The sequence below is a fragment of the Amblyomma maculatum genome, chromosome 5 (genome assembly GCF_055883805.1).
Source record: "Amblyomma maculatum isolate TAMU_Amacu chromosome 5, ASM5588380v1, whole genome shotgun sequence".
NCBI classification, from domain to species: Eukaryota; Metazoa; Arthropoda; class Arachnida; order Ixodida; family Ixodidae; genus Amblyomma; species Amblyomma maculatum.
Genome location: NC_139348.1, coordinates 71,965,155 through 72,037,053, shown reverse-complemented (window position 1 = coordinate 72,037,053; position 71,899 = coordinate 71,965,155). Strand labels below are relative to the sequence as shown.

At 48.0% G+C, this 71,899-nt stretch overlaps 2 protein-coding genes across 2 annotated transcripts in view; one reads left to right on the top strand and one right to left on the bottom strand.

Annotated features, from left to right (window-relative positions):
• LOC146188491 (uncharacterized) overlaps positions 1-25,751 on the top strand; it is a 206,447-nt gene extending 180,696 nt beyond the window's left edge. Inside the window, exons 5-7 of the mRNA XM_084603795.1 lie at positions 16,177-16,476; positions 18,625-19,048; positions 23,441-25,751. Of these exons, the coding sequence (XP_084459921.1) occupies positions 16,177-16,476; positions 18,625-18,886 (562 nt within the window). The 3' untranslated portion in view covers positions 18,887-19,048; positions 23,441-25,751. The remainder of the gene's footprint in view (positions 1-16,176; positions 16,477-18,624; positions 19,049-23,440) is intronic.
• A 12,462-nt stretch (positions 25,752-38,213) lies between these two features.
• On the bottom strand, positions 38,214-64,821 carry LOC146188490 (uncharacterized). Its single transcript, XM_084603793.1, has 6 exons — positions 64,620-64,821; positions 61,364-61,476; positions 54,794-54,907; positions 49,261-49,391; positions 42,920-43,071; positions 38,214-38,724 (listed from the first exon to the last, which is right to left on the bottom strand). Exons 1-6 carry the CDS (start codon positions 64,636-64,638, stop codon positions 38,660-38,662), a joined length of 594 nt encoding a protein of 197 aa, XP_084459919.1. The 5' UTR covers positions 64,639-64,821; the 3' UTR covers positions 38,214-38,659.
• Between the last annotated feature and the right edge of the window lie 7,078 nt (positions 64,822-71,899).

The window sequence follows — 71,899 nt, the reverse complement described above, 5'->3', positions numbered from 1 at the left end:
TGTCACGAAACGCCGTAATGATATTGCTGAATGTAATTAAATAAGTTCTCTCCGCTGGCGTTGCGCCAGGGGAGGGATCTCGCGATCACCGGTGGAAATGGCATTGTAGCTCAGCTTCTCCGCGGTTAAGTTTACGTGAACACTGCCGATAGCGGAAACATTGGTTCCTTATTTTCCTTTTTCTGCCGTGTAAAAGCTCGGTTTCCAGTGGTAGCTGTCCCTGCACGACTAATGCGCGCTACCGTGCCGAGTGGGAGGCCAACTTCCCAATTTGTTGCCTACAGGTTCCAAAGCTCTGCTGTAGCGACACGCGCTGTGCGGCCTATAGTTTATTCATGAAGGCTTATGAACTGACTGCGCTTGCAATATTTCGTGAGTCGACTTCCCACGCAGCGAGATTTTCCGCGGGAGAAGTTTTTTTCGCGAATTTCGAGCGTGCATTCCGTGTCCTCTACGCAAAAGGGAAGCGTGCAAGGACTCTTCTGGAACTGTCGCAACAAAAGTTGCGCTTGGTTCGCTCTTTATTTATTTATTTTTTTTTTGGGGGGGGGGGGGTTATCTAGGGAGAAGCTTCAGCCACTTGGGGAAATGAAGAAGGGACGTCGTCGGCAACGGTTTGTGTGCGCTTCGGGTGGCTAATTATGCGTACGTAGTTTCTCTGGGCCCGTGTTATAATTCCCGTCGCCTGACGACCGCGACGCTGAAGGCGTGGCTGTTGAGAACGAAGTTTAAAAATCAAATTCCCGCTTTTGTCTCCCGGGCGCACGGCGTGTAAATACCTCGGCACAGCGAACTTGTAATGGATTCTAGTGTAGCATGAACAGTGCAGGCGCTCCATTCTCGCATACGACCTTCGATGAGCCCCGATATGAGCGGCGACTGAGCGTACAGGTGCGCACTCTTGACTGATGTCCCCGTGCAGCCAGGGGCGCCACCTACAGTGTGTGGCCCATCTGCATGCGAGCCGCGATTACCTCATTTCTTCGGAGTTCGCAGAGCGTTGCGCAGCTTCTTCGGAGTGCATTCATTATGAATGCATGCCTGCTCTGCTGTCGCGCGCAGCCCCGGCGTCGGTCCATGCCGCAGCTATGGGTGTGCCCGCTTCGTTATTCTGCGGAGAAAATTGTGAAACAAGGGAGTTGTTCGGATAAATCTCTTTTAATTTAAATAGCATGCATTCGCGTTTATCCCCCCCCCCCCCCCCCCCCCCCTTCTTTCGTGCTTTTATCCTCTTCCGAGGGATTTCGGCCTGCTTTGCATCGTTGCATTCTTTATATCCTCCTGCACTGCGGTCTTCTTCGTTCCGTCCCTCTCTTGGTTTTCTTTCTGGCATACCGCTGTACCCTTTATTCCCTCATATCGCCTTCCCGAAATTTCTCCCGCTCCCAGTTGAGTCGGTATTTAACAGTACTCCTTCGTTTAGCGTGGTCGCTGATCCTCCCGCTTCACGTCCTTTCACTGCCTTTACCCGGGGCCCGGATTTCGTGCTGTCGCACTTACTTTTTATTCCGTCCCCGTGTCTCTGATTGTCGCCCACCCTTAGTCTTCTTTTTTTTTTTTTCTTTCCTTTTCGTACCCGAATTGGCCCCTGCTACCCCTTCGCCTTCGCAGCCGTTTTCTTCGCTCACTTCCGCAGTAATCGCTTCATTTATATTCTCGGAGGCGCGCCCCTTCAGTTTCTCCCCTTGGCATTCCCGCTTTTTGTACATCGTATAATATACGCGGCTCGGCTCCTTTTACTTTCGGTCGCCCTCCGCGTGCCCAGAATATAACTTTATATACGAGAGCTATCCATTGCGCAAGCTCCGCTCCACTTGGATGCCTCGTCCCCTTCTTTGTGTGGAGCGGCGTTGCCATGCATGCCCGAGCGGAGAGACCTGTGGGGAAAGAGAGGGGCCGGTTTCATGCGCTCTCTGCTGAGACCCTTTCCTGGAAACACGTGCACGTGCTGCCCCTGGATGTTCGCAAATGGACGCCGAAAAAAAAAAAAAAAGAAAATGCAGTTATCTATCTGCGCGCAGTGCATGTATACGTATAGTATATAGTGGTCTGGCCGACGGTCGAGCTCTCGAGGGACGCAGCCTCCTTTCCTTACTCGTCTTGATGTAGGGATTTTAAGCGCAAACAAATACAAGGACAAGAGAGGCGACATGCACACACATATACACGCACGCACACACACGCACACATTGCCCTTACTCTGCTCTTGCGAGTTGCTTCGGAAGGAGCGATTGAAAGCGGCTGCAGCTTTGGCTGGCTTCTACTGCAGTAGAGAGAGAGAGAGAGAGAGACCAAATCACTGATGCGCATGCGGTGTTGCAGACTGCACTTCTTCATGTGCGGTATAGAGCACGACACCGCAGTGAGCTATTCTAGCCGATCTGATCTGTTGGGACACTGCAGCATAGTCTCGGTGTGGCACTTTGTGGGTTAGTTTGCAGCTGCGGCGTGTGCCACCGCGGCGTTCGTCACCGCGTCCCTTCCACCGGTGCATGAGAGACGTTTGTGGAGAACCCTCATGTTGTGGAAAATTACCTGGCCCTCAACGTCATTTTTTCGGCCCTCCCTCGCCATCAGCCTCACGGTCAGCAGTTTTAACGTTCGAATAATTATTATTTTTCGATATGTAGTACCTGAATTATTGACACCGACTAGGTACACTGGGCCGCGCCAACCCGCGTTCATCGTTTAGGCTTAGCATTCTGAATTTCTCGAGGCTAACAATGGATGCAAGCGATACGGAGCGTGCATTCAAGCTGTAGCCGATCACTATCGAGAACCGGGTCAGTGTGATGCTTGTCGCGGTGTCATCCTGCGCAAGGAATTGAAGCGTACATGACTGAAGAATAGAGCTGCGTAAATAGGACAAATTTTGGCGACACATATAGGGTAAGACATATAGGGTCCTAGAAAATCCTTGAGTATTCACTCTGAAACAACGTTTTAAAAAGAGCAGTAGGTCACCGCGACCTTCTTCTGCGGACGAAAAAGAGCGAAGCTTTCACACTGTGCATGATCAAATCTACAGGAAGCCTCGGCGTGCCAAGTTTCACATACCATAACACCAGTAAACTCGATATCCACGGAATCAAGCGAAACTTCAAAGTGACGGTGCTTATTTTCCATCGAACAGGAGTTGAGTTGAAGTGAAACCAATGTGCCTCGTCGTTTCTGGCTCGGGAAGTTGGTCTTCACTGGCATGGATTTGCGCGGTTCTGCGTACGTACCGTACGTGATTAACTGGTCAAAGAGGTGCAGCTACGATGCCACATTGCTGCTGGTCATGCTATTTAGGTCGCTCAGGGATGTGATTAAAACATGGAGGTGAAAAAAAATTAAAAAAAAAAAAAAACCAAGGAGAGAGCGTGACGTCACGCGGCCAACCTTCGCAAGCCAAGCGCCGAGGAAGCCGTTCCCTCCCCCATTTTTTGCTCTCCGAATCAGTCCCTATGTTTTGATGTCGGTATGTTTTAGTGCGCGCGTCTGCCCTGGTGTAGCCCTGGTGCGGGCGCGTGGCTGTCTGCTGTAGCGAGCATGGGACCACGCCGATTCGCCGGTGCTGCGCTCTCGGCGGACCCCGCACGGCGCCGATTCGCGCATGCGCGCAGCGATGGTAGATATCACCGCACGCTATCACGTGGTCTGATCACGTGGGTACCGACTCGCTCCTCTTTATTTTTATCTTTTTTTTATGACCAGGCTTCACGGGTATTGCCGCGTGCTGCCTCCTCAGTTTTTCTTTTTTTTTTTCTCTATGGATTCGAACCACAGAAGAGCCACCTCCTTTGCGCGCTGTACTGTCTTTCCACCACGCTATACTTATCCCATTCAACTCCCTTTTTTTTGTTGTTGTTACAATAGCGAGTCATTGCTTGTTGTAGAGGGCGGGTAGGATTGGCTTGGTTTGTGGTGTTTAGCGTCTCGGGCTATGAGGGACACAGTAATAGAGGACCTTGGAAATTTCGACCGCCCGAGGTTATTTAGCAAAGTTCACACAATACGTAACTTGAGCATCGCCTTCATCTAAACGTGGCCGGGATCGAACCCACGTCTTCGTGATCAGCAGTCGAACTCCTGAATCACTGAGCCACCGCGGCGGAGCTGGAAGAAGAAATAGGTGCCGTTCTGAGGGGTTACTGGCGGCCGGCTGCCACGATAAGCGGGGGCGTCAGACGTTATACGCCCTGCTAAAGGTCCCTAATTTCGAATGCCTCGGGGTCTGCGACTGTCGCTGACACCGCGTAGCAAACGGACGTCTTTTTCAGTTCGTCTCTATGGAAACCCTGCGGCAGCCGCTACTGGCATTTGGTTCGCCTTCGTGCTCCTCCTCACCACCGAGCGCCGTAAGCATCGAGGAGAAAAAGAACTGTTCATCTTTGAAAGGTGCGCGCGTTGCGCCTGTTACGCGTAGGTGATGCTGTCTTAAACAACTGCGCACCACTCGCCTTGGTTAGTTTTGTTTCGTTCCGTTCAAGAGTTTCTGCTTCGGAGCTCTTCTGACTCAGAAGGAGAATAGAGCGCACCTTTTTTGCGAGTTTTGTTACTTTAGGAACTGAACGCAAGAAGGAAAAGAAAGAAAGAAGGAAAGGAAGAAAGAAAGAAGAAAGAGAAAGAAATAAGGAAAAGAAATGAAGAAAGAAAGAAAGAAAGAAAGAAAGAAAGAAAGAAAGAAAGAAAGAAAGAAAGAAAGAAAGAAAGAAAGAAATGAAAAGAGCGGGATTGTTGCGGTTCTCCATTTTTTCACTGGCGCAGTGCATGTTCACCTCCGGCCAGGGAAGAAGAAAAAGGATTTCAGCGTGTGCTTTCAACGGAGACGAGGAAAGTTGAAACGAACAGAGAAGACGTGCATTGAGCAACCTCTCCCGGCTTCTCTAACTACGCACAATGGGCGGCGCTGGGTTCAGGCCGACAGGCAAATGAGACGGATGGCGAAAAAGAGAGAAATGGAAGGAAAATGGAAGAAATAACGAGTCCGCTTTTTCTCTGCTCGTGCAGAAGCGGCTCAAAGTGTTCGGGAGTACAAGGGGAAAAGGGAGAGTGGTAGTCGGTCCTTGCGCGGGCTGAAGTGGGAATGAAAGGGATTCTACAACCGTTCTCGCTTTTTCCTGCGCAGTGCTACCACTGCGAGGTTACCTCATGATGAAAATTGGGGAGGCGGAGTGCCGACTACGCCGCCACGGTCTGGCCGAGATGAGAACGGTTTCTGAAAAGGAAGCCTAGGGGGCTCGGAGGGAAGTCTGTTTCCCGAGATTGGGGAAGAAAAGGGGAAAGAAAGGGGGCATTTCTCCTCACCTTCCTCGCGTTGCTGTGGCGTCGCCCCCTTTTGAGGAAAGCGCTGCATGGAGCGCACCATTTTTTTCTTTTTGGCTCTTTCCGGTTTTGCTGGGTTTACTTAAATTTGTTCAACGAATTGCAGGCGAGGAAAAAAAGAGAAAGCTTGCAGTCTTTCTGTCGCCCTGCGCAGCCCGAAGCAGCTGCGGCCGACCAGAGTAATCATCTGGACGCGCGGCAAGATTTCGAGGGGGAAAAAGGGTCCCGTAAAAGACGTTTGTGATCTGCAACATAGGAAACGGACGTGTTAATAGAGGTGCGAGCGTAGGACATAGCAGGGAGTTAATTTCCAGTCGGCCGCTCTTTCAGAGATGGTTTTCGTGTCGGGAACAGCCGCTCACTGCAGGTCGGGTGTGGTCGCCCTCATTTAACCGCCACAGCTCAACCCTTCGGAGGATCCTCTGGCGATGCCGTCCCCGCGACTGTCCCGGAGTCAATTACTAGTTTATTCTGCAGTTGGTTCGGTTTGGCTTTTGGTGACTGAGATGACGAGGAAACGGGCAGCGTTCGCACTCCATTTGGGCAAGCTTTTCGAGTGAGAACGCTGCTCGGATTGGCCTTGCGGCGGCCTCTTTGGGTGTATTTGTTCTGCATGCGCTTGCTTCTGCATGAGAGGTAAAAAAAAAAAAAAAAAAAAAAACGGCGGATGCTTAAACTTGGGTTTTAAGAATTCAGCGCGGCAGAGTTTAGACCCCAATGCTTTGAAGACGATGGATGGATGTATAAGGCTTTGAATCGGGCGGCGGCTCGTGCCATCTGTTGCGGCAGCATCAAAGCGGAAATGTTCTTTGCTACTCGCTTATCTATTACTTCCGTAATTAGTTTCTTTCTAATGACGCACCTAATCATTAGCCGACAGTCATGAGAGAATGCATCCATTAGTCCACCTTTATTCGGAGAGAAGCAATGCGGTTCTGTGGCGGAGTGGTTGCGTGGTCGCCTCGCACTGCGAAGAAACTTTGTTTCTTTGCTTTAATCTAATCTTCGCATTACAACCACAACGCCGACACCGGCTTTTCTTCGACACGCGGCCCTATTACGCTATCTCGTTAAAATGCACCTAGTTAAGGATATCAGAGGGAAATAGGAAAACACCAGTAGTGCTCGGTAGTGGACGTTGGAAAGGCTTCCGTAAAGTGTGCACTGTCGTGGTCAGTTCGTGCAGTGGAGGATAAGACGCGGAGCGCTTTATCAGGCCCTCCCCGCACGAGCTGTGAACGGTCTCTGGCACACAGGGTGCTGTCCTGCGTGCCCTTTTTTTACGTACATTTTGCCATATTGTTTTAACGGTCGCAGTGAATAACCTGCCACTTCCGAATGGTTTTAACACCCGCAGTGAATAACCGTATAACCCCGCCACTTCCGAGTAACTGTGGGCCTCAAATGTTTCTTCCACAATCACCTCTTGACGCTGACGCGTTGCCCGGCCCTCGGAATGCAGGCGTCCGGAAGCCGCGGTTGCCAATTACAGCGCCCGAGCGGCGCAGCCCTCACTTCGCCTCAGGCCCCGATGAGCCCAAGGCAAAGCAGCGGATGTTGCGAGGCTGCCCGAGTGTGAGTCACTCGGACTTTCGTCTCGCGCAGCCCTGAACGCGGTTGCGGACGGAGAAAGTGAAAGCGCGCGGGCACCCTTTGTTTGGCACCCCTACTGCTACTGTTGGCACCAACGAACACTCCAAGGGGCGCGTGAAGACGAGAAAGAACACACACACTCGGGAAGCATAACACCAAGGACGAAACGAGTAGCCGGGGTGGTGCAGTGGTAAGACGCCCGACTACTGTGCCGGAGTACCCGGGTTCGAACCCGGCCTCGGCGGCTGCGTTTCGATGGAGGCGAAACGGAGTGGCGTCCGTGTGCTGTGCGATGTCAGTGCACGTTAGAGATCCCCAGGTGGTCGAAATTACTCCGGAGTCCTCCACTACGGCGTCTCTCATATATAGCTTGAGTCGCTTTGGGGCGTTAAACTCCACAAACCAAACCAAACGAAACAAGTAGCGCCACCCACTGTATTCGTCGTGCTGCTTCTTATCTGCACTCTGAAATCCAGGCTGCGAAACATTTCGCGGGCCTGACAGGTATCGAATTTTGCACAATTCACCAAATACAAAACCTGGATCCGGTGTGCGTCGGCAGCAGTCCCGGCACTCGCGCATTTCATTGCTGGTTGTACATTAGAACTGTTGCGATTGACTTATTGCGGCGCTTATAGCAAACAGCCTTTGACGGGAACGTCATCGGCGGGTAAACGGGGCGTCGTACTCGCACTGGTACTGTGCATACACTGGAGCACTGCACGGGCGTTATTCTGAGGCCCGGGCTCGTATATCTCGAGGTGAAGCCCAGCCTTGGCCCGCCCGCGGCCCGGCGCGTGACCGTTCTCACAGTAACGCGTGAGATACATTGCTCGCTGTAAGATAGACCCGCACTACTCCAACTAAGAAATGGCCGAAAAATTAACTCAAATACACAGGTAAATATTTTTTAACACAAAAGTACGTGATAATGTGTGCTCGCTCGGTCTGCCTTTTGAACAGTGATCCGAATAATTTCGATCGCATGGAGTTTGTTAACGTGCACCTGACATTGCACAGTACCAGGGCACCTTGTTTTCAGCCTCTGTCGAAACGAGGCCGTCGCAGCCCTGCTAGGACCCGGGTTTCTCGGCCCTCCGGTTGAGCGGCATAATCACTGAGCCACCGCTTCGGGGTTTACGTTGGTCAGCGTGCGTCTATCCTGCTCCTTCAAGCCTCTGACAGCAGCCTTGCCCTCTTCTCCGTGCCTGGTCCCACTAATGTAATGTTTACTCATACGATCGCCGTAGAGCTTCATCTGTATATAATTAGCCACAGCAAAGCCTAATGGATTCCACTCAAGGGGTTCTGCTGAAGTGAGGAGAGCCAGCTAGGCTAAAACAGTGCTAAAGTGGCAGTCTTTATTAGGACTGCCTGGTGCGGAAGGCCGATGACGGGCTCGCCTCTGGCTGGTAGGTGTTCTGGTCCGGAAGGCCGGTGCCTCACTTTTGATCGCTCATCCTGGGTGGCACTCGGTCCGGAGTGGCGTTCTCGCCGCTTGATGAGCTAGCTCGGAAATCGATAGGAAACTTTGTTGTTGGTCCGGTAGGTCACTCCTTTCGGAAGGTGTCTCAGCTGGCGATCAGTTTACATCAGCTGTCCCGTGGTTCGCCATCGCTGGCTCGGTGGTGAGCATCTCTTATTTATTTTGGCCTTTAGCCGTCTATGAACGTCTTCTCCGCGCAGAGGGCCGGATGTGCGCGCTCCACTCCTTCTGCAAAAGAGTGTTCTGTCGACCTCCGGCACCTCCCTTCCGTGGTCATATGGAACGGCAACGGCTCAGACAGTTTGGTGAACGGCACCGTTGACGCCTGGCCGGCGCGTACGTCAACGGAATGAGTCGTTTAACCGTGACAATGCAAATGCAGGGTAGAATGAGAGAGAGAAGATGGCTGCACAGTATGGAAGAGCACTGAAGAAATATTGAGGAGAGTCCTTAGTTCGCAAGCCCAGCCAACGTTTCGACAAGGGGGCTTGTCGAAAAGTTGGCTCGGCTTGCAAACTGAAGCTCCCCCTGACAATGTGAGAAACGTATAACCCTCTCGTATTCTGCGCTTCATGCCTGGTTTTCTGGCTGATAATCTATATTATCGAAAAAAAAAAAACAACTACAGAACTGCGTCAAAAATACGACAAAATATCCTGTAGTTCTGTCGTAACCGTGAAATTTTCTGTAGTATATTTGTGTTGTCTGTAGTTTTGTAGGACATTTTTGTTGTAACTACAGAAATTTCTGATGTTACTACAGAACATTCTGTTGTCACAACAGGTTTCCCGTCAAAAACCGTGCAGAAATTCTGTCGTAACATCAGCAAATTTTCTGTAGTTTTTTTCCAACCGGTTCGTCGCAGTGAGTCGCAACTGTTCCTGTAACGCTGCTACATGTTGAAACATGGCGGCGGTGGCCAGTAAGAGAACTTTTCTCTTGGAAGGTGACCTTGTAGCCATGCTTGTGGCCTCTGGCCATGGTCTGTCATACTTACCTACCGTCTTGCGTGCGCTGTCGGCGTGATGGAAAGCAGTCCTCCTCGCTGCGCGCTTGTTCCACCAGGCACTGGGCGCTGTTCTCCGCGACTGACCCTGAAACGGTGCCGCCTGTTGGGCGATTTGGGGACGCGCCCCTCGTACAACGGTGGCGCAAGGGCTGGACCGCTTCGGACGAACGGCTCTTCGCTGGCAAACGAGCCGGCCTTTTGTCGCGCGAACGATTGCGCCGGGAATCCGTCACGACAGAAATGCAGGGGGCCGGTTCCAGGGGGCTCGGCGTTTTTGCGCTCCCTCCGCGTCAGCTGCATCTGTTCTGAGGCGGCTTCGCTGAATCGCTGCTTTTGGGTGGATCTTTTCCAGGGCTGGGCCGGAAGTCACGTCGGGAGTGCTGCCGCGGGGCCACATCAGCTGAGTCCGCACAACGTCTGTGCGCGCGGTGGGCTTTGTTGTTGTTGCTGGGCCAGCGCGTTGGCACGGGCTGGCGCCGTTCTTCTGGCAGCCAAGGCGGCGCCGTGAGATCTCGCAGGGTTCGTGCGGGCCATGTTCGAACCGGCTGTAATAACGATCCGCGTCCAAGAGGCCAAATGCGGTTGTCATCTCCGGGGGCGGAGTTCTCCTCGAACAAGCCACCTTCTTCTGTGGCCGTGGTCGCTGAAGAGCAGTTGAAAGGGTTTCTGAATGACGGATTTGGTCTCTGTTCTGGTGCTGCGGCATTAAACTTGTGATAGGTTAACAGAGCGAACAATTTAACGGGAACACGTGACCACACGACGACGCAGCCGCTTCTCCTTGTGTCGTCGTCGTCTTTTTTCCCGTTAGGTTGTTTGCGCTGTTAACCTATAATGAATCACCAACACGTCCAATCTACTGTTCTGTTTAAACTTCTGTTTAAACAGAACAGTAGATTGGAGTGTTCTGTTTAAACTATATATATATATATATATATATATATATATATATATATATATATATATATATATATATATATATATATATATATATATATATATATATATATATATATATTTCACCAATTTCGGTTTCAGCGGTCGAGTTATATGCCCGTGACGCCGAAGTTCTCTAGGTCACATGAGGGACAAAATCGCCATCCTAGGATATGAAACGCCGTTGTTTTGCTCGCTTGTTCCGGAGTCTCTTTCTGCAGCTGGCGCTGCGGAGGCGTCAGCAGCCTTTTACTTCATCCCACAAGATGTTTGCAGCACTGCAAAAGGCAGAGGCGCCCCGGTCTATTAGTCAGGATCACCCGCACTACAATATTCAATTGTGCTCCTACGCGCCTCGGTGCCTCGGTCCTAGGTGCCTCGGTCATTCAGTTCCCCGCTCGGACGCGGATTTTTTTGCCCCCCCCCTGCCGTTTTGTCACAGATGGTGCGCATATACACACTCTGGTAGTTAACTCTGCCGCTATGGCTCAGTGCCAGTGGTTAGAGCGCTTAGAGTGCCCATTCAAGAACTGCGAGCGGTGGAAATTATTCGGAATCTTTCCTCGTGTGATGTCTCTCACAGCCCGAGCCGCTTCGAGACGCCCCGTGTACTAAACCAAGCCGGAGAGCGGGACGATTCTCGTTACTGAAGTGAATTCGCGGAGGAGGAGAGTGCGACAGATTATTCGCACTTGCTCGCGCAAATTTTGTCGCCTCCTGTTACGGGAGCTTCATAACTTGGCCATTGGAGCATAGTTGGCGCTGGCGTCTCGCCAAAGAATAAATAAAATAATGATAGCAAAAAAAAAAAAAAAAGAGAACACGCGGTAAAGACGTTGCTCGTGATGGGTGCGCGTTCTTCTCCGAACAACCGGGCGGTCGGCCAGTGCTCTTCCGGTTTCGCCGGTGACCCTTAATCGGTGCCAGGCTGCTTCGATCGCCGTGCTCTCCTTTCTGGCGGGCCGCCGCCTTTGTTTCCGCGCGCCCCTTCCGGTTCGCCGGCCGCCGCTAATGACCGACCCCGGCTAATCTCCGCCGAGGGAGAATCCTCTTCTCCTTCGTGGAGGGCAAGGCGTCCTCTCTCTTCTCTGGGAGGGAGAGAGAGAGCCCTGACGCATTTGATCCAAGCAAGGGGCAAGAGCGAGTGAAGCGTTGCACACGGCCGCTGCACTTGATTTCCTTGAAATCAAGTCCAGCGATATGCAATACGCCACGGTGCCTCGTCCATTGTGCATCTTGCACTGTTCATCGTCCATAGTTGCGATCAAAATTTGAGGAGAAAACGTGCGGCACTAATAATAATAATAATAATAATAATAATAATAATAATAATAATAATAATAATAATAATAATAATAGTCTTCTTTTATTACTACCGTTCTTTTTTTCTCTTTGTGATGTGGTCAACAATTCTCTCACTGCGTATATAAGAGATGGTACTCACTGATTGCTTTCTTTCCGTGACACTTTTCGTCTCAGTTTCATTTCTTTCTTATTTTGTGTTCTCTCTGTGTGTGTAAACTTGTTTTTGCATTTTCCTTTTCCTTTTCTTTTTTTTTTTTTGTGCTGCAGCACGAAGACCAGATGGTTGTTCCTGCGCACATTAAATAAAGATTGATTGATAAAGATCGATTATTATCCGCACTCAGAAGGAGTCTCGACGGGCGTATCGAAAGCCTTCGAACTGAATGTCGTTCCACTCCAATGCCGAACTTGCGCTTCTACACGAAGTGTTTTGAAAGGCTTTCGTCTGAAATGTCATTCCAGTCGAATGGACTACGCGAAGGCATTCGGGAATGCCTTCGAAATGCGAGCACTAAAGGCATATGGCAACTGTTCCGTTCTGAGGCGCGCTGGGAATATCTATGTGGTTGCAGCTGGGGGGGCCTGGGTGCTTTGTTTCTCCTGGCATTGCGATTTCTACGCGAGCCTGCAGCTCCTGCGGGCGTGGGCCCCTGAGCTAGCTGACACGAGCTGGTCCTTGCACGGCTGCTTATATGTCTGCGCGATATGCATGTCCTAGGAAAATGTGAATTGCTTTTGAAAAAAAAAAAAAAAATCTGCCTAAACCGATTAAGATTACGAATGTAATTTAACACGGTCATGGAGCGCGTTTCAGCATTGATCGAGAGACTCGCGCAGTTTAGCAAATTGGTTGGAATTTTTTTTTTTTTAATATTTCAGTTGGTTCGGGTTTTGAGGGAAATGAAAGGCGCGTATCTGCACCAGTTCTCCCTCACAACTGACGGCGATACGTTGACGGTGAATTCGAATCTTTATCGCAAAATATAAAAATGGGTAAACAGCCCTTAAAGGACCCCCCTCCAGCCAGTGGCATCGCTCCAAATGTGTGACGTCGCGGTTCACACGGGAAAAGATATAAAACAAACAAACAGAAAAACGTATTGTCACGCGCTCGGTAATCACCGGAGGTCATCATCAAGACATCACAAAAGGGGGGTGGTCGTTCGATGCCCGGCGTAGCCGGTAAGCAAACGTGGAGAATGAGACGAAGACGCGTTGACTTGAAACAACAATAAGAAGACGTTTATAAGCTCAGAACGAGGAACACACAAAACATTTAATGGGCAGCAATTAACATTATGAAAGGCAACGACACGAGTGAAAAAACAATCGAATGAAATACTTCGAATTACGTATACAGAGTCATGCTTTTCCGGAATGGAAGTAACGATTCAACTAACAGTAAGGGAAAGTTTAGAGCAGTTTCGAACATGCAGTTGACCGGGGAGCGCGGCGGCAGTCCATCACTGGGGCGGCGCAGACGGGAGGCACTCGAAGGCGACGGTCCTTCATGTGCAGCTTGCGGCCTGAGGATGCGGTGCCGGCGCTCGGGTACCCCCCGGGAGTACGCGGCAGCTCGGGTTTCCCTCTCCGGGAGCGAACTGGGCGAACTGACTTTGGGGCCTCGGCGGCTCCTTTTTAATCCCTTGTCGACGATGCCTTGTGCGCAGGGTCGGAGTCCGAAACAAAACACACACTTAGAGCGCAAAAAAGTAGCTCACTCACAGAGGAAGGCGCACGTAGACACACCACACTTTAGCTCTGCATGGCAGCCCATCTTAGGTTTGAAAAACATAACGCACAACAAAAACAACAGTCACCTACGCCCCCTAACTTCGGTTCTTCTGGGGGTCACATTGCCAGGGAGAAAAGAATATACGGATATACAAAGGAAGCAGTAGGGATGACTTTGAGTGGGGAACGTACGACACAGGCAGCACGTACTCTTCTGCTCGATCATGGAGAGAGTTGTAGCTAACACAGGGAAAGCTATACTGTTCCGAGGCAACGTGCACATACGCGTTCTTGCGCGCCCGACCGATGGTCACATATACAGGTCCCGTGAACATATGGGGTTTACAAAACAATTCCGCGTGTGTATAAATGTAACATGGGCAAATTAATGGATGCCGCCTATTCTGTGACACGTGTTCTTCCGTGCTCACGGGCACGCGGAATTTTACCAAAATGGCCGCCTCCGGTTGTCGCGTCCATCCATCGGCGCAGATGCTGACCGGTGTGTTCAGCGTATAGTGAACTAGAATACTTTCTAGTGGCGCGACCGGCGGCGGCTGCGGCCAGCTGGGGTGAAGCCAGTTGACACTGACGGCCGGCAGGGGCGCCGCTGCGCCTTCTCCTATAAAACCCCTCAATAAACTAAAAGTAGCGCCATCTCCTCTCTCCTCCTCCGGCGGCGCCGCTCCTCCTCTCACATTTCGACCGTGGCTCCACCTACGGGGTGCGTGACTAGCACGCGCTCTCCGGAGCAGGCGCCCTTCACAGCCGTCTCGATCAGCGCCGCGCGCGCGCCGATCGAGGCGGCCGTGCGCCGGGTCTCACCAGAGCCTTGTATTTTGTCGCAATGTGTTCAGGTTAAAATATTACTCACTGCTGAAACATAATTACCGAATGTTGACCGGGATTTCCGCCAGAATGGTTTCAGCTGTGAGTGTCATACACCACATATACGCGATTTCGGCGTTGGTTCAACTCGCCGTCATCTCCGTGTGTCCGTAGTTCGTCACATTTGGCCACTCAGCGGCATGCTTTATAAAATTTGTAGCTAGGCGGCGGACAGGAACAATTTTGGAACAGTCTGTGTATGGTTTCTTTGCAGCGTTGACTGGATTGCGAGCTGCCGGTAAACTTGAGAAGTGTGGCAGCAGCTGTCTTCCATGTATTTTCAACTTCAGCTGCAGATCAAATTAACTATAGGCGGCTGAAGCTGCAGTCTGTGTGGAGTCTTTGCAGCTTTGATTGACTTGTGAGCTACCGGTAAACTTGGGGAGGGAAGTAGCAGTTATTTTTTTTATATTTGGCGTTGAGACGGTGCCGTGTTCAGCTGCCATGGTGTGTCATCATACGTATGCGATTTTGGCGTCGATTTACTCGCCTTCACCTCCTTGAGTCCGTCAGCCGTTGACAAAAGTGCGCAACATGCATGAAAAAAATTAACTAAGCTGCGGAAGCTGCAGTCTGTGTGGTTTCTTTGCAGGTTGGACTGAATTGTAAGCTACCGTGAAACTTGAGAAGCGTGGTAGCAGATTTTTATATTTTGCGCTGAAACGGTTCCGTTCTCAACTGTCAGTGCGTGACACCATTTGTACGCGATGTCTGCGTTGGTTGAACTCGCCTTCACCACCGTGCTTCTATCAGCCGCCGGCCAAAGAGCGCAACATGCTTGAAAAAAAAATTAAATAGCCAGCGGGAACGATTTAGTAGCAGTCCGCGTGGCAGCAAAACACACGGTGATATGTGCCGCGCGCGCGCCGCCCGCCCCGCTGGAAAGGAGGAAGCTGCACGCCCAGCAAAAAAAAAAGCGCGCGCGCGCACGTGACGGCGCTCGGCCAATGAGAGGGTAGAACGACGAAGGAGAGCGCAGGAGAGGAGGCGGGCGGCAAACTTCACATGTTGGCGCTACTTTTAGTTTATTGAGGGGCTTTATTCTCCTAGCCTCCGGAGCGCGCGTTAGCAGTATAGTGAACTAGAATACACTATAGTTCAGCGGTGTCACCTCGTAGGGCTCCATGTTGGAAAAGAGATGCAGTGAAGCGCAGGACTGTACGAAGCGGTTTCGCGAAAACTCGGCAGTGCTGAAATTCACCGTCAGAATTCGTCGTTTTACTCCTTGTACTGTGATAAGCAAGCGACTGTCGATCGAATTTAGTAAAGGTATTTCTGCTGGAAATCGCGAAGAATTTATTATTTATTTGCCAGCACGGACCCACTCGAAGAAACCGCGTTCCAAGCGCTACTCGTAGGTGCAATGTGGTCGGCTGTGACGTCATGGTATAGCTCGGCAGCTATTGGTAGAAGGGGGGTCCTTTTATAGCTGGATGCCGCTTTTTCTTGACCTGCATCCGACTACAGCAAACGGGTGCTGAACGGTAACCGAAATGGTGTATGACAGCAAACTGCAGACGCTGTACAAAGAATGGTTGTGTCACGGTTTTGATACAAAATCGTGCTATATTTTTGTTTCCACTTACTGTCCACGCGTGCGTTCTCTCAGCACTTAATTCCTGCTCACGCCACTCAATGAGGCAAGGCCTGGGATCGAAACTTCAAGCCCGGGCTTGGTGGAGTCTGAGCGAAAGGGCTCATCTTCTGAGGCAGGGCTTTCGTGTTGGCCCTAGACCGTGAGGTGTCCTATCCAGGTGCATCTTACTCAGGGGCGCGTAGTGGGGCACCACACAAGTTGGTTGAGATGTTTGCTGTGGTGCGCTCATTGTTAAGCATGGCAGCTAGTACTTGCTGTAGTATGTGCACGTGGGAGGGATTCCAGGGTCGTTCCTAACCCGTGTCTGTTCTCGCGCAGGCCGCCCCTGTCGTTCCCGGGGGAGCGGGAGCCGAGCCGGCCTCCCAGCTACCGTTCGCGCACCAGCTCGGCGGCGGGCGGCGGCATCCTCCGCTCGTGCGTGGGGGGCAACACATCGTGCAGCCAGGACACGCTGGCCACCATGAGCCCGGCCTCTCCCTCGGCCACCGAGGACGACGAACAGCCGCTGCACAGCCGCAACCCGTCGCTGACGCTGAGCACGCTCTCGCAGGAGGACGTGGTTGCGGCCACGGGCCAGCCGACCACGGCGCACCGGAGCTTCAACACCAGCGTGCTCGGGTCAGTCCCAGATCCTGCCTTTGCTGTAGGGCTCACGCATGGCAGCTCCAGCAAGCATTTGTGTAGCTGGAGGAATTGGTGCTTTCCTTGAAGTTTGCCTCCCATGACTCGAATGGTGCAAGACATTAGATGGGCCAGTTGGTGCATCATGAATAAAATTAGCCGTGTACAAATAAAAGAGGCATTTTTTTTCTTACTGCAGTAATTGCGGTATATTTAGTGTGTTTATGTGCTTGTAACATGCGAGGATCTTCATTTTGTCTAATTGTATAGTGTCTTTGCAAGAAAATGTATTTTCAGGTTGGGTTCTTCCATATAGTACTTTTATGTTCTCGTTGTCTCCCTTAGCTTATCGTTTAGGCTGCGGCCTGTCGGTCCTATTTAGAACTATCCACAATGAGATGACAGAATTTTGTAAGATACTTCGCATTCAAAGAAATTTTTCTTTTTGTGCTGTTTTGGCACCAGGTTTTCTTCTTATGGCTGCACACATTTCCTTCTGTTCAGCAAAATTCTCGCGGATGATTTAAAATAGAATGTTTGAATGCTCTCGCAGAAGTGTGTTCTGCTTGTATTTTCTTTTCTTTACCTGGCATTTGTGGGAGAAAGTATTGACACCTCTGCACTGCTGGCCAGGTAAACTGCTTCCCAATTTTATGGCATGCCCACCCCTTTGTTGCGGGCTTTAAGCTATTATGACAAAGCCCCGAGGAGTTTTCTTTTATCCATGCAGGTAGGACTGGAGACATTCTTGTACTTCAGTGTAGCTCAACTTTTCCTTTCTGTAGGCCTAACATGTTTTCTAACGTGTTGGAGGCTAACGAAGAGGGTTCTACTTAAGTTGAGGACAACAGAGAGTATGTATGGAACAAAAAATGATAGGGGTAACATTAAGATATAGGAATCGCGCAGATTGGGTCAGAGAAATAGCTCAAGTTACTGACATTCTAGTGGAAATCAAGAAGAAGAAATGGGCATGGGCAGGGCATGCCGTGCAAAGAGAGGATAACTGATAACCGCATAGGGTAACAAACTGGATTCCAAGGGAAGGAAAGCGTAGCAGGGGGCGGCAGAAAGTTGGGGGGGGGGGGGGGGGGGGGGGGGGGGGGATGAGGTTGAGCAGTTCGCAGGGGTAAAGTGGATGGAGCTAGCACAGGATTGGGTTAATTGGAGGAATATGGGAAATGCCTTCACCCTGCAGTGGGTATACTAATCAGGCTGATGAAAAAAAAAACAAAAACAAAACACATTTGCAGCCAAGTTATACTGAAGAGAAATTTGGACAGAAAGCTGGGATAGTGCAGTGCCATTTCACAATGTGCAGATTCATGTGGAACCTTCAGGAAGCCTTTTTTAGTACTTGCTTGGAGTTGCTCAAAACCTTGGTGTGGGCTAGTCGCTGCTGGTACATTACAGTACCCTGTAGTGTCAAGGATCAGTGGTAGCCTCAAAGCGATGCTGAAAGACTGATAGCCAGATCTGATGAAGTGGCGGGCATACATAACCTGACTCGCATTTCTCTGTCCATATGAAGAAGTTAGCTGTTTTGTCGAGCAAGCTGTCCAGTGTCTTTGCATAGTCCTTAATGAAGTTGCTAAGATGTCCCTCTGGTCTTAGAGAAAACACGTTCATGTTTCCAGGTCGCTTCATTTCTCCCCTGGAGCATTTTTAATGCTTATTGCAGTACTGTCAAGTACTCCGCTGAGAAAGTTCATTGTTTGTTCCTTGAAAGTTCATTCGCTGTTTGGCCTTCCCTCTGGTGCATTATTCAGGTGTTCAGCATGTGAGATTTCGTCTTTAGGACAAATTGGAATGCTGTTGACATATCAGTGTTATTGAAGATATCATAGAACTGTGGGCATCTCATGGCTAGGATGGATGTGTGGAGGACTCAAGGTTTTTATTTCCACAATGCATTTCTGAGACCTCCTTCGCCGAAAATATTGGATTTCACATCATATTGTCATAGACAATTTGTCGTTAGGATTGTGTTTGGCTCCCAAAGGAGATGGCTCCCAGAGGGATTGGCTAGCTTTCTTCGAGTGGGCCACCAACTGCGGCCATTTATTTTCCGAGTGAAACTATTTAATTTCATTTGAAGCCATTGTGTAGGTTAGAGATTATATCCCTTTTCTCATTGTGCTGCAGGGTGAACGGTGGCAGCCTGTCGTCGACGGCATCCAATCGGGACACGCCAAGCCCGCCCCCCGGCAGCTCGTCGCGGGCGCCGGACCCGCACCTACTGCGCAAGAACCACGACGTGAACACAGTGACCATCGTGCAGACCACGGACACGTCACAGGTCATCAACCAGGACACCGTGATCGTGTCAGTGTCAGGACACAACGCGCGCACGCTGGTGCTGCCCTCGGGACACTCGGAGGTGCAGGTGACACTCGCGCATGTCTGACACGCGGCCGGCCGGCGCGCCTCCCCGCCGCCCCCGGACGTCCCGTACGCGTGCACGGCTGCCAGGCACTGTGGCTGCCGGCGGCGACGCGGCCAGGAAGAGGAGCTCCGGGGGGATGACGAGCGGAGGCGGCGCCGACTGCGGGACGACGACGGCATGCCGGTCAGTGTGGGGTGCGTTCGTGCATCCGCTGCCGACTGGGCTCGTTGGTTACTGTATCAGTAACTAGCGCAAAAAAGATGTTGACTAGGAGGAAAAACGACGCGGCACACAGCCTTAACGATGGGGCACATGCTTATGTTCTAGGCAGTGGCTTCACTACAATCACCAGCACCCGGTGCGGAGGCAGATAGAGGGAGGAACTTTCCATAGTTTACCACAGTGGCATCTGTGGCGAACGAATAGCGATATATATTTTTTAGAGGAGAAGCCAGCTTTACGAGGGTTTTGGAGTCTTAAGGAAAAGCATGCGGCACGCAGGGGAGGGGGGTTTAAACCGGCTGCGAATGTGGAAAGAAGGTGCGCTGTCCGTTCAGAAAGTAAAAGGCACAAAATCTTCACAAGGCAGTAAAAAAAAGTTTGTTGAACTGCAGTGCTTGCAGGCTGCGTGCAGGGAGGACACGCATGGCAGTTAAACATACTGTCACATAATGTAATGCAGTATAACCAGATTTGGTACAATTATGTAACTTCTTCATGTTTTCTGGACTGCATTTCTTTCTTTAAAGGTCCCCAGAAAGGGGTCACCAAGAAGGGTAAACAACGCCATAACACTGATAGTTATTGAACCACCCATCATTCTCCCGCAAAAATTTTCGATCTAGCTTCTGCAACACCAGAGATATCGGCGATCAAAAATGACCCTTCCAATTTTCCCTCTCAACTCGTACGCCGAAGGGAGCCATAAAAAAACAAAGAATACAAGCAAGCTCAAAGCTCCGCCCAGACATACGTCACTTCGACGAACTTCCGGTTGCCGCGCGCTCGCTCGCTGGCGTGCTCCGCCAACCCGTCCTCGCTTGCACACGCCTGAGGAGTTCGCCAGTTCGCGCAGCGACGGTTAGTGTAACCGCGAACCCGTGGTTATCATATGTTACACGGCGGACCAAACCATGGTTGCACCACTAACCGCGGTTACCGCAAACCGAGCTTGACGACCTCGGTTTGCGTCATTAACCGAGGTTATGACGGCGTCTGTTGACAGAAGCTACTCGTCGGCGCCCGAGTGCGCGAAACGTACGAGCGGGTCTGCTTCACAAAGTTGTTCATTTACCCACTGTATCATGTTTAAAGATCGATGTATAGATTATGGTGCCGCCCGACGTCTTCGATTACGGCCGACAGCGCAGCGACTGCGTACTGAAGCCTTGTCGTGCCTACAGTATCGTTTGAACGGCTTATTGTTGCTGAGCAGAACGCCAAAAAATACGCGGCCTTAGCTATGAAAGTACACGAGTTTGCAACGCTTGCAGCACGGGATGCCGCGAGCAGGCTGAGGTAGTACGTTACACAATTACCGCGGGGGTGGAACGTGCGAGCGCGGTGAACGCGGCGCCGTGCGTGACCGTCCCTAGTCGTCGCTAGGCCTATTGTTTCGCTTCGAAGCCGCGGCGGTCGACGCTTTGGAACATGATCAACGCTGTCGTAAATCGCCCTACTTATGAAACTGCCTTATAGTGATTCCTATCCTGCTATAGTAAAATAATTATAGGATTAACTCTGCCGACGCATTAATCGCAGAGCTAGTATGAGCAGATCGGATCAGCCGAAATGCACCAGCGGCAGCTGGCTTGAGCAGAAACTAGCTTGTATCACGGCTATCGCTCTTACCAGCAATTTGCTGCTGGTCAGCGATCCTCACGAGGGCTTCATACTTGATATTCGGCTCAGTATTCCAGACGCCAACAAAGTTTAGCACGCTTTATTTCGGACATCGGTGCTCACGATCCGCCGTGTCGTTCGCGAACGGCATGCGGGAGGAGGGGCCACAGCGGCGGTGTTTACGGCGGTCGAGGAGGTGCTGCCATCGTGCGGTGCTTGACCGTGCTATTGACGCCTCGCCGGACGACACTCCGATACTCCTGAAACCACGTTATATAAATAAGATATTTGTAAATGCAGTTTCGTTCTGCCGATCCCTGCGTCGCTTCGGTTGTTGCACTTAATGGGCAATGGCCACCTAACCGATAAGGGCGGCGAGCTGTAACAGCCCGCACAGAGTTCGAACAGCGTACGAGCAGACGACTTTCGCAGCTACCGGAAGTGTGTTCGTGACGTCATGGTTGCAATGACCGCAGCGAATGGCAGCTTCTAGCAAGCCTTGCCAGTCAACCGACCCGTGACGTCACGGGATTAGGAAATAGTTTCATGCGACACCGCCAAGCGACATTTCCTCTGCCCGCGAATTTCAAAAAACGCTGTTTTTAAAAATTAATAATAAATCGCTGGCTTTGTTCCAAGGAGTTATACTTTGCGTTAATGCTCAAAAGGATGTGTTCTACACACTGAACACGTTTATCAGTGGTTTCTTGGAGGCCGTTTCCGTGGACCTTTAAAGCTAACTGGTGTACTTGCTGAGTATAATTACAATTAACACCCATCCGTGTAAAATCATCCCTGGGGCTTTAAATAATTGAGGACAAAGTGTGCACGTTTTGGATGCCATCAGGTTTGTAAAGGTCTGTTGTGTGCAGCAGAGCTATTAGTTTTATCCTTTTAAAACGCCTAGAGTTTTTGAATGTAGCAGTTAAAATTTCACTGTGCATATTTACATGAAAATTGCTTGTACAAAAATATATCAAATAAACCAGTAATGCCATGTGTAGAAAAATTGAGAGCTTTATCATAGTCTTCAATGTCTAGGCGTTAGGTGCAGTAAACAGAATCACTGTCTTGCTGCTGGTCATGAAATGTTGCAGGGCATGAGTGGCAGCAACTAAATGAAATGTGAAAGCTGAAAAGATGAACCTTAAAGTTAATCTGTGTGTTTGCCTTGTTCACCACCTCGCATTCCTTTTTTTGCTCAAGGAAATGCGGCGTTGCAGAAGCTTCGATTTTCTGATCTATACCTTTTACGGTGACCAAGATGGTTCGTGCTGCATTTTTGGAAACCGAAGTGTGTGCAGTAATGCACTGGGACAGTGAAAAACACCAATTCTGTCACAAGTTTTAGACAGCCACATAATATAAAATTTTTTTTTAAGAACCTGTACAGCATATTTTGCTATAATTTTTTGTCATGGTGTATAGGTGAAGACCTGAGGGCTATGAAGAAAAATATAAACTGGGGTAATGAAAACATTTCACCGTATTGGTGATTTTATTTTCCGCTCCCCCTCTTAGACCCTGTCCACCTACTTTTCATTTTTGTTTTTCTCTTAGTCCTTGGTTTCTTTATGTTACGGCATGCTTTGGTGGTTTCGAAATTTGGTACCCGAACCCTACAAGGTTGAATCATAGCCAATTGTGGAAGTGAAATGCTAAAGGCAGGACTTGCTTCAGAGTTCCCGCCCGTCCCCTTGGGACTCATGGTGGGTGGCTGGCACCGTGGCCAGACAACACGCTCAATTCATGGATTGCTCACCGGAACCAAATAATTGCCTCCACAAAGAAAGGGAGACCAAATGAACAGCTGAGTTTTTCCAGAAAAAAAGCAAAGACGTGCTCCCAAGTTACCACATTCTCCATAGTGAATATGCAGAAAACTCCCTGAACTCTCTCCCTATTCTTATTATAGAAATTCCTAATGGTTGCTGTAGGAATAAAATGGCCATTGGTGATTCTCTGCTACAAGTTGGAGATACTGTACAATACCCAAAACTGTTCAACATAGTGCCCATTAGGGAGATCTCTGTTCAAATTGCAAGCGATAGATAACTAACCACTGTCTGTGGTGTGACCTCACAAAATGTCTTCCTATGCCTTGCGGAAAAAGAAATTCTTGAAGGACCTGTTGACGTCGTAACGCTCAATACATTGCGGAAAAGAAAGCATTGAAATCCCAGTGGAGCACAGAGTTCTCAGATTCACATCCAACACTCTGCGTGGCTCAAGTGAAATGGGCTACCCAAAGGAGGAGGAGGGAGGAGAAATGGAAGGCGGAAGGCAGGGATGTTAACCAGAAAGAATGAATTCCGATTGGCTACCCTGCACTGGGGAAGGGGAATGGGGGATTGAGGGTAGAAGAGGAGGGGAGGTGAGAAAGTCACAGTCTATCATTTAGGCTAGTCTCTTTTAAAAGCGAAGAAGTGCCTTGTAGGCTTTGAGCCAGATGGCTTTTGTGGCCATGGTCCTAAGATCTTCCCTTCCGTTAAGGGGTGAGCGTCCAGATGATTCAATGCAGTACACAGCGTATGTCTTTCAGTTGCAAAAACAGGGCCCGAAAATCAATATTAGACATTACTATGTTCCCAACCCCTAGTGGTGCTCCAAGTGGCTGACAAACATGTGCCGGATGTGCAGAGGACTTTAGCTCTTCATTTCGGCACATCTCTTTGTGTAGTACTAGATGTGACTTTGTCGTACAGCACTCACAAACACTTCCTTGCATTGCAGGTATGCCATGACCTTCTGCAGTCTCCCGGCTACTCCTTGTGGAGACTGCATGAACAGGGCATCTAGTGGGACTGTCACCAAGCTCTCTCTGCCAGTCGAGCATCCTCCTGAGCTGACAGCCATGTGAATATGTGCATAGACTGCAGTGGATGTGTGGCTGACTGAGTGGCATTCACTGCGCATCGAGTTGGGTGTGCACGTGTGTCTGTGTATAGAGCATGCTTATGTGAATTTCGGATGTGTGCAAGATTGTAGATATACGCACAGCAGATCAGTGTCTACCATACGAGTGTTTGCTTGTTGTTTCATGTTGCTCACGCGGGGCTGGACAAGACTGTTGTCGACTGATGCATCGCCTTCCATGTTTTTAGTAATGAACTGCTTAGTTTTGCGCCAAGCGAGAAGTCATGGTTGGAGAGCACAGCATTCAGTTAAATTTTATCTTACGCTTAAGTATTGATAGGGTCGTACTTGCAAGCAAGTTAAGGCCTCTTGTTTAGGTGGAGAGGCTTATTGCAGATCTTGCTCGATGAACCTGCAGTGTTATTGCCGCTGGTTATGGTATTATTGAATGGGTTTGCATCACTATGCAGTGATGCTTTATTTTTGCATTCAATAGTTGTGCTGGTTTCATGATGAAAGTTACAGTAGAACCAGTGTTTGATTAGTATGGTTGGTATCTACAGTATGACCAATATGAAAATAATATAAGGCAAGGAATTTTTCTTGCAACAGCAGAGGTGTATATACTCAGCAAACTAATTTCTTGTGTCCTTGCATGACTCAGGTTTTGTCACATTGTTTAGGAATTTGCCGCAATCATTCTCATGTCATAAAATCTTAAGATCAGTAGCGCTACTGATCTGAACAGCACTGTTTCTTGGGTGTACAATGCAGTATTAATGTACCAATGCTCCTGCACTTTGCGGTATGATCACGCACCGCATGTCCACCATCGTGACAGTTGCAGCATTTTCAAGGCTTCATTTTTGTTTTTTTTTTCTGGTTCACCATATTTACTCGACTCTGAGTAGGATGTTTTTGTTTACAAAAGCCTTCAATTCAAAACTCGCAGGTCATAATGCACGGCACTGGCGCAGTACCATGCTTTGTTTAGCGAAGCAGCAGCCCTACCATGCATTTCTGGACTGCACTGCTCGCTTTTACGCTGAAAGCCACCTGAGCAGTGAGCAGTTCTCAGAATACTTCAGCACAGCCATAGTATGGCTATAGTCATACTGTGAATAGGCGCACCTGAATAGGCAAACCTGAATGGGTGAACCTCATCTTCTCTGTGGTGAGAGGGAGTGCACTTAGGCAGGTAATTGATCATCGTCGCTCTTTCAAAGCACTTCAGTTTTTTTCATGTATATGTACTCCTTTTCAATGACATTGCGGCAAAAGTTAAAATAGCAGAGCTGAAGAGCACAGAGGGCAGATGAAATAAATTAGAGAAATATCCACTGATGATTTAAAGTACGGGCTTATTAATGAAAAGTATTCATGTGAAATAAATGCATTTTGAACATTTTAGATAGTTCTTACTTTTGTCAGCCTGTACACGAGGACGTTTTATTATTTTTATTATTTTCTGGCTTTGCAATTTGCGAGGACTGGCTCTTGGTCAATTGGGGCTGAGGCTCGAGTAAATATGATGAGCTTTAATTTTTTTTTCATACACTAATTATTTGCATCTAGAGAGCAACTGTACATACACCTTTTTACGTTTTTCTACAGCATTCTGCTGTGGGTATCATTCCCTGGGAACAATGTGTAAAGTTTTACTTACAGAAGCCATGTGCTGTCGATAGTTCATTGCCTCGTGTAGCCTGGTTTTCTCTTTCGAAGTATATACACTGTGGATGCTTTCCTGTGCACACTGCGAGGTAAGAAAAGCTCATAAGCTTTACTTTTGTATCAGATTCTTTCCATCTATAGTTGCTGCCTGTTCCTAACACTGCTTTTACTGCTGTTTTAGCAATGGTTTGTTTTGCTAGGCGCTGAAAAAAAAAAATTACGAATGCTACTAAAAGTCCAGGTGTTATCACACACTCAAATTAAATGTAGACTCACTTGTAATATAACATTTAGGCGGTATTCACACGGGCAATGGATTCCCTTCCTAAGTGAGTGTGACTATGCTGTGAAGCACAAAAATTCCCTAAGTCCCCAACGAGGAAAAAAAGATTAACATGGTAGGGTCCAAGGAGGCATCCACTCCAGTGCTGTATTGTGTATTCGACCTTTCTTCTGCACTTCCCTTCTCTTTTAAATGAGTTTATTTTATATTGCGTACTCCCCCCCCCCCCCCCCACCCCCCCCCCTCCATTTTTTTTTTTTTTTTGCTGAGCTAGCAGTCTTCATTATTTCCCTGAATGGCAAAGAAACACTAGCAGTCAGAAACTGTGAATGTATGCTTCGCTATTTCTGTTGTGCTGCGATGCGGCTGGAAGCGGCGACATTGCTCTCGGCAACTCCCCATTTCCCGCGTGAATGCGCGATTGCAGTATTAGGGGATGAGTTGCCCGCCTGGTGACGTCATGCACCTCTTTACCACGTCTGCCCTTGCCGACATCCCCCGTGTGAATACCGCTTTAGCAGTGAGCTTGAGCACTTGCACACGTATACAAAAAGCCATTGTGTACTCCATGCTGCTCAACCTAGAGGATTTCTTGCTACGATTTCTCAGTGACGGCCATATTGCTCTGATTGGGTGGAGATGTTTACCACCAGTTGAAATGAATGCAGGCGTGGACGACTAGTTGTCTGCAATGCTTTGCTTTTGTCTGAACAGAGGGAGTTTTCTTCAGACGCCTTCCTTCTTGACCAAGAGAGGTAGCATCACAGATTACTAAAATTTGCCCTAGCAGTGTGCATTGTCCTTTACCACAGGTCAGGTGCTGTATTTGCCCCTTTTTGATGGATGAATTTGTGCGTGGCCGCAAAATAAAAAATTGGCCGGCTCTAAATCGCTTGAAGGAGAAGGAAAATTAAATGATATGGCGTTTGATTTTTGAGCCATGCTTTCTTAATGCTCGCCATGTTGATGGAACCAAGGTGTCAGTTCGAATTAATTGGAAGTCTGAATTGAGGAAGTTCAAACTAACGGAGTTACTGCGGTTTTAAATTATCTCTCTCAGATTTGAAGCAAGTTTTCCATTGCCATTTGTTGTTTTTGCACTGTGATCGTAATTTCCTCCCACGAATGTCGGCGAGTCTTCGATAGAGCATCTTCCGGTGCCATAGCGGTTAACTAACCAGCGCTGCTTTTGCTCACTTAGTTCCTAGTGCCATCGCCTCTCCCCAGTTGAGATGATTTCACTCTAGCTAGGGATAAGCACTTTTGGGTTCTTTGCTAATTTCCTGAGCAGTTCAGTTATATTTTTTTTGGCAAAAGGGAAGAGCAATTTCCATCATCTTGAGGTGGGACTGGGCCTCCAGACTTGCCAGCACATCCTTTGTGAGCACATCAGTGGCAAAAAAAAAAATGCATAAAAGGTTGCATGATAGGTTCAAATCATGCTAGGCTCTTACTACGGCTTTTGTTCAAAGTTCAAGAGGCAGTTCTGTAGAGAAAGTGCTAGAGGTATTGCTCAATGCATCTGACACTTAGTACGACATTTGTGTCAGTGCTATGAATCTAAAACACTAAGAAGGCATTAATGCATAAATAAAAAATAATGTTCATCTTCGGTCAGTAATCAATGTGCTGCATTTATTTTCGCTCATAACGATTTAAACTTTTCTTCCCCATAAAATCTGCTAGTTTGGAGGGTATGTTCATTACTCAGGTTATAACACACTGAAAATAGAAAAACAAGCGTTAAATATGAGACAAAATAGGCTGGTGCAGATAATGCTTCACGTGGCAAGTTATGTTCTAAAAAGTATAAAACGCATTCTCCAAAACAATATCTGTGCTTGCGAACATAACCAGCAACTTTTATTCTAGCCGTGCACGCATAACTCAGATAGCGGCAGATAGCAATGTTAAAAGAGAGGACAGAAAATTCGCGTTAGCACAACTCGCAGGTAGAAGTTCAAGAAGTTGCTGCAGTCACCATGAATTCCATTTGTAGATTCTCAGATTCCTTGGGCAACATTCTGATTGGCCGTTTGTGCTATGCATTTGACCGTTGATGCTTTATTGCACCCCTTGGTTGTTTGGCTGTACAAAAGCGGGCATGTGCTAATAATAATCAATGTCATCATCAGAAGATAGTGCACCTGTAAAAAGTGGTGCTTTTATAACACAAAGGAAAAAATAATGTTTTTTTGTAGAGGCAAAGAAGAGAGGGTGCCTTCATTGTGCGTGCATAATGTTCATTATTCAGGTAAATGTGGTAAGATATACACATGCGAATGGTAGAGGAAAACAGTACATTTAGTTTGTTCTGCAATTTCGACAAGTTGTTGCTCTGTCACCAATACACAAGTCAGGAGGATTAAATATTAATGGGTCTTGCATATTCAAGGCGAGGCCTGTTGTTGGTTTTATTCCTGTTCCCAAGACTCGGTAACAGTTATTTTGTTGTGCCCCTTGCCTTTCTGATTTTTATGTCCTTTACAGAACATTTAACGAGTTGCACACTCCTGTCTAGCTATTGAAAAATAACTTGCCTTTTGCGTAGCGTCACTGTCTAGTAGCTAGTCATTATGTCAAGATTGAGGATGAGTTTTGTTTGACAGTGCAACAACAGGAAGCCCTTCCAGAAGAGTTTTTTTGCAACTGACATTGAGGTGCTGACAAGCAGAGGAGAGGAGGTCTCTTGATTTCTTATGCCTGGCACATTGCCTCCATTATATGCAAGCCTTGTTCTGTTTAACTGCGTCCACTTTAAGATATTGAGAAGAGGGCAGAAGTAGTGGTTGTCACTAATGACAAACAACGTCTCTAAAGGCATATCATGTTATCTGCATTGCCCCTGTATAGCAAGTTCCTTCCCAATTGGACAAAATGTGCTCTCTTGTATTGAGATTAACTGTCATAAGTATCACATTTCAATAAATTACTAGCCAAGTACTGGTTCTTATCTCCCTTCCTGGACCTTAGTATGCAAATATTTTTTTTCATAGGCTAGCATTCAAGCAGTGTTGCCAGGATGTCACATGGTCTGACATTGTCATCTATTCCACAGAACAGGATATAAGCCTCTGCCAAGTATGGAAACTGCAGGATGATGTGGGGGGGAAAAGCACCTTTGTTTGTAAAAAAATGTCCACTGAATGGCCCACAAAGCGTCAAACATTGGAGTGAATGTGTCCATGTGTGTCAATGTAAAGAAAGCTGTATATCACTGAAATGCTGTTTTTGTGTGAATACGACATATATATATAAATATAAATACATATATATTTTACTGTACCATACAGCTGTTCTACCACAACCGATGATATTGTGGCCGTCTTAAATGCTGGAACGGCAAAATAAAATGTTTGAACACAACTGTGTCATTTTCTTCGCGCTCGCACTTGCACGCGTGGTTATGCTTTGCTGTGGGTATATTTGGCATTCTGCTAATATGCATCTGTCCATGCACATACAACTGCTTGAGCTGTCTGAGCTCATTTGCTGCATCACGGGTCACACCACGTGTTCACATGGTGCAGGCAAGGATAAGCTCTGAAAGCATTGCGAGGCGGCGTTACTGCTCCTGACGGGAAGTGCCATCTGTGGTAGAAAAGTAGAAACTGGGAATACCTACTGCACTCGTTCTGCTGGCACTGCTGCATTTTCGCTCCTTTCTGTGCGTGCACAGAGTTCTCAAGTTGCACAGTACAGACTGCCGTGCGACTGCCAAAAGATTTGCCAGCTAGACAGTTTTTTCCTGGGAGCAAAGCTTGTTGATAGCGTGTACTCTTTCAAGCAGATGGCCGAGAATGCCAGAGCATGACTGAATGGAAGACTCATTTCGGAACTGGGCGATCATATTGCATACACTGTATACCCAAAATTAGTCGACCATTCTGTTATATACTGAAAATATCTGAACATTCTACGAGCACACCAAAAATAAGCACTCGATAGTGCACGCGCTCGATATTCTGCGCTGTCGATCACATACGAAGAGTACGTCTTATTTGTTTGGATATGGCCTCCGTGTAGAAGTAATCATGTTCCCTCAGGGATGAAAGCTTGTGGCATATGAACATTTCTGTATGACTGCACCATACTGTCTACTGAAAACCTAAGGAAAGTGCAAGGCATGTGTCTTCCATGGCCAGGAGGAAGTCGAACTTTAAGCTTTGTGAAGCTGGGCTTGCTAGCAAGCTCACATCATTTATTCTGGTTCTCACGACATGCTTGGACTTGGCATGCGCTTGCTGTGGAGATGCAGTGTTCAGTACAAGTGGTGCCAAGCCTATGCATGTGACACGTTTCCATAATTAACGATGGCATAGACGCACACCTTAATCGCTGTACTCTCGCACGCATGCCTTGTGCTGAAGCTGTTACCTCCAGCCGACTTCTGTTCTGCAGCGTTCGAACTGATGCCAGCGTTAGCAGCCGTAACCAGTCAATAAATATCTTCTTCACATTATATATATTACCATTGATTACATTATATTAGGAGACTTTTATACAAATTCTTTCACATTATTTTTGCTTTGTACCCGCTGCCACGAGTACTGGGTGGGATGCGGAGGACACAAACTTAATGTTAGCTGTAAAAATATTGTGTCATGTGACTAGTAGCTGAATATTTGCAGAGGATAGTTTGGGAAAGGAACCACACTTTAAGGATAGTAGTATAATCCTACGCTCCCTTATAGTTATTTATCTCTTAGCTTGCGTAATCATGCCATAAAAATTAGAAACTTTTCATTTGAGAAGGAAGGTGCCATAGCAAAGTGGGTACTAACGCTTGCTTCAAGCATGAAGCTGTGATGGCCTTCATGAAATGATCCTGAAGTAGATTTGTGTGCCATTAAGCCCCACAAATGGGAGAAGTCAACCGAGAAGCCCAAGAAGTGCATGAATTGTAAGTTTTGGGCCTCTTTCTCCGAGAGTTATAAAAGCCTTGCAGTAGAATGCAGTGCTTCAATGAAATAAGTGCATAAATACTGAACACTCATCAAATGCTTCCTGGCCTGGAACAGCTTTTGACCATTTTTTAATTTCTGAGCATCTGAAATGGCATACCTTGAAGGTGCAGTGTTCTATTCTTCGAGAAAATCGTTGACCTGTTCACCTCTCATCCTCTGTACAGGAAAGGACATGAACATTCCTGCAAGAAAAAATGCGGCTGACCATAATGAAAAGTGTGTCGACTATGTTTAAACCTGGATAACTGTTTTTTAAAAAACATCTGGACAAAAGTATCCACTGAGAGAGCATGACCATATCAACTATGCCACGTCTCTGCTACTTTCCGGTCAGACTGAAGGGCGAGTACCACCGTCAAACTGGCAGTGCCTCTCCCTACTTGCCTGTATGGTTTGCAACTAGGAAGAAATGCTTGCAAGCACAGCACTGCTGTGGGAGGCAGAGCTTTCAATGAAGCCATAGGAGAGCTCGGCAATTTTTCAAGAATCTGCAAGAAGCACACTGCAAAGTCACTACGTAATACCACGAACAAGTGACTTTAGTGAGTCAGTCACACTACACCCAAGGAAATTTCAAGCTTTAGTTTTTCTACCTGTAGGGCACGGCATTCAATGAACAAGACTAAAACTTGTGACACAGTGAGCACGTTAAATTTCCCATCTGCAATGTTTTGTACTAGAGATTCGTCTGTCATAGATGGTTGTTTACATGTTCTCTAGCAGTGTTGGTGTTCTCTAAAAGACGGCAAAGAGCTACCACTACCACCATCAGCCCTACTGTGCCCGCTCTCCTTATCGGCAAATAATCCTGTCCTGTGCCAGCTGCATCCGTCTTATTCCTGCAAACTTCCTAATCTCATATGCCCAATTTCTACAACTCGCTGCAACATTTCCTTGCTCTTGGAATCCAGTCAGTCACCCTTAGCGAATATCGATTATCTTGCTTCACACTGCACGCCCTGTTCATGTCCATTTCTCCCCTTTGACTCCAACAGCATTTCATAAACCCTTTTTAGAACAATGAGACACATATGCCCCACTTTTTTTCACCATACTAAAGGACTCTTAAAAGGCAGTGGGACCCACAAGTGTAATTTTCTGTGCTGCCACTCATCTTAAGGATTCAACACTTTGTTAAATATGGCTTCAGCTGTGTCTATTAAATCGCTATCGCTGCATGAAAGAAAATCTATAAAAGAAATCTCAAGACTACTGCAGAATACTGTCAGCAGTGTCGGGACCTTCGACACTCCCAACGCTGTTAAGTCAGGCATCCCCCAGGCGACTGTACCAGCGATGGATCTACCTTTCACATTGCAAGAGCTATCGACAGCTATCATGGAATCAGACACATGTCTCTGGGTCATGATGAAGTGTCCTTTGAGCCACTGCAAAGTTACCTCACAACTTTCGTTTTCAGTTCCTGGAATATTACAATTCTTTGTGGACGTCTAGTGAGGTTCCCTTGGAAGAAGCTGGCAAAAATTATACCCATTTTTGAAACCTTGTAAGCTGTCAACAAGCTACACGTTCTTCCGGCCCATCGCTCTACTGAGCTGCATAGGTAAGTTTATGCAGCAAATGGTCTGCAAATGCACCACTTGATTTCTCGAAAGACGAAATGAGTATCCTTGAGAAATGAACAGGCTTTGCCAAAATAGTTGTCAGGCTGATAATGTCATCGCCCGTTGTCTCATCACTTAAAGAGTAACTTCATGCTGGTTGCATTCCGACAGCTGTTTTCCTTGACATCAAGGCTGCATTTGGTTCTGTTTTTCATCATGCAATTCTCGCACCCTTGGTAAGTCTTGGCCTTAGAGGAAAGCTGTACAAGTGGATTGGACATTATTTGCAAGAGAGGAAAATTTTTATGAGCACTTCAAATGGTCCAACTCTCTTTCACATAGTGGAGAGGGGCATACTTCAGTGAGCTGTGCTCAGCCTTCTTCTATTAAATATTATCCTCATACACATAACAAGAAACCTTCTGCAAGGAGTATACATAATTTATGCAGGTGATATCTGTATCAGGAGCACGTCACGATCATGCTCTATTACCCAGCAACGCATTCAGAAAGCATTACTACACATCTCGATGTAGTAACTGATTCCGTGAGGTCTTTGCCTTTTTCCAGAATAGAGTACGGCCATGGCCTTCACAATGACTCAATATCCGCTCTTTCTAGGTATGTTGTCAGCGATACCTGGGTGTTATGATTGACAGTAATCCCTCTTAGTCACCTCAGATTAATTAAAGAACTCCGTCAGAGGATCACAGCAGTGTCAAGTTTTCAGATTTATGGCGGGAGCACGGTGGGGCATCAACTGCCGATCAATGATTCTGCATGAAAAAGCGTATGTTGAAGGTATCCTGCACTACTATCAAACGGTGCTTCAAAGACTACCTCTAACAAGCAACAAAATTCTTGAGGCCGCGCTGAACAACTGCTTGCGGATATTTCTTGGACTCCCAAAGGGTTCCTCTGCATCAGGAAAGCTAGCAGAAGCAGGATGTCTCCCTCTGGATGTGATTGCCGCTCAGGAAACTATGCATTCCCACCTCCGATATGTCCTCCAAGGGAAGAAGCACTTCTTATACCATGTCTACCTAACTCATCGTAACATTGGCTTTGGACAAGTTGTGCAGCTTCTGCCCCTCCCTACTATTAATCCACCACAGAAACTACTGCCGCTGACATTTCTCCCGTGGGCACTCCCGCCTGTAAAGGTGAAGATATAAATAGCCTACGGGCACCAGTTATCCACCGATGGTTCAACCACTCAAGAAAATTCTTGATGCGGCCTTCATGTGCCATCAACAAGCCATGTCATTTCTTACCAGTTGCAGGGGAAGACATCTGCAACAGCCGAACTTCACAGTATTAAAGAAGCTGTTTTCTATATCCTGCGAGGAACTCCTGGTCAATATGGGTTATCTTTACTGACTCTACCCATATCCAAGATCAAGACAACCTCCCAGACTTCTTTACTTGGAAGCTCTCCATCGCCGACTTCGCTTGAACTCGGCATTTACAAACTGCCTGCAATACCATTTCGGTCAGACAAGCAGTCCGCATTGTGACAACTGCGGCGTGATCGAAACTGCAGAACATATCTTGTTTGATGGCCCTGCGTATACTGACGAGCATGCTTACCGTGAACACGGCATGGAGAACCTCTCCCCAGTGCCTTTAACATTAGACAGTATTTTAGGTCCCTTAGTGTGCCCTAGGCAACAGAGAGAAGCAATGAACTTTCTGTTGGCATATTTAAAAGGCACTGGACTTCTTGACAAGCTATAGCTTTATGTTGCATGTAACAATCGCGCATTTTTCACGCCATGAACTTTGTGCACTTGCATGTCATTCTCAAGCAGTTTTCAAAAACACCCTGAACTTTGCAAGCCTATTTGTAGGAGTATGCATCTCATTACTTCATTGTTTTGACAATGCACCTTATTACGCATTTAAGGTCACATTTTATCACCTCTACATTAATTCCTTTTCTGAAGATAATCAGGCCTGATTATCTTTTTCTTTTTCTGGTTGCATACGTGGGAAAATTGAAATGCCTCTGAAAAAATGGAACAAAGTGTCAAGCTCTCAACTTGCTGCCTCATCTAGTGAGAGACTGCCTAATAAAGGAACTTTTTTTCAGCATAAAGAGGAAAAACTCTAGATTGCAGCAAGGATGTCTTGAAGGCTACAGAGAAACGCTTTTTTTCGTACAGAAGCACTAGACGAGTCACTTAAAAACGTCATGCAGCATAGGGGATGAAGCCTGCCAAGCAACATTCATGCACCACTTGCAACCTTCGCAGTTTTCGCGGCCAGTGAGCGAACTGCCTCATCAAGGAGGCCCCATGCATGGCCAACAAGAGACAATGCGCCTAGTGCATGTGTTGTGCTGGCTGCAACTGGCATATACTCTAAATGTATTTATCGCCACGCTTTAGCAGCCTCTCCAGAATGCCTCCAAATGTGCGCTGAAGTGCTGTAACATGGATGGGGCAAATTCTTATATGCTGAACGTCATGCTCAGCTACGCAAGGCCAAATTCTGCTAGACACACGACATTGAGCTTATTATAGTATTGTTTGTTATGTAGTATTCTAGTATAGTTGTTATTCTAGTATTGTATATTTCGCTAAGCCTAACAATGAATCCTGAGTGGCGATTTTCAAACACCTTATGCAGAGTTTTGTTCTTGAGCATGAACTCGTTACTGACCAGACATTCAGAAACCTTTTTAATTAACAAGAGTGAAAAAAATAAACCGCCACTTAAGCAGCTGCCTTTAAGAGTATGATAACGAAGGCTACCAGTCCATGTATAAAGCCCCGCCTTAACTAAGTCATATGAGCCTGCCTGCATGGCCTAGGAGTAACGGGTCCTGGCAGGCTGATTCTGACATCACCCTCCCATATGAAAGGATACACCAGAGTTGGCAGCTCCTGCTAAACGTACTGTCAGGATAACCCTACGTCCAGTTAGTGCTTGGCCCGTGTCAGCTGCCAGCTACCGCTTGCCAGCGGTCTTCTTGTGGTTTTTCGCACTCAATGTCAATGCTGGCCTTTTGGTAAAAGGGGCCTTTAATGCTATTGCATTAAGATGGCAAAAGATGGGTGTTAATGTCCCATCAGAGAACCTTGCAAATCTTAATTTACACATGTGGTCGGACACGACTGAAGTGAACTGAATTTCTTGACCTATTATCTCACACTTGCTCATAAGCGTACACTTGCAAGCTACCATGTTACGTGAAAGGCCACCCAATACAGATACGAATCCTCACTCCAACCAAACCGTACGAATGTGCTTGCATGGAATAGGTACAGCGTGCCAGTATGCAAAGGTCCCAGAGTTCCATTCAAAGGCAAATTTGAGTTGCATGTCACGTGCATGGTCTCATAAAGTCACAAAATTCGACAACCAACTGCCATGTCACCTACCAGAAGGTGTGCTAGTGATGTTTAGCTCACCGAAAATGCCAAAGCTGACATCAGATCTGGAGAATGGGCCTTTTAATACAGTTGTGTAAAAAGTAACAAACGTGAAATGGGATTCAGTTACGCCAGCTACTTTTTCCTAAACATGACAGGTGAATAGACCAATCACGAGCTGCAGCCTTCCTAACCGCCACCCAGGTTGCTGTTAGATTTGCATTTGTAGCAGCACGTGCAATGCAGTGAAGCTGTATTCTCACTGCTCAAGTGTGGCGAGGCCTAGGCCAGACTATGTGGTCAAGCTAGAAGTCCTGGATGTTTGGTAGAGACAGACATGTGCATGGATTTTCTGGAGGATGATGAAAATGGCACTGCGTGAGAACAGTGAAGACCCCTGTGGCATCTATTGAAAGTTACATCATGCTGGTGACTGCATCGACACTTTCACCAATGCATGCAGTGGCATCGTACATCAGTCACATGCAATCAACACGTTTTTCCTTCCGCTTTGCATTTATTCTTTCCCCCTAAACTCATTACAGGACTAATCCTGGCCAATGTAAACTACAAAACACTTAATATTGATATCCCCATATGTTCACCTTGGACTCTTAGACTGTTGGCTCCCTTAAACGTGCTCATGGAAGCACACAAGGGTGGATAGCATCCACTTCAGGGCAGAGAGCAGCAGCCATGATAATGGTCTTCAAACAAGGAGTGAGCAGCCATAGTTTCATATAACTATACTGCCACTTTATTAGGGTGCATATATCCAAGTGTTCTTTTTCTGAATCGCCACTACATTTTTAGCAAGTAGCCAAATTACCAGACAGTATCCATCTTCGCAGCCAAGCCATCAACATGAATTGGTATGAGAATGCTTTGATATAGTAGACAGTTTTATCATGGGCACCGCCATGCTGGTATGTGCAGTCAAATCCATGAAACAGAAGGCAAGTCGCACACATCCGCATTTTGGAGTGTCATTCGTTTTTTTCCGACTGAAAGAAAAACGCCTTTCATCAGCAATCGGTCAGCAATGACCGGAACTTGAGCGCTTGATTGGGTTCGCCAAGGACTGCAGCCTTATTAGTGCATAACATTTACGTGGTACAGAGGCGGTGACGTACCACTGGCTGCGAGGTCAGTGAAGCAAGCAATCCAGGGCATCTGCTGATCTACTTTTCAAGCTTGAACGATTTCTACAGACCAGCTACCGTAACAGTTCAAGAAGTGAAAGCAAGCGAATATAGCCCTTTCACAACATCACGCTACCTTTGTTGGGCCCACTAATCATGCATATACTGTCTACTGTTTGAGCGCCTACTGCTTGGGGTTCTGTTCAATAAGAATCCATTATGGATCCATTTAGTCTACCCTAGGTCACTGTAGTTGGGCAACGAAGCGTGGTGTTCAAGCGTCATGGCATGGGCTATTTAACGATTGGATTTCAGCTGGCTGCATGATTCGGCCACTAGTTTGTCGGTGCGTGTGGCGGAGACTCTCGTCGATGGCAGGACCTGTGATCCTGCAATTTTTTTAGAGGCCACTAACTGCATTCTCATGCAGACATCCGGCCAGAAGAAAAAGAAAATGAACAATTAATCCTTACGGAATAATGTCCAATAATGATTTCAATGAAAGTTGCTTTCATGAACAATTTTATAGCCTATTTGTGTTGCAAATTGCTTATTTTAAGGAATGGCTGTTGTTTTTCCATGACCACATTTATCAGCAGCAAAAGCTTGCAGGGTTAAAAAAAAAGAAAGAAAAAATGTCGTAACGCTATTAGACTAAATAGGTTGACAATTTATCAGGCACAGTTGTCTTCAAACAGTGTATGTTCTTTCATACCTTTCAAGTGACTGTGGCAAAATAGTTTTGCTTCGCCAGACGGCATCTCATAAATTTTTTTCACAAATATAATGCAGTTGCTACCCAAAGGCTGCTTTAATATTGTTTTTCACGTTCCTTCTCTACCAAGAAAGCTTTCGGAACTTGCATGAAAGGCTGCTAAGGCGACAATTAAAATTAGTTCTTAAAACCTAGAGGCCACTCATCTTCGCGCGATTGAAAAAGTTGCAACTGGGAAAGCTTACAGCAGCACGCATGCATGTCACCACTGTTATTCTCTGTCTTTTATTAGTCATCCGTCTTCGGTTTTTATTAACAAGTAAAGGCAAACGTTATTACAGACGCGGTACTTGTCAGCACTTAAGCGGCGGCCGGCAGAAATAAAACGAACACGGATGATAGAGAGAAGGAAAGGGGGCAAAAGGAAGAAAGGAGAGGGGTAGGTCATGTAAAAAGCATACAAAATATAACTGCAATGACTGTCATAGCCACCCGCTACTGTCGCATCAGCTGAACAGCTTAGACATTTTCAGCTATTCATGGCACTTCATGTGCTAAAGATTGCGTAGCATGTGCGCTTTTTGTGCAGTACACCCAGGCACCGCTGCTGCTGTCACCATGTCCCCACAGGGAGGAGTGGCCCTGTGCGCTCCGTGTTAGGGGCTATTTTCCTCCTCGCTACAAAAATGGCCTGTACCAAGGATTTCTGCCATTCAAGGTGACTCACTAAAGAGGACTTCTACAGCAGAGACTGGTACAGTGTGCAGAGGAAAATTTTGGAACACGCGGCCTGAACCTCACGAGCTCGGAGGTACACATCTACATTACAGCAGCTTTGAACACCTGGTAGAGAAATGCAAAGCCATCACTGCAAAGAGAACAAAATACGTGAAAGTACAGATAGAAAGGAATCATCACCCTCTGAAGGAAACGGTCGAATCAGCCATTTATTTTTCTGGCAGGCATACAAAACTCACTGGAACTTATTTTTGCTTCACAATTTTCCCTACTCTGTGCCCCTTGTGCGTAGATCGTCGGTATACCGAGAGAACAGCGCTATATAAGTTGCGACGTCCAATACAGAATAAGTTGCACCCCTAAATCATATCACGCCTACTTTTCCCCAGTGAGCAGTCTCTGCAAGTCAGACTTTGGGCAGTTTTGTCCTCGGACTGCTTTTTTAAATCAAATCTCACAACAAAAACAGGGCACGTCAAAAATAGAAACAAGAAACAGCACGTCTCGACAGGATGAGAGAAGAAAAAAAAAAAATCAACAAAAACAACTGGCTTAAGAAGAAAATGTCTCCAATAACGACAAAACAATGTAAAAAAGAAAAAGGCGAGTCTTGAGAGTAAGAGCCGTGATCGTGGTCACGTCTTTTTTCCTAGTGCTTTGTTGATGCTTTCTGCCTTCGCTTTCCGCTCTGCTTCTTTTGCTGCAAGAAAAAAAAAAAACAAACAAAAAAAAAACAAGAGCCACATCATCAGTTTCACATTCTTTGAGAACAAGAAGAAACGCTTAAGGGGGGATGTGGGTCTTAAAATTTTTTTTTTTTTATTCTTGGTCCAATCTGAATAAAACTTGACAGCCTTGTTCAGTTTTTCACACTGATTTCAAATCTGTAATTAGATTTGTGATAGCTGCACTGGTTCATGAAATTCTGAGGTTTAAAAGGAAACAATAGTGGTAATTTCTTACGGGACTTTTTGACAATTTTGCCTTTTAAAATGCAAAAAGCAAGTATGTGGCTGCAATGCCAAAGACATGCTCTAGGGGGTGATGCTATTTTTGTTCATTTTAATGCAATTTATAGGCAGAAAACTGGACCAACACTTACAGTGAATAATTTCGCTCAAATTTCCTCTCATTACTATCCTAATTTGTAATTAGCAGAGTAATGCTACAATGATATAAATAGCATCACCCCCTAGCATTTTTCCTTGTGATTACAGTGATACCATATTTATTATTGTCACTCAATGACAACATAGAAAAAAGGCCCGTAAGATTGAGTGCTGTGTCCAAAAACATCGAACTGAGAAAAACGCATTTGAAGTTTTAGACAACTGTAACTTTTGCTAGAATGCAGGTACAACAATTTAAATAGCATCATTGTGTAGCCCTGCTTTTCAGAAAGAAGGCCATACTAAATATGTAACTGTAGCTTCTCATAAAATTGGCAAATCCCAGCCATAAAGCCATGTACGTACCCCTAGACCAGCATGAGAAACTGAATTTAGCATTTGAGGTGCCCGTTTCAGTGCCCTCCAAGATAAATAAATGCTCAAATTGTGTAAGAAAACAGCCCTGCCATAGACAGACAAACTTACACGAAGTTTAGGTTGAAACATGGTGGCATGTTTATTCAAACGGCTGGTCACTGTCCCAGAATAACTGTTCTATAGCAGACCAGGGCTATACGCAGGATCCCTTGTTGGCTTGTGTCGCTTAGCAAACCTTGCCTTGGCAGCACTGTTCTCCTGGTGTTCTTTCCGAGACTTCTGTAGCCTGTTTCTATCCTTCTCAAGGCTGCGGCGCACCAAGCAATTTCCAGCACTGTAACCGAGCTTCTCGGCAATTTGTGTGCTGCTTTTGACGGCTCCCTGGTTGAAGCGGCTGATAGCCTCAGCCTCTGCTCTTTCAGTGCTGCGCAGTGAGGCATGCTGACTTTTTGGGACCTGATCCCAGATCATGGCATGGAGACTTTCATTTGAGTTCTGTGTGATCCCATCACTGCACCGCTTCAACAGGGCATCGTCACTCAGCCTCCTAAACACAGGCTCCAATGCCTCGCAAACGAAGCCAGGCAGGCTGTTTTTGTGTGGTGGCGGCTCCTCATTCATAGCCACGGCCCTGTTATATCTGCACCAAGACTCCGGGCCTTCAGGGCAGAATTCGTGTCTTGGTGCCTCATCCGTTGACGACATGTGGTGCAATGTAGCCTGGACTGCTTTCTGCATGCCCGGCACATCGTTTCTGTGGCTCCGTAAGGCATAGCCATAATAACTCGTGATTTTTTAAATCTTTTCTTGAGTGAGCCTTCCTTTCCCACCAAGTGGCTGACCTTGGGCTTTTTTTTTGTCAACAAGGGTGCGCAGGGCAGCTCCCATGCGTTTGTGAACGTGGTTTATACAGTCCTTTTTATCCACTTTTATGTACCCATATACTTCATCTTCAGTCAGGGCATGGTACGTCCGGCTATCCCCATCAGACAGCATTGTTGTGTATCGCAGCTTGTGTTTTACAAGAGACCGCCGAAACAAGCACAGGGCTGCTTCAACTTCCATCTGGCCAGCCTTGCAGTCAACGTTTTTTTGGCAAAGTGGGGCATGCTGGACCAGCCAGGCTGCATGTCCTTCTTCATTTTCTTTAGGGCCTTTTGTGCAGCCGAGGCAAAAGTTTGATAAAACAACATGGTCTATTACAAGACCAGTATACATCTCAACGATGCACCCCACACAGATGTGGGAACTGTGTCCACGAGTCAGCCAGGTGCCGTCATACACTATGTCGATGTTTCCTGGCGCGTTGCCGAACTCCGTATATAATTCCTTGATGCGAGCAACGCTAGCGGCCTCGCACTCGGTAGCGGTCGCAGTGCAGGCTTCTTGCATCATCTTCATGTGGCCCTGATAAGTTTTGTGATGCAAGCCGCGGTGTGATATATTCATCACGGCGAAAAAGTCGGACAGGGCTGTCGCTCCCTTGCCGATGCTGTGAATAGCTTTCATAGCGCGCACATTCACCTCAAAAGCAGTTATCTTGGCATCAGTCGCACCGGCCACCCTCGGAGATGAGAAACGCTCATCACGCAAGTCGCAGGTGTTACAGGACAGCACGAGCTTTGCACACAGCCCATACTCTGGGCCCGACTTCGATAAAGTCACGCTTTGCGTGCCACACTCAGGGCAAAGCACAAGCCCAAGGAACGTGTTCACCGCGGCTAAGTCCACGATGATGAATTCCGTAGAGTTTTCCTTGTCGCTGTCGCTCGCCTGCAGATCGATGTCTAGAAGCTTGAACTTGCGTTCTGTTGCGCTCTGCGACGCCAGATGCTCTTTCACGTCCGCAGCATTTCTCGCGCACTCGGCAGACTCACCAGCAGAATAAAATACTGTGTCGATGCGGTCTTTGATGCCTCCAGAAGCATCCGTTGACGGTTCAGTAACTCCAAATGTACTGCAGCTGGGCTGGCTAAGCAGAGAACAGGCCGGTTCAGATGCAACAGGCGATCGTGGTAGCGCGCCGTCGTCCGGGGCAGCTGGCGTCAAGGCAACGCCGTCGTCCTTCGGCCGCGCGTTCCATGGACGCTTTCGTTTCTTCCCGTACGCTTGACGCGTCTTCTTCTTTAGACGAGCGTCTCCAGCCATTCCGGCACAAAACAGAAATGTACTGTGTCGAGAAACACGATCGACGCGCAAAGCGGCAGTCACGGCGGCGAACGTAGAAAAAAAGAAGAAAAAGGCATGACGTGCCGGTCGCGCCAGCCAATGGGAGGCGCGGAACGGGACGCTTGAAACGCGCGCGCCCCACGAGCCAATCAGCGGCCCGGAAGTTTCCCTCAGAAAACCGGCTAGGGCGGCCGTTCTGTTTGAGCGATGCCATTTTGAAAGGCCGCAAAATGCGCACAAAGAAACCAGCTTCGAAACAAGCCCAAAATGGCGCCGATCGGCCGGCTGCTTTGCTCGTGGCGCGCGCGGGAAGTTCGAACAAATTTTGTCCTTTCTCGGTCATTTCGGGGCTCCCTTGGTGTTTTGAAAACAGATTTTAGCGCATTTCCCGATCAAATTCAGCGTTAATAATTTAATGGCAGGTGCTTGAAGGTACAAACAATCCGAAAATGAGTTTTTCTCAAAATCGATTTTTTGGCTATTTTTGACCGTTCTAAGACCCGCGTCCCCCCTTAACATGTAACAGCACATATAAAAGCTCCAGTGCTTTCCAAGAAGAAGAAAAGATCTTTGGTACGCTATGTTCATGGTTCAATCCATAACATAATGAAGATTGATCAGAAACATGGCATTCAAATATCTTCTATGGTGTGCTGGTGAATAAGGGCAGGAGAATACCAAACGAGGCACTCTGAATGCATTCAAGGGATAGTGCATCAGATTCTTCTGTTCTGTGGGGAGAAGTATGTTGGCCAACCCAGGAGACGTGTGAACTCGGGGTTAGAGAACACACCACTGTAATATTGGAGCAGCCTGGAACCAACCTTCCGGTGCACTGCAAAGACTAAGTTACGCAAGAAGTGCCCAGCAGACCTATTTTAATAACACAGTGGTCTTGAGAAAGAATTGAGGAATGTGTCAGCGCGCCTTCCATTTTCTTATTGAAGGAGAGGGAATTCCCAGAATACTGGGAGGACAGTAAAGGACGAAGTTAGGTGTACATGGAAGAAGTGAAGAAAGAAAAAGGTGTGAATTAGTTGTCAGTGAAGCTATTTGTCTCTCCATGTGTGCCTCATCTGTGCACTGTCGCCTGTTCAGCTGTGTTTGTCTTCATGTACGGAGGTGAGAGGTTCCATCATCATGCCACAATAACACGCGTTGCGTTCTTCTCTAGCCGCAGCTACGGGTGCTATGTGTACTAGGCACCGATGGGCAAGCAAGGTAAACCGAACAACCCACCTTTGATCTCCTCCTCCTTCTTGCGGGCCTGCTCCTCGCGCTGCTTGCGTATGAGTGCCAGCCGCGCCAGATCAGCACGAGCCTCCTCTGTCTTGCCTGCGGCGTGCATCTTCTGGTAGTGTTGCCGGGCACGCTGTTTCTCCAGCTCCTCCCTGCATCACACACACTGTGAGCTACGCAGGTGGCAAGCTGAAGGCAATGGCAGTGCATTATAAAGTGCGATGCTCATACCCATGCAAAACCCCGCTGCAGCCGTGAACGTTCCACCGCAACACTGTAAAAGCTTCCTATTTGATAACAGGCAAACTCCCACTCATTGTATGCAGACTCACTGCAGAGAGTATAATTAAAGGTCCACGGAAACGGCCCCCAAGAAGACACTGATAAACGCGTTCAATGTGTAGAACGAATTATTTTGAGCATTAAACCAAAGTATAACTCCTTAGAACAAAGCCAGTGATTTATTATTAATTTTTAAAAACAGCGTTTTTTGAAATTCGCGGGCACAGAGGATGTCGTTTGGCGGTGTCGCATGGAACTATTTCCCAGGACCGTGACGTCACGGGCATGTTGACTGGCAAGCAAGCCAGAAGCTGCCATTCGCTGCGGCCACTGCAGCCATGACGTCACGGACACACTTCCGGTAGCTGCGAAAGTCGTCTGCTCGTGCGCTGCTCGAACTCTGTGCGGGCTGTTACAGGTTACAGCTCGCCGCCCTTATCGGTTAGGTGGCCATTGCCCATTAAGTGCAAGCGAAGCGACGCAGGGATCGGCAGAACGAAGCTTCATTTACAAATATCTTATTTATATAACGTGGTTTCAGGAGTATCGGAGTGTCGTCCGACGAGGCGTCAACAGCACGGTCAAGCACCGCACGATGGCAGCACTTCCTTGACCGCCGTAAACGCCGCCGCTGTGGCCCCTCCTCCCGCATACCGTTCGCGACCGACACGGTGGATCGTTAGCACCGATGTCCGAAATAAAGCGTGCTAAAATTTGTTGGCGTCTGGAATATTGAGCCGAATATCAAGTATGAAGCCCTCGTGAGGATCGCTGACCAGCAGCAAATTGCTGGTAAGAACGATAGCCGTGATACAAGCTAGTTTCTGCTCAAGCCAGCTGCCGCTGGTGCATTTCGGCTGATCCGATCTGCTCGTACTAGCTCTGCAATTAATGCGTCGGCAGAGTTAATCCTATAATTATTTTACTATGGCAGGATAGGAATCACTATAAGGCAGTTTCATAAGCAGACGATTTACGACAGCGTTGATCATGTTCCAAAGCGTCGACCGCCGCGGCTTCGAAGCGAAACAATAGGCCTAGCGACGACTAGGGACGGTCACGCACGGCGCCGGCGTTCGCCGCGCTCGCACGTTCCACCCCCGCGGTAATTGTGTAACGTACCTCAGCCTGCTCGCGGCATCCCGTGCTGCAGGCGTTGCAAACTCGTGTACTTTCATAGCTAAGGCCGCGCATTTTTTGGCGTTCTGCTCAGCAACAAGCCATTCAAACGATACTGTAGGCACGACAAGGCTTCAGTACGCAGTCGCTGCGCTGTCGGCCGTAATCGAAGACCTCGGGCGGCACCATATTCTATACATCGATCTTCAAAAGTGATACAGTGGGCAAATGAATAACTTTGTGAAGCAGACCCGCCCATACGTTTCGCGCACTCGGGCGCCGACGAGTAGCTTCCGTCAACAGACGCCGTCATAACCTCAGTTAACGACGCAAACCGAGGTCGTCAAGCTCGGTTTGCGGTAACGCGGTTAGTGGTGCAACCATGGTTTGGTCCGCCGTGTAACATAGGATAACCACGGGTTCGCGGTTACACTAACCGTCGCTGCGCGAACTGGCGAACTCCTCGGGCGTGTGCAAGCGAGGACGGGTTGGAGCGAGTACGCCAGCGAGCGAGCGCGCGGCAACCGGAAGTTCGTCGAAGTGACATATGTCTGGGCGGAGCTTCGAACTTGCTTGTATTCTTTGTTTTTTTATGGCTCCCTTCGGCGTATGAGTTGAGGGGGGAAATTGGAAGGGTCATTTTTAATCGCCGATATCTCTGGTGTTGCAGAAGCTAGATCGCAAATTTTTGTGGGAGAATGATGGGTGGTTCAATAACTATCAGTGTTATGGCGTTGTTTACCCTTTGTGGGGATATGAGGGGGGACGGTCTTCCGCCCCGCTCCTACTCCGCAGGTGCAGCGTCCTCGCTAGCGACCCGCGGAGGGGAACAAAGGGACAAAGGACGGGGACGACACATAGTTAATACTCGAATGCTATTTATTGCACTTGCAAATAATACAGAGCATGCCGGCTAGCTATACATCAACAAGGTTTTCCTTGGAAGGGCAAGGCTACGTAAGAAGGACTTTTGACTCACCGGCTGGGGAATGGGGGTGCGACTTCGGCGGCGGACATTTGAACGCGCCGTGAATATGGCGGCCGGGATCTCCCGTGCGCGCCGCATTCTTCGGACGAAGCCGTACCACGGCGTTTGCCGCGGGAGGCGGCGAGAGCGTGCGGTATTTACCGGTCGCTTCGCCGTTGGGAACCAGAAGATGGGCGGTCGTGCACGACGGGTCCTCCCGTGTGCGCAGCGTACTCCGTGCCCGCTATCCCCCGGCATTTGCCGGGAGAGGCGGCGGGAGACGACCGCTCTCGCTGCCGGCTGGATCCAGAATCTCCTCTCGTCTTCTCGCGGGAACCCGCGTAGACGTCTTGGTGGCGCCCCATCGCTGGTCTCCTTCCCCCAAGGGGAGGTATTTACCTCCTCTCCCAGCCGGCGCTGCCATGAAGCTCGTTCGGGTGGTGGTGGTCGGTCGCGGCGAAGGGGGGAGGAAACTGGTTTTCCACATCCCTCCCTCCTTAAATGTTCACCCATGGTTATCGGGAGCTGCTCCTTGGACGCCGTCCGCGAGGTAAACACCAGGCTTAGCAGGGCGATCCAAACGTTGGTGTCATCCGACGAGCAGCAAGGTGAAGGGGCCCCCGCTGTCCATCGGCAGGTCCCAGAAACCAGCGTGACGGGAGGGTGTTGTTCCCGCTGACGCGCCGTTGTTGGCAGGTAGGGGTTGGCCTCCTCTCCCGTCAAGCCGGACTGGTTCCGTGAGACTCCGAGCTTCGGTGATTCACGGCCACAGGGCAGCAGGCAGGAACGTAAATAATGGCAGCAGGTCCAGGCGGCTTCACTTGATATCTGCGCAACCCTCCGGATCTCCAAAAAGGTTGAATAAATTGAGCAAAATGACCATTTGGTAAAATGCGGGCCCATGCGAGTGTCAAACAAATTTATTCGGCACCGCACTGCGTTCCGTTAATCCGAACGAAGCACGGGCATCCGTGGTTCGTTTGCCGGCATAATAATCTGGTTCCACGAAATTTCCGATTCTCCTTCTCAGTCCAAAAATACCAAGTTCATTTGAACGAAGTTAGCTTTCTCTAATCCAGCGAGATGTTCGGCTACAGCGAGGTCAATATAAAACAAGCAAACCGCATTTGCGCATGCTGTATGCCACGGTTAGCCTGTCCTCCGATGTGCGACAGGCAGCTCCCAAAAAGAGCCTTAAGCCTACTCGCTCTAGCGCTAAGGACAATAGCTAGAACGCAGCGCCGCGAGGATGTGCATCTCCGCCAAGGAACCCAGGGTGGCCCTACTCGCTCGCTGCCATCCAAAGGCAACTTCTGAGCGAACGGCGCCCACTGCGTCCAGCGGTGTCGGAGCGCCCCGGTGCTTTCCGGCAATCACGGCTGCAATACCAGTCAGCCGATTGCGGCACCTGGCTCCCAGAGCCAAAGAGACAGAAGAGGAAATATTTACAACTATATACAAGAAAAGTAGGGCCACCGTCCCGGCTGAGGCACTCACTCGCTTCCGGCGTGCTGTTCTCCGTGGACGGCTCGGTCTCGTGCTCCATGTACGGACCTCGTGGCTGTACCTCTCAAAGGCCTCGGAAGTCGGCACACACAAACATACACGCACAAATAAAAATGCTCCACACACATAAACACACGCGCACACACACACACAAATACACGCACGACCATTTGTTCTCGCTGCAACTCCTCCCACCTCGCCGTCAAGAAAGCATATTAGCCTTGCTAGCATAGCGATGTCGGGTCAGGCCTAATGTTAAAAGTCCGGGCAGGCACTCCACGCCGCGAACTGACTATCGTCCTTTGTCCCTAGGGAGGGGTAACTAGCTCAAGTGCTTCTGCACGAGAGAACCACGTTGATGCGCCATTGTGGGGATATGAGGGGGGACGGTCTTCCGCCCCGCTCCTACTCCGCAGGTGCAGCGTCCTCGCTAGCGACCCGCGGAGGGGAACAAAGGGACAAAGGACGGGGACGACACATAGTTAATACTCGAATGCTATTTATTGCACTTGCAAATAATACAGAGCATGCCGGCTAGCTATACATCAACAAGGTTTTCCTTGGAAGGGCAAGGCTACGTAAGAAGGACTTTTGACTCACCGGCTGGGGAATGGGGGTGCGACTTCGGCGGCGGACATTTGAACGCGCCGTGAATATGGCGGCCGGGATCTCCCGTGCGCGCCGCATTCTTCGGACGAAGCCGTACCACGGCGTTTGCCGCGGGAGGCGGCGAGAGCGTGCGGTATTTACCGGTCGCTTCGCCGCTGGGAACCAGAAGATGGGCGGTCGTGCACGACGGGTCCTCCCGTGTGCGCAGCGTACTCCGTGCCCGCTATCCCCCGGCATTTGCCGGGAGAGGCGGCGGGAGACGACCGCTCTCGCTGCCGGCTGGATCCAGAATCTCCTCTCGTCTTCTCGCGGGAACCCGCGTAGACGTCTTGGTGGCGCCCCATCGCTGGTCTCCTTCCCCCAAGGGGAGGTATTTACCTCCTCTCCCAGCCGGCGCTGCCATGAAGCTCGTTCGGGTGGTGGTGGTCGGTCGCGGCGAAGGGGGGAGGAAACTGGTTTTCCACACCTTCTTGGTGACCCCTTTCTGGGGACCTTTAAATGCACTGCCAGTTATTTTCAGCTGCAACTGCACAGGCCTAACCATCACCAGCTTAGTCTTTAATCTTGAACCTCCTCCGCAGGGCGGATGCAGTGCAGTTTCCATGTTTAGCGGTTAAATTTCACTCTCAGGCCTAAAAAATTTTTGGGCGTCTTTGCAGTCCCTAGAGTGGTAAGAAAAATTGGTCAGTGTGTTTGCCAAACGATTTTTCTGTACCATCCAAAGTTATTTCTGCGACGGAAAATCAGCAGCAAAGTGCTCTCATTGAGACGTCCCAGCATGCCAGGAAAGACAGTGACCACATCAGATGGCACTTCCCAAGGCCCACAGTGCAACGTGGCCTCGTCTATTTTCTCGTTTGGTCCAGCAGATTATACGTGTGTAGAGAATACGTGACCCCTCCGTTCTCTCCAGCAGCGATTTCAAATATAGCCAGCATCACAGACTTCCTGAAAACAACACTTGGCGTCTACAGAAAAATTTGGAAAGGTCTCGTCCACTAATGTGGCCGCCTTGCAACAGGGGTTCCCTTAAAACGCACCTTTTCTTATGCTCCTTGCCAAGCTACAGTACCGAGATAGAGCCGATATTTTATAATCTGTACAAAGGCGCCTGATCCTCAGCTCCCGAATTTCACCCGCAGAATCAAGATGTCCTCACAAGAATGATAATGTGTAATTTTCTGTTGCTTCCCCCCCCCCCCCCCACCATTCTTTCACCGCTGACTTGCACCCCTTAAAACAGAGAAATGTGATAATAGCCTGTCCTCTCCATGAAGAATGTTTTGTAACACAGTCAGACAGCACCTGTGTGCATCTGGTTTCCCTGTTCTTTCAGGAATTTCTTACAGTTTGCATTGCACAATGTTTATCAAGGATGACCAGCTAGCCTGCTGGTCATCCATGCAACTTTCATTGTGGTGAGCTTCCCATTGGGTGCACATGTGCAGAAAAACTTCTTTGACTTTTCAACCCCATGGCAACAATGAAAGGGTACTACTGTGTGCATCCACTGATCACAAATGGTTTGGTTTGGTTTATGGCGTTTAGATGTCCCAAAGCGACTCAGGCTGAGAGGCGCCGTAGTGGGGGGCTCCGGAAATTTCGACCACCTGGGGTTCTTTAAAGTCCACTGACATCGCACAGTACATCGGTGCCTAGCTTTTCACCTCATGCGAAAAGTGGCCGCCGAGGCCAGGATTCGATTCCGCAACCTTGGGAGCAGTAGCCGAGCGCCCTAACCACTGCGCCACCCCGGCGGGGCCCACTGATCATAAATGACTGCTTCTGTAGCTGCACGTACAAGAGAGAGCGTTTTGCTGAAAAAGACAACAATGAACAAGCAGGTGACGTAACTTACCTCTCGCGCCTTGAGAGCTGGGGTGCCTCTTCTAGGTCCTTCTCCTGCAGCTCAGCCACCTTTTTGGGCTTTCGCTCCACCCGGTTCGGGTTCTGCACCTCAATCAGGTGCTCCACCCCCTTTGCCTTGGCCTGGAAAGAAAACACCATCACTCCCTGAATAAGCATTACCGATGACCAAAGTAGGCAATGTGTTACATGCAAACCAAGAACAGCCTTGCCCAATTTTTAAGGTTAGTAAAGGTCCCCTGGTTTGTTTCAATTTATTGTGTTTAGCATCCCAAAACAACACAGGCTATGAAGGGATACTGCAGTGGAGGGATCTGCAAATTCTGATGAGCATATCTGTCCCTATCGTTTCAGCAGACACTAAACATAATTCTCCAATACTTTTATAACTAACTGCTCTAGAATGAAATTTTTTGCTGTTTGAAATCAGCATAAGAAACTGAACAATTCTGTGGAGTCTCATCAAATTTGGGCGGTAAATAACAAAATTAGTTAAGACTCATGTCCCCCATTGAGTATTTTTCTCGTACGCTTTCTTCTTGTCCCCCGTGGCCATAGGTATGCAGTTTTCAGATCGTAATGAAAGAAAATTGTGAAGGGCGACAGCGGTCAACGTCAATACACCACAACACTGCAAGACGCAGCTTGGGCTGTTTGTTCTACTGTGCTACGCAAACCTTGCCTTCGTGTGCACCATGTCCCTTACCCTTGTGGTGGGAAATGAAAGGACCGCTGTTGCCCGTTTGCATTTTCTGCTGGCACATATAGCCAATTGTCGGCTGCCTTGTGGCACAGTGCAACAATTTGTCTTCCGACCAATGAGCGTAAAGCTGCTTGTGGCTAAGCGCACTGGTTTTTATGCAAGGCTTACTACTACGAGTTGGCCGAGAGTGGTATGAGGACAATAGCCAGATAACTAATGTAGCAGGTGTGAACTAGTGAGTACCGCGTGGATATGCTGAGATGTTTGGGTGTGAGTTTGCATAAATGATAATTTAGCAAAATGCGTGCGTTTAGGAGGTTCAAATAGCGAAAGTGCAGCGTGAATTGCATAGCAAATACAGTTGAGCCTGGATATATCTAACCCGGATATTTTGAACACTAGTAATATACTTACATCACATCGCGCTATATCAAACTGCAATTTTGCCAGTTGTTTGACACACTGAAATACACGATGCACACTTTGCACGTGGCAGTTCTCCTAACGGCACTTCGATCCCTTTACGAGTGCAGACAATGGTCAGCCCACAACAACTGCCGCGTGATGCGACCAACGAATTAAGGGCCAGTGGTGGTCCTTACATGGCCTCATATGCTGCCAAAGGACTCGAAGGAAGCAAGTACATCTTAATTTTTATGAGCCATTCTAGTATGAGAGCAACAAGATTAGACACATTATGACATGCATTGGCTACTTCCAAAGCCCTGTCCACAGTGACAGCAATAACAAGCAGTCACGCCAAGCAAACAATGAGCAGTCAGTACACTGGTGGATGGCACATCCCTGCAAAAAGTGCAGCATCAGTGTGGGTGCAATGTATTCTTCTAGGTAGCAGATAAACTTGCAGTGACCTACATACGCACGCCGTGCACAGCTCCTGACCGAAACTGAAAAGGCGGTGAAAGACTACGGTTTCCTTTTCCCCGTGAGAGAGGGGGAGCGTGTGAGGAAAGAGAGGGCGCTGCGGAGGGAGGCGCCTAGTGGCCTACAGCAAAAATAAAGATCAGTCTTTGGGATGCACGGCACTCGGTCACTCCTTCCTGGCCAGCGCTAGCGTCCCAACAGTGGTGATCCGGACAAGGACACAACCAGCACGCCAACGTGCCTACAGTGTCTGCAGTCGGCCTAAAGCTGCCCCCCTTTTGGCCCGCAAACCCCGAGCTTTGGTTCCGCTTAGAGGAAGTGCAGTTTGCCGCCTGGCGCATCACAGCTACCACCAAGTCATGAGCAGTTTGCCATGAACGACAGCGAGCAAAGTCAGTGATCTGTTGCTGGTCCCACCTGCGGAAAACGCTTACAAAACTCTGAAGGACACTCTAATTTGGCATCCGACGCCATCAGAACTAGAATGGCTACAGCAACTCTTGAGCGACACAGACATTGGTTACTGCACACTAACACAACTGCTACGCCGCATGCAGCAACTGATAGAAAGCACCACAAGCCTGGACAGCACGCTTTTTCGTGAGATATTTCTGCAGCGTCTCTCCAACAGCGTCCGTGTGGCACTTGCTAGTGTACGAAAAAGACTGTGCCAAGATGGCCGCCGTTGTTTACACGATTGTGACGGCTGCGAAGTACAAGATTTTAAAGCTGCAGCAGAAGTTCTGCTTGATCCAAGACCGAGTTGGCTAAAGGCACGGCATGCCCCTCTCGACGTTGTCCATAATACTGAGCAACGAGTCGAAGGTACTACAGTCCACGACCGATTTTTCGGACACCCAATTTTTCGGACTTTTTCCGAGCCCCAGGACATACAGTCAACGACCGAATTTTCGGACATGCCCGATATTCCGGACATCTTCGCAGCACCGCCACGAGCCCCACAGAATCAATATATAAGGGCATCTGAAATTTTGGACACTCGAACCCCCTGCCATCCAATTTTTCGGACTTTTTTGATGGGATGGAAGGTCTGGAACCGCAACTGCGTCATACAAAGCCGCCATTTTAGCTCTTTTTCAGTCTGCGTACCATGTCACAGCTTTGAACAACTGGCCGTACCTAGTCGTCACACACCGATTCGGTCTGGCCACTCTGGCTATGTTCACCAGCGCCTCTTTCGGAGTTTCCGGAAGCGCCATCGACGCTGCGACCGTTTCGCCTTTTCGTTGCGCAGACTCATTGCAGACCACATGGTGTTTCGCTAAGCTGGAGCATGGTTTTGCTACGTGTTACGTACTGTGTCAAGTATGCTCTGCGACGCTAGGCCTAGGTGCGTCGACACTTCGCAACAAGAGGATTTTGCTTGCCCGCGATGGCCCCCATTCCGTCCTCGTCGATGGCATTGAAGCGCGGAAAACAGCACTGTCGGTTAACGATGGAGAAGAAAGCCGCCATTATTAAACAAGTAATGAGCGGACGATTGCAGGCTGACGTGGGTTTCGCCACGCGGGCTTCGCACTCACCACAGAGGCAGCAGACTTGCCTGAATGTGACGTGATTGACATGTGTCCCGCCTATAGATGACGCCATCAATGACCTCCACTCTGCTGGGATTTCCATACTAATGGAAGTAACTTTTGAACAGTTTGTCGACGCTGACAACGAGCTCAATTTCTGTGCAGAACTGACCGATGAGGAGCTAGTCCGTCGTCAGATTGTGGAAGATTCGGAAGACTCCGATGTTGAGAATGAGGAGCCAACGTCTGCGCTGCCTATGAGCGCTGAGTTGACGCGAGCATCGCTCACGCTTTCATCGGTGTACAGCGCTGACATGACTCTTGCTCAGATCGAGGTGAATATGATCGCATGCAAGCGGAACGCCGTCCAAACAAGGATTGACAAGTTCTTTAAGACACTGCAGCAGTAACGCCGGCTGCCGTGACAACACATGCATAATAAACGGCTGTCGGCTGCATAGAGCTTCTGAACGGCTTTTTTTTTCATGCTTTGATGTTTCGGAAGCCTAATACCTCGCCCTTGACTGTTTTGATCCAAGAAATACTTGTAAAATGGTACGTCTTTTTCATGCATCCATTTTTTCGGACTGCCTGAATTTTCGGACGTTTCTGCGTTCCCTAGAGGGTCCGAAAAATTGGTCGTTGACTGTACCTTATAAAGTCAATGTATTATGCTGCTCAAAATTTCGGACCCTCTAAGGAGGGCTATTCGATTTTTCGGACATTCCAAGCGTCAGCCGGGCCAACTGCCACTTTTAAGTGGTGTTGCTGCCATCTTGCTTGTTTACTTTTTCCTTCGATAGCCTCGAAACCGGTACCGGCCTTGTGTGCCACTCCTCAGCTAACTGATGCTGGATCGAGGCTATATTATTTGCCTAGCAGCTTCAGTTTCTGGGACAACGTCGCTGCTCACTGCCAGAGTGCTTTTTTTTTCTTTTTCTTTTATCATGATCGCTTCAACTGCCTGTTCTTCAATGTGTTTGCCATGCGTTTCACGTGTGTTGCCGAGCGTAATAGCCCTAGCCGTGGTCGTGCTGATGTGAGAATTGAATCAGCTTCAGTTCTTCAAGAAGCTGTTTCCGAATGTTACAAGTTTTTTTTTTTTTTTTCTTTTTTGCGTGCAACGTGGCAGCGAGAAGACACTCAACGGAGTCTGTGTTGTGATCCAGTGGTTGGTGGTTGTGGTGTGCCTCGACAGTGGGAAAACATACTCGATCGATTTGCTTGGAGCACTTAGTATACCCACCGATGCGTGGAAGTCTGTAGCACCCACAACACTGCGCAATTGCTTCCGCCATGCGGGATTTGTGCTGAATGACGAGTCGGCTGCCTTGAACGAGGAGAGCGTCCTCGAGCAGCTGTCAGGCAGTGAGTAGCTCATTCACGACCTTCGCACTGCAGGTGTCAAAATTCTATCGACCGTTTCGTTTTCAGAGTTCACAGACGTGGACCACGAGTTGGAACAGTGCGCTGGGCTCACAGATGCAGAAATTATTCGCCAAGTGCTTGCGGAGTCTGAGAGTGACGACGATGACTCACCTGCAGCAGCGCAGCCGACGTAAGCTGAGCTGATGCAAGTGAAATTCAAACAGACCTGTTAGCACGGAAACGGAGCGTGGTGCAGAAAAGCATTCATGACTTTTTCTGGCCTCAAAGTGGAGAATAGGCAATAAATAGAGCTTTTTTGGTGCACATTTGTTTTTTCAGACTGCCCGATTTTTCGGACATTTCCGTGGTTCGTTGGGAGTTAGAAAAATCAGTCGTCGACTGTAGAGGCATACGGCGAGACGCATGCGGGCTCCTGCACATCAATGTGGAATCTATGCTGTTTCGCTGGCTGTAGAAACGCAGCCCCCCTTCCCGGCCATGGAACCATGCTGTAGGAGAAGGCCAACGACCTAGCCCTGCAACTTAGGTACGAAGAATTCAAGTGTAGTAACGGATGGTTTAGCCGTTTTAAAGAACATATCAGATTGGAAATCCTATGTGCATGCCTATGACTAGTGTCTAGTCCAGACTCTCAAAAGTGCTGAGTCATGACGCTCTGGGAGCTACTAAAGAGCAGCTGACGCACATGCTTTCGCATTTCTTCAATGCAGATCTCTGCAGTGCTCTCAGTTTTTCAAGTCCATAGTGCCCCAAGAGTTCATTATTAAATTGCAAGACCAGCAGCAAATCACTTCACTAGGCAAGAAAAATTAGAGCTTTCAGTGAAGACAAATCCAGAAAAGAAAAAACTCGCTAAAGAGCACAAAAGTGATGAGTGAATGAATGCACTTGGCAATTTTCGCACAACAGGTCCCCCCCCCCCCCCCCCCCCCCCTGCACGCACACTGACTGTCCAGGAGAGGCCTAAGAACAACATGTAGAAACAATGATGGCACACTGCCCTCTCTTACCTGCTCTTCACCTTCGTCGCCACCTTCATCACCGGAGCCATCTTCGTCCGAGCTGCTGCTGCTGCTGCTCTTGTCCGAGCCACTCTCTTCATCGCCACCCTCACCACGCTGGGCCTGCAGCGCAAGAGGAGCACAAGATGGCACGTCTGCCATTGCCAACACCAAGTGGCTTTGAAAAAGCCAGGCACGCAAAGGCAGTGAGCTCATGGCTCTTTTCCTAGCCCTCTCAGTTTTCCCACAGCTACACACAATGTGAAGCCCCGGTACTGCGAAGCAAGCAGCACACAAGGCGAGGGCAGGACACGAGGACAAATAGAACTCTCACACAAATCTTGCACCTCTTGCACACAAGTTTCATATCATTACCACATTTAACACTAGCAATGTCGACCACACGACATATCCCTTCCATAAACCCTGCCCTGTGCCAGTAGCGGCACTCTTAAGCCCGCAAGCTTCCCATTCAGATCCACTCTCCCGGCACTCTTATGTCCCCAGTCATATTACAGTACAACCTCGTTAATTCGAAGTCACCGGGACCGCGAGAAATCTTCGAATTAAGCGGGTTTTCGAATTAACCGAACACACCAAGAAATAAGACTTAGGCAAAAAAAATTCATTGCAGGAACGTGTTACCTTTATTCGGCATATTTTGAATTACTACTGAAAGTAATCAGAGATGCTGGTTTGCCGCGTCCGGTAGTTTGTGGCTCCTTAGGTCATGCTCTTGAGTTGGTCAAATAGACGAAACATCTCTGAACTTCCACCGCGGCACTCAACAAAACTGCGGATAACGTTCAGCGATCCGATAACTTCACCAAGAGCAGGTGCTCGGGGAGGCTCGTCGGTGTCGTCGTCACTATCGTCGCTGTCATCGCGCATGTTCGTACCAGCAGTGATCTCACTCTCCAAGTCAGAGTAGCCAGTCTGCTCTTCGCTCTCAATGTTGATATACTCGGCGAAACCGACTGCGTTGGACTCATCCTCTGCACAGAGCGCATTGATGCGGTCGCAATACTCTGCTCTTTCTTCGTCAAGAGTGGTAGTACATGGGTGGTCTGCATCGGCATTAACAGTGCTTTCACTGGAAAAACCAGCGTGTTCAAAACACCGCCTGATCAATGTGGGCTCCACTTGCTCCCAAGCGTACACCATGAGGCATATGGCTCCGAGGAGGTCGATGGAGTACTCCATCCATTGCTGCACTTAAATTCCTTGTGCCCAAGTTGTAGAGCTAGGTCGTTGGCCTTCCCCCGCAGTAGCGTTCCATTGACGGGAAGGTGGGCAGCGTTTACTTTCTGCAGCCAGCGAAGCAGAGCAGCTTCCACATCTTGATACGTGGGAGCCCGCACTCGTGACCGCTTCGAAGAATAGGTCTTGCCGTAAGCCTCTAGTATTTTTGACTTGTTGCTCAATATTGTGGACAACGTCGAGAGGGGCACGCCATGCCTTTTGGCCAACTCGGTCTTTGAACAAGCGCTCTTGCCTGCTTTCTGGATCAAGCAGAACTTCTGCTGCAGCGTTAAAGTCTTGTACTTTGGCATTTCTGCACTGCTACGGTCACAGAGCTAGCACTTCTGCACAGTCCCGCCCAAAAAAACGGCACAGTAGCCGACCCCTAACCACAGCGCACAACACAAAGAAATGGCGCAGGCGAGACCGGCGCGGCGGCGGTGGTGGCGTACTTGCAGCGTCGGAGGCACGGGGGAAGAGTGGGCGAAGCACACCAAGGAATGGAGTGGGGGCGAGGTCACATGATAAAAACCGGTATGCCCGCCGTGTTGCAGTGAAGCACGTCTTCTCCTCTGCAGGCGCGTGTTTCGGCGGTGCGCGAGGCGCACTGTGGACCGATTTTTGTGCAGAGAGTGCTCCGGCTGGGGCGCTTCGCCTATAAATCATCACCATTACTATGTGGCTTTGCCTCGCGGCTCCGTAGGGCCGTCGTTTCGCCGGGTTTGCGGCGAAACATGGATCAGGCATTGCCGCATAGCAGTCCAAATTTTCGAATTAACCGGGCTGGCGCAGGCCGCCTGTTCGAATTATCCGGCCAAATTTACATTGGAAAATACGGGACCGCAGAAAACCTTCGAATTATCCGGGATTTCGAATTAACAGAGTTCGAATTATCGAGGCTGTACTGTATTTATGGCTGATAGGGTTTAAATGATGTCCTAAAGAAACTCAAGGCTATGAGGGATGCTGTGGTGGAGGGATTTCGATAGATTTCGACCGACTGGTCCTTTAACATGCATCGATGTCGCACAGTTAACGGCCGGCAATGCTTGAATGCTCTTGGAATCCGGTCAGTTACATGCCCTGACCTGATTTCAACTAGGATATTGTTAACTTACATTTCGTCCCTGGCCTGCTGTGCTGCTCTCTTCCCAACATATTTTTAATGAAAGTCTGTCGCACAACCCTCAATTTGAGTATCTGCACTAAGGGCGAGTTGTGGCATGACGTAGGTAGTATTAATACTGCTAGCCTTGACTTACTTTACAGCATGTCACTGGTATTTATTTTTATTTAGCATGTAATGTCAACCCCCACTGGGGATTGCTACATGAGTTAGTTCATATACAAGAGGGGTATAGAAGTGTAAATTCAAACCAGCTGATCCAGTATATCATCGGGTCAAGCAGGAACTGTACAATCAGATATACAATGAAAGGAGTTGCAAAAACATTTGTTATTGGCATGTACATCAAATAAAAAGAATATTCACACAATGACCTTCAAAGTGCACTTTTGCGCAAGGGCTACCCAGTACCTTTAAGAACAGATGAACTGCATTTGGTGCCATCATACCTTACAGAATTTACCACATTTTATTTATTCAAGCTGGTCCTTTTGAGTGCATATAAAGACAGTCGTTCTAAAACTGAGTTCTAGAACTGAGTGCATATAATCAAGAAAAGGAAACACAAAACCATGAGGAAGATATACAAGAAGGCATCAACTTTGACTTGTTGACAGCAGCGACTCCCTAGCGAGCCTCACAAAACTTTCCAGCGTATCCTGCGATGTTACAAAGCTGTCCAACGCGTTCCATTCATGCATAGATCGAGAGAAAAAAGAATAATAATATAAATTGTTGGTGAAAGAGTACTATTTGAGCGTAATATTCATGCCTGTGTCATGTTGCTCTAGAACGGCTGAAGTTGACATAAGTGACAAGATTTATTTTCAGCGTATAATGAACTAGTAGATATAAGAATCTGAGTCTATGCAGGGTTGCGCGGCTTGATAGTGTGGTCAGGCCTGAGCGTGAAAGCAGCTCTGTGGGAGAGTCGGTGCACCGATACCTGTTGTAGATAAGGCGAACAGCTTTCCATTGCACCGACTCGAGCATGACTATATCTTTTTGTAAAAACGGGTACCACACGATGTTCGAATATTCTAGAAGTGGACGGATGAGACCCTTGTATGCGAGCAGTTTGGTTTCTTGAGTGGAGTAACGTAGGAAGCGTTTTAGAAAGAACAGCCTCTTCATCGCTTTTTTGGTGATATGCTGCACATGAGCACTGGAACCAAGGTCTTGTGTAACTGTTACAACCAAGTATTTGTTTTCGTTTACAGTGTCAAGAAAGACGTTACCACAGCCATAAGAGAAGCTAAGCTTACTTTTTTTTGGTTACTGACATGGAAACAGTTTTTTCTAAGCTGATAGACATTTGCCAACTATTGCCCAGCGCGCGACATTGTTGAGCGCCTTGTTCAACTTTGCCTGGTCTTCAAGAGTGTTAATGTGCTGATAAAGCACATAGTCTGCGAACAATCGTATGTTGACATCCCAGTGGCGCGCTATGTCATTTATAAAAAATAGGAATAACAATGACGCCAGCACAGAACACTGCGGAATGCCAGATTCAATCGAGACGGCATCAGAAACGTGGCCTTTCTGTACAAACTGCCGGCGCTCAGACAAGTAGTCTGCTATCCATCTGATGACGAACCCATCCCCAAGCGCACAGTTAAGCTTAAAGAGCAATTTAACATTTGACACTCGGTCGAAAGCCTTTAAATAGTCTAAACATAATACATCTATTTGACTTTAGTTGTTGATTCCCGGTGCGAGATCATGAACAAGTTCAACAAGTTGGGTAATGGTAGACAGACCAGTTATGAACCTGTGCTGGTTGGGATGGGTCATATTATTGGCCTCGGCATGTTCTTCACGAAATTTTAATATGCTCTAACATTTCGGAACAAGTGCATGCGAGAGAGATTGCCGGTAATTGCAGGGGGACTTTACACCCCCCCGATTTGTGACTGGAAACTACTTTTGCTATTTTCCATTCAGTTGGTAGGCGGCTATCCTGAATTGATTTGGAATATATGACTGACTAACTGGTTCTGCATATCACCTTAGAAAACAGTTTGGCATAACGTCTGGACCGCAACTCTTTTTGCATCTAAGTGTAGTAAGAAAGAATAAATTCCAGGTACAGTTATGGTGGGAGCGCCCAACAGATGCATGGAGTTATTACTGAGTGTCCCTAAAACACCATTGTCGACCGTAAAAACTGATTGGATAAGCTGTTAAGGGAGTCAGCCTTTTTTTTTTTTCATCTACATCAGAACCCCCATGAGCACTGTATTTATCACTGATGTAGTTCCAAAACCTACTTGGAGATTCTTTGATAAAGCTGTTGAGCGCAGTGGTGGAAAAGTGTTTTTTGGCCTCAAGTACCTTCTTCTTCACTGATCTTGTTAGCGCACATATGTTAAGCCTTAGCTCCGAGTTCGCATGTTGCCTGTTCCTTTATATACTGCATGCTGTCTCTGCTTTCATTCCAAGTATGCAAAGCAAGCTAAAACCACAGGTGCTGGCCCTCTCTGCAACTCCTAGCACGACAATAGACATAACCAAACAAAGAAAAACGCTCACACAGTGGCTTCCAATCAGAAACAAACAGAAAGCATCAAGGGAATCTCCCAAGCAAATTAATAATAAATCATTCAAAAGGCACACACAATGATAAAATGACAAAAAAAGTACAATGATAAAATTACAGCGCAAGTTTTCATACAACTTGTGTGGTAAACAGTAACGGCGTGGTTGTTGGCCCTTTTTTCTTAAAGTATCTCGTATCGATCGTATCTCGCACCGCTGTCTGTCCCTGGCAGGGCCGCAGCAGCCATCGCGGAACCGAGTCGGCCTCAAATAATAGATATATCAATCGTTCTACCTTTATACACGATCCTGCCTAGGGAGCGCAAAACTGCGCACTCGCTCAAAGAGATAACTGAACTAGGGATTGCACTGAGTAGCAGCAGAACTAAAAAGCAAAAGGTTTCCGCGGAGAGATGTCCCCGCCTGCATGGAAAGTCTTCAGGCATTTCCTCGCTATTCGTCTCATGGAGAGAGGAAACTGCCGCAAAAATGGTATGCCTCGGCTCCTCGTCAGTGACCCAGATCGTTAAGAAATCCCTCATAGTTAAAGGTAGATAGGTCATTGATTTCGGATGGCAGTGCCACAGCAGCGAACTTCCCCTGGGCGCTTCGGCATGAATCAAGGGGTAATATGGCATGCTTTGTGCCTTTGTAGGGAACACGTCCAAATCGCGCCGAAAACAGGCTCCACGGCACCGGTAGCATCCTGTGTAGTTGTCACCGTGCTGAAGCGAATGGGTCGTTATCGATGGCAAAGTCTGTCTTCAAAGAGTTGAATGCGCCCCTTTCAAGTGAGCAGTCAGAAACAAAGGGGAAGCTCCCCAACCAACCAGTGCCCGGAGCACTCGTCACTGTGTACACGCGTATCAATAATTGTCCACAAGGAGGCTGGACCGTTCATTCTCTGAACAGCATGGACAGAGACATCAGGGCTTCCGCATTATTCTTTACTCTCCCAAAAATTAACAACACAAGAGGTGCCGCGTTGGGTCCCTTCAAATACCTGTCGCTTGCCTTCGAGTAGCGAATCAGTGTTCATGTTTTTTTCTTATGTCTCTAGCCCTGCCAACAAGAGCTCTTTGAAAATAATGTTCGCGGCGATCATTATTCAGGACCTGAAGTGGCACGCAGTGATGACAGTCTATCAGTTAATCATAATTTCTCACATTCGAAGGCACTAATAAAAAAACATGTTTTTAACCAGCCTTTTCGTCAGCCGAGGAACCGAAAAAAAGCACAAAATGAGAAACCCCATCAGCGAAGAGTGCTGACTTTGCGCGCGTTTGTATGCGGCTGTCCCCCCTCTTTCTCATTCTCCTGCTTCGTGCGCATGCAGGATGCGCAGGCTGAACAGACAGCTGCACAGCCACGGCTGCACGTAGGTTTCATAGTTCCTCTCCGCTCCGTCAGAAACAGAGCGCTGGCGTTGCGAAGCAAACTCCAGCTTGAGTTCCTTATAGGGAAGTGCACTGTTGTAGTGTTGATCGCATTTACACCTTTTCAAAATTGAAATTCTGAGTCTCACAATGCTGCCACACTATCCTTTTGGGGCTAGTAGTGTAAGTAAAAACAAACAAAACTCAAATATAAAAATAGGTTGGCCTCTGTGAGAACTGCAGAGAACAACGACCGTATGTGATGAGTGCCACAGAATTGGCAGTTGGTGTACTGACCTTCCACTGGCGAGTTCTCTCTTCCTTTTCCTTCTCCCTCTCAAGCTCCTCGAGGTTGGTGAAATGGCGCCGCTGACCCTTGTGGCCACCGCCTCCACGACTCCCGCCTCGGCCTGAAAGGGCACAAGCCCCCATCAAGGCATGAGCAATAAAGGCACAACTACCAAGACACTACCATCAAGGCACAACGATCAAAGCATGCACAGATTTGCTTGCTATGGCACAGGGCCCTCCTGCACTTCAGTGAACGCCTGTCCTCCAGGCAAGAAGCCTGAGGCTATACACAGATGCAAAACAGACTACAGTGCCCAGTTCATGATATGCAGTACTACTTTAGATAGTGAGACTGGAGCCTTTTTGGTACTCCTATTGTTGGGTGGAAACAAGATGCTGCACATAGAGTAACCTCAACAACATGTATGGCATACTTCTACATGTTACCAACCACAACTAACTGCAGGGGCATCAAAGTAAGTCATGACCAAAGAATTTCACCCCTGCTAAAACACCCAGTGTTTCTGTGTGGGCCAATCTTTTCAGTTTGACTTTCAAATTTGCACAAGCAGAAAAGAGCATGAGCCACGACTGCAGTGCTGAGAATCACAATCTTCCAACACTGTTTAGTACAGTTCCGTGGTGAACGAGGCTACCATTTCTATTGTACCTAAACATGGCAACATTAAGAGCTGGCATCAACACCAAGCTGTCTACACAAGGCGAGGCAAAAACGCCCAAGGAATTATATCCCTAAGAACTAGGCCGAAATCTTTTGCTACTGTGGCCAAGCTTTCCTCCATCAAGAATGAAGACATATAACAATACATTCTTAAGTTGTGTTTCTTCAGAAAGTGCTACTTTCTGTAAATCAACATTTATTGTTGCCTCCTGTATTCTGCATGCAATGGAGACATAGTTCAAGAAACATGGCTCTAAATTTCAGTACCATACTAGCTGTAAAAGCTAACAGAACAGGAAAATAGCGACTAATAATTTGGAAACTGTTTTCCAAAGCCTACTGCAAATGAGGAAACAAGCATTAGTTACCTTCCCAGAAAGCAAAGGAAGTTGCTCTACTGGGTGAAACAAAAGTAATTACTAAGGTACAGGTCATCACACAGTGCATTCACTGCTAAGCATGCTCACACACTCATATTTGTCAACAAGAGTTGCCAGAAAGACTTTGCACATATAACAGTTTGAAGACCCATTCAAGTAAGCCAGCAAGTTTTCAACCCTAGCTGCCAGTTTTGTCCTGAGCATTGCTTTCCACAGCTGACCGGCTGCGCTAATCAACACAGCTAAAAAAAGAAATGAGGGACACAGAGACAATGAGACAGGCACAGAGAGTCTTTCGTTACCTTCTCACCACCCCTTGCCACATTCATGATCTAGATATATAGCCCCATTCACTATCCTAGTTTGATAAACAGTCGCCAACCCCTAATCTGCCCATCAAAGCTTGTTGGGTGGTCTCTGGGGTTTAATGTTCCAAAAGCAACTCAGGCTATGGGAGACGCTGTTGTGGAAGGCTCCGGAAATTTCGACCAGCTGGGGTTCTTTAATGTGCCCTGACAACACACAGCATACGGGCGCCTTGCTTTTCGCTTCCATTGAGAAGCGGCTGCCGCGGCCGGGATTCGATCCCACATCCTTGGGCACAGTAGTCAAGAGCCCTAACCACTGCAGCACCACGGCGGGGCTGAGGTTGGTTTGCATCCATTCACTTTAAACTTCCTTCTGCTGCCAAATAAACGTCATCACAGCCAATACGAGTAGTAGACCAAGTATATCAAGTTTTTACAAGCAACAAAAATGAGTACAGTGATCATTCAGTATACCTTGACAGTTGTTAGAGCCCCACTAAAAAAAAAAAATTAGTCATCCACATATGCTTGATCATTATTGGCTGCCAAGACAAAGAGGTAAGAAATGCTTTGCACATGCTGAGTTCCTCCTAAGCAATGTCGAAGCCTCAGCCAAAAAAAGAAAAACAAAAGAGAAAAACTGATCTAGGAAGGTAAAAATAGGAGGACAGAATGCCATTGATGCTGCCACCTGGCTTGCAGGCAATCATTTCATCATGTAAGCAGGCGTGGCTAAGAGGCTCAGCGTCTCGGACTCCAGTTTACTAGAAAGCTATATTTCAAGGTGGGTACTGCATGTATATCAATCATATAAGGGCAATGCATTTGCCTGGTCTGAGCTTTCCTTGAAGCAAAAAGAACTATTTAGCCAGTCATTGACTTCGGATCGTACAAAGCTTCCTTTTTCTGCTCTCATTAGAAAGCAAATGCATTGTGACGGTGTTACTCACCACGCATCACATTATTCTCTTTAGGTCATTTAACCGCCTGACCATATTTCTTGCATGGTTTAGCTCTTTTGTACAGCTATTTCGTGGACTGAGACAGCAGTATTCGCAATGAAATAAAAATACGCGGTACTTAAGGGCTTATATGCAATGAATTATGCTATAATTATTGACTGTTTAAACTCAATAGCGACATCACGGTCGGAAGCCACTTTTTTGGCGATCCCCGGTTTTTGTTCGGACGAGGCATCTGATTATTAAAAAATAATGCAACGTCGTAGCCGCCAACGAAAAATCGCCACCTCGCTGGCTGATAAAGCACGGCTCTGTTTGTCGAGGCCGCGGTTGCACAGAAAACGCTTTTAGGCGCCAAATCCGCGTTTCAAGGGGCTGACGCAAGGCGGCAAAGGACACCCCACGCTGAGCGCTGGCTAGCAAAATTGCCGGCACAGCTGTGATTCCCAGCAAAGGCTCGACAAGACGCTAACTATGCAGGCATCGAGTTTAGGTGTCCCTACAGCCGATCGGCACCGGCTTTAAAATACGACCATTCAAACAAGAGCATGACCGCATGACCAAGCCACTCTCTACATCAGCCCGCCAGAAAAACACTAAACGGACAAGTTGTCTTGCGCAAAAGACAGAAGCAGCCAAAAGCACTGACGACACTTTTAACTGTTTCAACGCAAGCGTTTTGCTTGTGGCTCTATTGTTGGCGCGCCGACATATGCCAGAGTGACCACGCTTTTTATCGAGCGCGGTACGCCTCGATCAGCGACGTCCGGCAGTCCAGACGGCGTGCCGTGATGGAACTAGGCTTCCTGTACAAAAGTTCAGTAAACAAATTCTGCCGTACAGATTATGACAGAAAAAGGGCCCGAAAGACAAGATTCCGCCACACGCTACAGAGACGTAGCCCTAGGCGCTCAAAGGCGCTGGGCTCACCTCGACCTCTGGGAGGCATGTTGACAGTCACACGCGGCTCAAGATGCACAAGACGAGATGATGGGGAAGATGCTGTATGGCCACTGAGATCGTGGGAGAGCGATGAAAAGTCCAAAAATGAAAACGAAGATCGCTCGCTCTAGGATGCTCGGATGGAGCTGATGGCGGCGGACAAATTCTCAAGAAGACGGTAGGGAAAACGCAAAGAGAACATATTCTCAATGCAGTGTAGAGGGCGCTAAAAGCTAAACATATTGTGGCCACAAAAAATAAACAGACAAACCAGTTAAAAAAAGTGTGAGCTGAAATTTATAAATAAATGACGTCATATTTTTAGGAATAAAAAACAAAAGTATAGTTCATAGTTGTTTCAAAACTGAATAAATTAGGCCACTTACATTTACGTGCGCTGCTTTTATATTTAAGAGTGCTCATTTTAAACTAAGGTAAATAAGCAGTTTTTAAATTTTGTGCTATAACGCTTATTGCTGAAATTATAACACAAATCAAAATTTTGAATAATAAAAAAAAGCGCCCCAGTTTGGGTTTCGGTTTTGTCATGTTTGGGTTTCGGTATCCTTCGGTATCTTTCGGTCAGCCTTCGTAATACAACTGAAGAAAAAATTAAATGGTTGAGAGAGTTTTTTATTGATTTCGTGATCTTTTTTTAATGCTTTCATTGACTGACAGTATGACGTTAACCATGATACAGTTCTTTGGCATTCTATGTACCTCCTATAGTTTTCAGAAAAAAAAAAAAGAAAAAAAGAGGGAGAAAAAAAAGCACATACGTAAACAAAATCAGTTGAGCTGTCAAGAGTATATAGCTCAAAATAGCGAAGATTGTGCGCACTTCTAAGGTTTCGAAGCACTGGTAAGTAAATCTAGATCTTCTGGAGAAATAGCACACACATTGTTAGAATCGCATGTTGCAATTTTAGCTGAGCAACTAAAACGCGGTGTACCAGCCGTGCTTGCAGATAGCTGCAGTACACCACAATACAAGAAACCCTAGCTGCTCTGACTATCTCGGGAAGTGCAGCATAAACTGCTAAATCTTTGTAAAGGCTGCAAAAAAGTGCACAATGTCCGCGTGGTATTTGCATACTTTGCAGCTCTAGCAGTCGCAGCTACAACTTGCGCGACAGTCAGCTCCTAGGTATCGCTAAACTGCGGCTGCTGACAGTCTAATTAACCGGCTTCTGCTAGAGAAATACCTCTAAAAAATGCTTACTCTAGTATATTTTAGAGATATATGTAGCGACTGCATGATGACATCAACGAAAAACGAACTTTGACAAAATGAATGATGCATGCAAACTTCAGCGCGAGCAGACGACACACGTCGTAATGGTTGCACTTGCAGCGATTTCTTACCCATTTTCTTCAAGTACGAAACGTTAAATAGGGTCATAACACGTGTGCAGATCATTATGATCGTTTTTACAAAACACGTGAGAAGTCGAATTTAAGATTGTCAATGCCGAGTTTCAAGCACAGCGCAGCAACCGGCGCCAAATTCGAAAGGATCTCTCGGCCCACCTGACCTCACAGATGAGAGGGGGCCAACGGAGGCGCATGTGCTTCGTGTGGGCTCCGCGTTTCGAGCACCTGCTACAAGCGACAACACCCGGATACGTCGACTGCGACACACGGACAAGAACCGTGAGTGTACAAGGCACATTTCAAGACCTTTTTTACGCAAATCGGAGCTCGGGAGACCGAGCTCCGACTGTCTAAATCCAGCGTCGCTCCGGCGCCCTTGCTTACCCGAACGCCAGGCCTAGTGCGGCGCGAACGCCACGGCGGCAGTCATGGAATACGCCGTAGTTGGGACGAACGCTTCTCCAGCCGAATTCGAAACACCAGACTGGAAGACAATTGTTTCTTACCGTACCAAGAACCCCAAATCTGAGTCAATAACACCTCAGAGGAAAAATGAGCAGTCCGAGAAACCGAAGGCGGAACCTCTCCCTCCGCTACATCCGAAGAAACCGCTACCCCGACTCCCGGAAAAGGACTATAAAATCATCTACAGACCAACGGGTGGCGTAGACATCACGCGCTACACCGAGAAATCTATCAGACAAGCGATCGCAACAGCGAGCGGCGTCACCGCGTCCGCGGCCGAAAACGACCAATCTAGAACCAACTCTGCAAAAAATGTGATCACCATATCGACGCCGGTGCAGGCAAACGCACTACGCTACGTCGCAGTCAAACAAATCAAAATAGAAGGCAAAGACATTGTTATGACGTCGTACATCGCCCCTCCGGACAGGGCCCTGCAAGGCATTATCTATAGGGCTTACGATGGCGAAACGCACCAAGAAATGATGACCGAATTCCGAAAAAGAAACCCGGACATCGTTCAAGCACGCACCATGGGAAGAACATCAAAGTCCCTCCTGCTTCACTTCGACGCGGACGAACTCCCAGATAGCATCGTCTACTTCGGAGTCCTGTACCCAGTTTACCCCTTCATTCCTAAAGTAGAGGCGTGCACAAACTGCAGAAGAGTCGGTCACAGAAGAGACGTATGTCCGGAGCCACCGCAACAACGGTGCCCGTACTGCGGAAATCAACACCTGAAAGAAGAAGTCTGCGACCCGGTCTGCATTATCTGCGGAGGAGGGCACCGCACAGGCGATAACAGCTGCAAGAAGCGATTTCAACGACACCAAAAGAAAATGTCGGAGCACCAATCAAGACCCAAATCACGGACATGTGACGACCCAACATCTACCGAAAGGAAGGACCGCTCGAGCTCCTTCCCGTCCTTGGACAGCGGACGCAGCAGCAGCCGTAGCGGACGGAGCAGCAGCGGCGGACGAAACGGAAGCAGCATCAATGGAGGAGGCGCCAGCACTAGCAGCCGGACTCAGAGCCCCGGGCCGAAACAGGTGAGCTGGGCAGGAGTGGCCTCTCATGGGAAGGGGATGGATCTGCAGACATTACAGTCTAAACTAGAAGGCACTCCATCACATTAAAATTCTCACGGATAGAATCAAACACTTGGAGGAGGAAAATAGTAAACTAAAAGCACCCGCCATATCTAAGGACCCACCTCCGAAACCACTCCCATTGCCGGAAGTCACAGAAATGGAAACTACTGTGACCGCCTCAGTCGAAACCCCAGTAAGCGTAGTTAGCAAGGAAGAAACACCTCGCAAAAAACGAGCAGTAGCAGCTGACGTAAGAAATACCTCAGTGGAGGATAGAGTCCCAAAACTCGAACAAAAAGTGGAGGAGCACAGCCAGAAACTCGATAGTCTAACCCAAAGAGTTGATAATTTAACACAAAGACTCGAACAACACATACAGGATGTAAATCACAAATTCGGAGTAATTGACACCGTTTTACAGGAAATTTTACACCGGCTTCCCCCTTTAGCTCAAGGGGCGCCAATCGATCTATCCCAGCAAAATGGCCAATCCTAAAACCGTAACAATTTGGCAGTGGAACTGCAGGTCTATGCGCAACAAAAAAACAGATCTGCAGTTACACATTCAATCGCAATCCGAAAAACCTGACATTATAGCGATTCAAGAACCCAGAATGTCTCGACTAAAACTGCCAGGGTACCGGGCGGTTCTGCCATGTCACATCAAAGAAAAGCCTTTAACCACTACGTTGGTACATAGAAATCTTACCGTGGTTAACCACGAGATTGAAAACGTAGAGCTCGATTGTATATTAATTGAAATTCTGCCTAGCAGAAGAAACTCCTCTTCTCTGTTCGTACTAAACGCATACAGCCACCCCAGGGCACCGGCTGGACCAGCGAAAGCCGCTATACTCAAAACCCTCGAAATCGCAGGCCAAAACCCAACCCTAATTGTGGGCGACTTCAACGCTCAACACGTGCAATGGGGACACGCAACCATGTCCAGGAAAGGAACGGCCCTAATGGATTTTATCCAGCAAAGAGGGCTCACCCAATACACGGACCCCATGCAACCTACTAGGATAGGAAACAGCGTGACCAGGGACACGTGCCCGGACCTAACGATAGGCAAAAATCTCCCAGACTTAAGCTGGAGCAACACCAGACAAAATCTGGGAAGTGACCATTATATCATAATGTCTAAAATCACCATTGCCAATCTCAAACCCCAACCCAGAAAAAACAAAATCACCGACTGGGACAAACTTAGGACTATCCGCGACCAAAACAACGAACCAGTCATAGACTTAGAACACTGGACACAGACCCTCCTATCGGATGTGGGAAAGGCCACTAAGGAACTGGTACACGACTTAGGCGTAAATACGGTTGACAGCCGACTTACGCACATGTGGGAGGCAAGGCAGAGCCTAGAAAAAAGATGGCTTAAGCAAAAATATAACAAAAAGCTTAGAAACAGGATCGTCACACTCACGAAAGAAATTCAACACCACACCGCAGAACTAGCGAGACAGCAGTGGAGCCATATTTGTGAAAATGTGAATGGCAATCTAGGCACGAGGCAGACGTGGAATCTTCTGCGGCATCTCCTTGATCCGGAATCCAACAAAGCTACCACTCAAAAGGAAATCACCAAAATTTTAAACATAGACCCAGGCACGGATCAAGATATTATAGACACGCTACAGCAGAAATACTTCTGCACAACCCGTGAGACGAAGTCCCTGCCCAATTATAAAGGAGAGCCTAACTCCATCCTGGATGCTGACATAACATTGGCGGAAATAAGAGCAGCCCTCTTTAAGGTACGTACAACATCCGCCCCAGGAGAGGACGGCATTAACAATAAGACACTCAGAAATCTAGACGACGCTTCTATCACAGCCCTCGCGGACTTTGCGAACGAGTGCTGGAGGGAGGGAAAACTCCCAGCGTCTTGGAAACATGCCATCGTTAAATTTATCCCAAAACCTGGCAAAAAGCTCGCGCTCGAAAACCTCAGACCTATTTCGCTTACTTCTTGCATAGGAAAACTGATAGAGCACGTCATACTAGACAGACTCCAGTCCCACATGCAAAAAGAGAATTTATATCCAAACACTATGGTCGGCTTTAGACCACATTTATCAACACAGGATACGATGCTAAGACTAGCAAACGAAGTCCTATCTCATGAGCAAGAAAGGAGTACCAGGGCAATCCTAGCCCTAGATTTAACCAAAGCCTTTGATAACGTTAAACACAAAGCAACCCTAGAATCTCTTTCACTGCTGAATGTAGGCGCAAGAACGTTTAACTACATCAAAGACTTTCTCTCCGATAGGACGGCTAAAATTCAAATTGGCACTATCAAATTCGACACCTTCACTTTAGGAGATAGAGGAACTCCGCAAGGATCGGTCCTCTCCCCCTTTTTATTCAACATAACCCTAATCAAAATGGCACACGAACTCGCAAGAATCCCAGACCTAGAACACTCTTTGTACGCGGACGATATCACCCTTTGGACCACCAAGGGGAGTATTGGCACGATACAAGATACGCTACAACAAGCGGTAGACGTAGTCGTAGAGGAGGCGCAAGCCGCGGGACTCGCGTGTTCCCCCCAGAAATCTGACTTACTCATTCTACACCCAAAGCGTCAAAGAAAGAATAAAGCGCCTGCGATAAAAATCTACGCGGAAGGTGCAGCCATCCAAGAAGTGGAAACACTAAGAATCTTGGGAATGCTCATACAGTCAAACCAAAAAAACGACACACTAATTAAGAAACTGAAAAACACCGTGAACCAAATTTCCCTCCTCCTCAGACGAATCGCGAATAGGCGTGGAGGAGTTAAAGAAGCTGAGACCAGGAAACTAGTAGAAGCCTTCGTTCTTAGCAGAGTTATCTACTCTACACCATACGTCACCCTCACAGTTAGAGAAAGAGACGACCTGGATTCACTAATTAGGCAGTCCTATAAAATTGCGCTAAACCTCCCTCGTCATACCCCAAATGAAACACTACTAAAGTTAGGAATTCATAACACCTTAGCGGAAATGGTGGAAGCACACCTCAACGCACAGTACGAACGACTGTCAAGCACTGAAACGGGACGTTTCATCCTAAAAAAAGCAGGAATACAATATGAAGGGACCCGGGCCCACACTTTGCCGATTCCAAGACACGTGCACGAGCAATTAATAGTCCGTCCTCTGCCTAAAAACATGCATCCAGAATATGATACGGACAGAAGAAGGGCTAGAGCACAAAAATTACACGAAAGATTTTCAGTACAGAAAGACACGGCGCACGTGGACGTGGCAGAACATGCGGACAGAGATGCCTTTTCCCTGGCAGTTGTCGATCATCGAGGTTCTCCCCTCGCATCGGCGACAATCAATAAAACAAAATTTCCGGAGGAGGCCGAAGAGGCTGCCATAGCTTTAGCCATTACCTCCACCACTGCCAAATACATCCTTAGCGACTCTAAAACTGCAATTCGAAATTTTGCAAAAGGAACGGCCCACTCCGCAGCCATCAAAATCTTACAAAAAATCTCCCATACCCGCCTTATCACATTGATCTGGGTCCCTGCCCATTCGGACCATCCTGGGAACGAGGCAGCGCACCAATTTGCCCGAGGATTCGTAGTTAACCGGGAGGTGCGCTGCCCTGAGCTCAGATCGGCTAGGGAGCGGATGACAACCTACAAAGAAATTACTACCCACTTCAAGAAAGAAAGACAAATCTTCCCAGAACCACATCGATCACTAAGTAAAACACAACAAGTCACCTGGCGCCAGCTTCAAACAGACACTTTCTTTAATCCGTACATGTACTCCATATGGTTCCTAGAGCAGTTCAGCCCTGTCTGTTCTCTCTGTGGACATCAAAAGGCAGACACACCACACATCCTATACTCATGTAATCAAGACAAGCCATCACAGAGTCTGCAGCTCTCTACCCAATCTCAGTGGGGGGCCGCGCTGCTCAGCTCCGACCCGGAGGTTCAACTCCGAGTCACGGAGCGAGCCGAAGAGGTCGCCGAACGACATCGTCGGTCGGCCACCTGGCGTCCGGCCTAGAAGAGGAGCCCACCGCGGGGACGGGAACGCCAACCCACCCCGCGCCTACGACCTCTTCTTTAATAAAGTTTACCTCCTCCTCCTCCTCCACCTCACAGATGAACAAGAGGCATAAAGAGAAACCTTCCTTATAACCGAAATGAAATACCTGAAAGAAAATGTGCTCAATTTTTATTGGCTGGACTTGAACTAGGACCTTTTAATACGAGATGGGCACGCTAACCGTAGCCCCCAAATAATTTTTATATAAGAAATCGAGAACACCTTCATTTGCGTATACATTTATATACGGGCTGTTAAT

Bases quoted from the DNA above. Each gene is read 5' to 3' on its own strand.
- LOC146188490 (XM_084603793.1), bottom strand. The intron at 54,908-61,363 runs GTCAGTACACCA...CTTGCGCTGCAG, and splicing joins AGAGAACTCGCCAGTGGAAG to GCCCAGCGTGGTGAGGGTGG. The intron at 38,725-42,919 runs GTGGGTTGTTCG...TTTTTCTTGCAG, and splicing joins GAAGGAGGAGGAGATCAAAG to CAAAAGAAGCAGAGCGGAAA.